The sequence below is a fragment of the Paramormyrops kingsleyae genome, chromosome 19 (assembly GCF_048594095.1).
Source record: "Paramormyrops kingsleyae isolate MSU_618 chromosome 19, PKINGS_0.4, whole genome shotgun sequence".
Lineage (NCBI taxonomy): Eukaryota > Metazoa > Chordata > Actinopteri > Osteoglossiformes > Mormyridae > Paramormyrops > Paramormyrops kingsleyae.
Genome location: NC_132815.1, coordinates 9,575,661 through 9,647,749, shown reverse-complemented (window position 1 = coordinate 9,647,749; position 72,089 = coordinate 9,575,661). Strand labels below are relative to the sequence as shown.

Sequence of the window (72,089 nt, the reverse complement as noted above, 5' to 3'; positions counted from 1 at the left end):
CAGTGCATAAAAGTTCTGACAAAATGGGTTAATGGGCTATATCATGCATCACTGTATAATTCTATGGGTACTTTCTTTGACAAAAAACATTTAATTGATTTTTGCCTTCATAACATGTAATAAGTAACACATAAAGTGGTACATTTTTAGAAACTAAAACTACCTTTTTCAGATTTCCCCCTTATTCATTTAGAAATCTGAAAAGAAACATTCAGACACATTGTAATAGTTTTATTATAGATAATGTTACACAGCCCAAAATATGATACACAAAATTGATTATATTATTGACACCATATTACATTATTAAAATAGGCTGAATAATTACCACAATGAGATAAACCTGACAGAATACATATTTCATTATACTTCCATTAAAAATGGAGAGAGACTAATATTGCTACTGAAAACATAAGTGATTAAATACAGTGTTTGTGTTCACAGAAAAAAAGAGAGATAAATCTGAATATCCAGTGACTCAAGTGAACCAAAACCTGTATTTAACCAAAAAACCAAAAATAAAAAAATTACCGTATTGGCCTGAATAAAAGACGACTCTGATTGTCACTTTTTTGGCATAAATAATTTTTAAACTAATTTTAATGTGAACATTTCTGGAATACTAAATCTTCCCTTTATAAAGAAAAATAATAGTATTTAAAAAGCAACCACAGGCAGTCAGATTACAAGTGTTTTAAACATCCAACGTTCCAAAAAACAAATATATTATTTGGAGGAGGGATAATGAATATTACAAACTCAACAACCCTTATGGCACAGAATGGTTTCGATGCATCAGACCCATATGAAAAGAGTAAAAAAATTATTAACAGCCACTATAAGCTTAATATTAGCAGCAGCACAGTCAGAGAAATCAACAATATACACGCCACTCAGGGATACACACTGTATTAATTTCTAATTAATAATAATATATTATTATTATAATTACTTTTCTATTTAATTTTTTTGTAAAACCATTTAGCTGTTTCTGAGAAAAATTCGCACCATCAGTTGAGCAACCAGGCAGCTAAGCACTGATTAATGCATCCGAAGCCCTAAGACTTGTTGAAGAATCAGAAGCAGAAACATCTGAAAAATTAAAAGCATTGGATGTTTTACTCCAAATGGCAAATTACACGGATTAAATTCCACATGTAGCACCAGCATAACGAAAAATATTTCAAGTCTCCCAAATCTTTATAAAGCAGACACAAAGCATCCTAATCAGAAAGCAGAGCACGGTCGGATCTAGAAGTGGGCAGTGGTGGGCAATGCCCGCCCAAATTTCTGCTCTGGCCACCCAATTGGTCAACTTTATCCCACACCATCTGCATTTGCCAATCACCTTTATTTAATTTGTCCCATCGGATATTCTTCTGCAGAGCATTTATACTCGCTTGAGAAAATGGAGGAGGAATTTTGCCTTATTCTTATCAAAGGTCCTTCTTGTTAAAGTTTATATTTTGTTGCTGTAGTTTGCTGTAATGTTGTGTTGCATAAGGATCTTTGCCAGTTCTGGTTTAGTTAACTGTAAGATAGTTACGTAATGTTGCCATGCACGTACTGAGCGCTTCATCTTTGTGTCTTTCCCGCAGTTACGTTCGGTCCTTCTTGCCCTTCCTGAGCCTCCCGCGCCTCCTGCCTGCCCTCCTGCCCTTCCCGTAGGTCCTCATGTGATTCCCCCAGTGTTTGTCCACGTCCTCGGACTAACTCACGGCTCTCCTTTTTGCCTTTTCCAATAAACCAGGTTGCCTGGAACTCTCTGTTTGTATCTTGTGTGGCATTACAGAGTACCTCGCTGTAACAATGGAGCCGCAGGATGTTCAAGCTCCAGCAGGCACAGGCTCAGATTTCCCGGCTGACCTATGTGGTTAGACAACTTCAGCTGACCACCGCGGCTGCGACTCCACTGCCTACTTCGCCCCCACGCCCTCCCATAGCAGTGGCTCTACCTAACAGGTATGATGGCAACCCGGACCAATGTAGGGCTTTTTTGATGCAGTGTGGGCTGTACATAGAACATCATCCTGACCAGTTCCCCACGGATCGAGATCAGGTTCACTTTGTGATATCCCTACTATGTGGGAAAGCACGTACCTGGGTGACTGCGCTCTAGGTGGAGAATAGCCTTTAAGCTGCACTTGGGCATTAGCCCAGTGCGAGGTAATATTGCCATGCACGTACCGAGCGCTTCATTTTTGTGTCTTTCCCACAGTTACGTTCGGTCCATCTTGCCCTTCCTGAGCCTCCCACCTCTCCAGCCTGCCTTCCTGCCTTTCCGCTCTTCCCGTAGGTCCTCATGTGATTCCCCCAGTGTTTGTCCACGTCCTTGGATTGACTCCCCGGCTTTTCGACCTTCGGCTTCCCGTTTCTCGACCACGATCTCAGCACTTGCCGCACGGCTTGGACGGCTACTGAACGCGACCCTGGAACAGCTCACGACTCAGCACTTGGCGCACGGCTTGGACGGCTACTGAACGCGACCCTGGAACAGCTCACGACTCAGCACTTGGCGCACGGCTTGGACGGCTACTGAACGCGACCCTGGAACAGCTCACGACTCAGCACTTGGCGCACGGCTTTGACGGCTACTGAACGCGACCATGGAACAGCTCACGACTCTCCTTTTTGTCTTTTCCAATAAACCTGGTTGCCCGGAACTCCCTGTTTGTGTCTTGTGTGGCAGAACAATAATAATAATATTAATAATAATTTGTCTTTTTTTCTGATTAGAGAGATGATCATGAGAGCATAATGTCGAGTTCATAAATTGTTCCAACATAAAACATGAATATACCCATAACCACCCCCCATTTCACTGGTCACAAGCCGCCACTGCACCGTAGTACTGTCCATTGTGTGAAAAGCTGCCCACCCAAAATTTCTAATTACCCCCCAACCTGAGCAGTCTAGATCAATGCCTGAAGCAGAGTATATCTCAGTAAAAACATTTGGAAAATAATAAAGCAGAGCAATTTAACTTACTTTGCCTCCTTCGTTTAATACGTTCAGCCAAAGAGGACAAAGATGGACCAGCACTTGTGCTCTGTTAGAGAGACAAACCACACATCATTTATCTTATCTCTGATACTTTTGTCATATTTACCTAAAGTAATACAATTTCTCAGTGAAATAGAATACTTGTTGTTGTTCTGAAAATGTATTATGTCATTTATGGTTAAAAACATATCTGCTACAGGCATATAAAATCACCTGAAAATATGTACTGTTTAAATGAAAAAAAAAATCATAGTCTAAGTGGTTTTGCGTGTTTCAAATGAAAATGGAAAAAAATGATGCAAAAAGTGTCTGCTGAAAACTGCAATCGAAAGGCGAAATACAAAGATGAACATACCCTTGTTCGGCTAGATAATGAACGCAAAAATGAAAATCTTCCAACAACTGCTGATCGAATCTGTGCACAAAGAAAAGGGATGTATGATGGTGGCTGGTACAATATAACATGTGTTTGCGTTACAATGTATAATAATACACAGCCAACAATATTCCAAATACAATATTAGTACTTACTTTGCTGTCTAAAAGAGTCCCAAATACTAAAATGAAGAACCCCTTGAAAAAAAAGCAAAAAGAATAATTGATATTTGCAATATGTACTTCTAAAGTTTAAAATTATTTCATTCTGAGAAATATTTTTTGATTTCAGTATATCAATAATGTTCTCTTTTCCCTTGCAATTATGAATGAATTATGAAAGGTAGATCCATAGAATTGTTATAATGAAAAAATGGTGCTTTTTTTCTTGGGGGGGGGGGGTGCTATCTGCTGACAGACCCAACACTTCCTGTTGGGGTGCAGAGGTGTTTGCATCAATATATGTGATGTGTGCTTGTATTTCTTTCTTACCATTTTGTGAGACTTAATGGGGTGAATGTTTTTTGTTTAAAGTGAACTTTTCTCATGTTTTTGTTTAGAAAGGGAGCTACTGTATGGTTGTGTAATACTTTTTGTTTTGCTTAGAGAGTTTGTTTTCATATACCATTTTTGGTTTGCTGTTTTGGCTTCACTCACCCCCCAAATACCTGGATTCCCAATATTAAAATAAAACTCCTTTTGTTAATTATAATTAAACATTGTGTGGTTCATCTTGGTCTGACAGCTGGGAAGTGAGGGAATGGAAGACATCATCCACAATTTTTTGTTCTTATATCTTTTTGTTGTTATGTATATTTTGTTCTATATATGTATTATAAATAAAATACTATTTTAATTTTAGAAAACAGAAACAGCAGGAATTACTTAATTTTTACTCATACCTGAAGTGAATTGAAGATTGTAAATGCAATGTGGACTCCGGGATTTGCGGGTGCCACCATGGTCCCTATGCCAAGTCCCCAGGTGATGCCAAAGATGGGAGTTAAAACAGCGACACACCTTGCGATGACCACCAGAGCATTCTTCTCATCAGACTGACGGTTCTCACCAACACCCCTCATCAGTGTTTTAAACAGAACCACAATTAGAATGAGCAGGTTCACAACGACGATGATCAAGGCTGGAATCACAAATGCCAGGAGGGCCTTAGTCTGGTACCAGTTCAACCAACATGCATCATCTTGCCTGAAGTAGCCATTTTTGGGGGCAGTGACTGCAATGGTGATTATGGCAATGATGAGTGGTGCCCCGTAGCCCACTGAGAAGGCGATGGCCATCATAGTGCTCTTTGACATGTGGGACATGCGGGAGAAAACCATCACGGTGCAGTAGAAGAGCAAGAGAGCTGAGACCAGCATCCAGAAGAACAAGGCAAGATAAAAGAAGTGAATGAAGAAGGTTGCAGCACTGCATGCATTCTTCGGTGTGCTCTGGCCTACGTTTGACACCGCTGCTCCAATGATGAACCATATGTTAGCAATAAGCAGAGACAGAGCAATGTTCACTATAGCGACGTGTCGCATGTGTGACGTGCTGTTCTTAGTGACAACGCTCCACACAAATGCTTCAATTATAAGGCATAAGACCAGACATCCCATTGATATGCTGACTCCAATGTAGGTGATGTAATTCAGAGCAACCTCAATGTATTCAGGTACGTAAGGTGACATTAATATCGAAAAGGAAGTCAGGTGGTTACAGGAACAGGTGACACTGACATTCGTTTCAGAATCCAGTTTGCATCCAGTAGAGTCCCAGCCTCCGGTGCCTTCAAAAATTTTGAAGTTCCAAAAAACACACTGGTTGTTTCCCTTTGTTTTGTTTGTTTTATCAAATGTCAGTGAAACATTATTAATGGTTTCATTTACATAGGCTAACAAGACAATTCCATTGATGGAGTTGTTCGTACTGTTTCCAGTGGTCCTGTTAGGTAAGACAAAGTCAAGAGTCGTAAAGACGATTGTTGTGATAGCCATGTTGCTGGAAAGACCTTGACTTGGGATAAGTATCTGAGATGAATTCATGGCTTCATTGAAAGGGAATGTTAATGTTGTTTTGTTTAACTGAATGTTTGTTGTAATAATTGTAAAGGAATTGCTTGATAGGCTGTGTGTAATGTTTTCTATTGACTCCAGTAAAGCAGAACTTGTGTTTTGGGTTCTGTTGTTACTGTTCAGTCCTGCCCAGGATTCCTTAGCTTGGGCTGATACTAAAACTGATACTGTTTCCAAAACATCCTGCAAGTAAATAAATAAATAACAGAATAAACGGGTAAAGTATAATAATTATATTAAGTCATGGATTTTTTTCTTGGTCTCAAGTTCAGATGTTATAGTTGATAAACTGTTTTTTTTAATCAGTGCATTAAATCATAATTGTATTAAATAAACATAATTTCCTTCATATTTACACAAAGTTATGAAAGTAACATGGTGCTAATTCTTAAATTACCAATGCATAGCCAATACAAAGCAAATAACTAAAGCAACCCCCCTCCAAAAAACATTGCTGCTTCAACATACCTGCATTGAAGTTTTGCTTATATTTTGTGAAACACTTGCAACTTTGCGAAGTATGTTCACAATAGAGATAATGGTGGCTGGTGACTGTGTTATGATTGTTGTATAATTGGTAGTGGTTACCCAAAGGTCATTCACAAATGATGATACATTAGCTGGACTCAGACTCTGTGGACAGGTAAACAAGAATTAAAAATGAGCAGAAGAATATTAGAAAGATTTTTTAAAAGCAAATGTTCATACCAAGTACCAATGCTTTGGAATAGTCGATAGCTTCCAATTAATGGAGTGTGTTCAAATAGTAAGATTTATAGAAAACAACACAGACTCACATTGCTAACTCACACTGAATTTGTTGATAATGATGACATGACTTCATCCTCATTGAAATTTGGAATTTTAAATGACCACAATGTTTTGATAACAGGCAACAGATAATCAAGTGGTCAAACAATAGAGCAATTAGTTCCTTAAAACTGAATTTTTGACAAAACATCAAGTTCTTTCCCTATAAATGGTTTCCTTGAAATGCAATACATAATGTAAGCTTAACCTATATGAAATGACACGGTGGCTGAGTGGATAGTACTGCTACTTCACATCTACAGGGCTGGGAAATCAAATCACACCTACGCCCTGTGTGTGTGGAGTCTGCATGTTCTCCTTATCACTGTATTATCATGCATGATGTGTGGAAACATATTGTAGTTCTTCAGAATGTCACAATGTATATATGATTAATGTACTGTATCACCTTATACTGGCTAAGCAGTATGACAACAGGTGGGTGGATGGATGATTAGTATTCAAAAGATGTTACCTGAGAAAACAGTTCTAGTGTCTTTATTATGCTAAAGACACAATTGTCCTCCACAAGGGTCCAAGTCCCATTTTCACAAACTGCAGTCCTGCTGCCTGTAAAATTGGCTGGGCAGGAAACAGTAGATGTATTTCCATTCTTCCCAAGACCATATGTTGTGGGGTCCTTACAGTCAGGTGCTTGAATAAATAAAGACAAAGTTGGATTAATGCTTTAAGCTGAAAAGCAAACACATGCTTCTATTGGGATTACATAATAAGTACTTTTCAGAAATGGTGCTAATGGACAAAATTCATTGCATTGTGCATTTCTAACAAGGGGAATCAAAATTCAGTATCAATATGGTTTCATATGAATAAGGCCACCTTATTATCATACCTCCACTGAAAAACATTAGCGTTACATTTTTTGTCAATGTTTGAGTTGTAGATATTTTCTTGACAATCACTTGGCATGTGAGTTCCTTTGTATTGCATTGATTTGGTACTGGGTATGCAGCACTGACACATAGCATGTTTGTTGTGGTCTGTACTGTAAAATGAAAAACATCAAATGTACAATATTCAGCTGCAATGTTCAACAGATCGAGTATTCAAACTGGATATTAAATAAATGTATTCTTTTAAAGAAAATTATGCATACACTAATATCAAATAATTACTGCCTATGTAAATTATATATCCGTCGGACAATGTACAGGAACTTTGCTAAGGACAATAAAACAATTAGACATTTATTTTAAGTAATAAAAATTACCAGAGGGTATTTCAACAGAACCGTCCATCCATTTTGCTGTAACGTTTTTAATTAGGTAGTATGTAACACAACACTCCAATGGGATATTTTCATTTGCTCCACATGGAACATTAGTTGCTAACATGTTCAGCTGAATAATGGGAGGAACAACATCTGTCACTGAAATGGATTCCTCATGGGTGAATGTCAAGAACGACTGAGTCATTGTGAACATGTATATTCCTAGATTATAAAGAGAAAAACAACGGCAAAAAACATGGATATTATTCACAACTGACAGCAGATAAAAGTATTACCACATAACTTTTCACATCGATGTATTCCTGAATGCCAGGTTTGCAAACCAGTTTTTTATTTCATAATGCTTCTTTTGATAATAATGGTGCACTCTATCAATCACTCGGGTGGGTGGAATCAAGCTTGTGACTAGGTAAAGTGTTCTCGTGAAAACAATAGTTGAAAATTTTCCCAAATTTAGAGTTACAGTGGTTATGATTAAAAGTTGAAATATCAGATGGCAACCAATCTAATACAGACTGAACCCTTGAATAGATCAGTATAAGCCTAGGTGTATTTTGGTACTGAAAGGCCTTTTTTCACATGTACATTTGTACTGTGTTGACACAATATAAAAAAGGCCTGCCTACACGTTTTTTTTAAAATGGGAATGTTTACCATGCTCAGAGAGTGAAAAATGAAACATCCTATTACTATACATACTATAAAAGGTGTCAGTCCTCCTAAATACCTTTGTTAACAAAAATCTAAATGATTTTCAGAGATGAGTGATAATTAATTTTGTAATTTTTGGACAAAACTGAGTGCATACAATATGAGAAATAAAGTATTGAATGTATCACAGCAACATTAACCTATACATACATACACACACACACACACACACACAAAGGCTTGTAATTATATCTTTGTGGGGACTCTCCATTCTCTTCTTTGGGGAAAACTCTAATCATAACACCAAACAAAATTCGAGACCATTTTTACTTTTTTAATTGCATTCATAGATCTTTGCGGGACTCGAAAAATGCATCCAAAAATCAAGTTTTTATTAGACTGTGGGGAACATTTTGGTTCACCCTCAGACACACACAGTATACCACATTACTCACCATTTAATACCATTACTATTAATACTCTTTAATGTGCATTAATACGAGTTCACTTGTGGTTGATTTATTTTAACCTAAAAATAATAAGTTGGTTATCTGCTTACCATTGTCTCCACCGCTCATGTCCTGAACAGTCAGTGTGGGAGGTGAATTGGTGATTGAATACTTTGCATTGTTTGACACCGGCAGACCATTCACGGACCATGACCCAGTTCCCATTTGCATAGTTACTGGAACCACACAAGTCAGCTGCAAAGTGGTACCAGGATATATAATATCATAGTTCTTTATAAAAGGCTGATTTCCTTAAAGAAATAAGGAGGGGAGAAGCTGTTAGCATGCAATCATACAGTAACAATCAGATCTGCTGGTGCGTCGCACAAACCCCCCAGCATCCAGCATCCCTGGAGTAGCTGGGGTTAATAGTCTTGCGCAAAGGTTCGACGGTGATATGGTTACTCTGTTGGACATGGGATCCAAACTAACAACCATCTGGACACAAGCATTGACCTGCCATAAGTAAAATATTACTGCAATGTTTCTCAGTCCATTTCTTGTTCCCTCTCAGCTCCTAACACACCTGTACTGTACCAGGTACTTTGTGTTCTTCATTGGCTGGGAGCTGGAAGGTAGCAAAAATGTGGGCTGTCTGGGGCCCCCCAAGGACTCGGTTGGGAGACATTGTCAGACTTTATTCTAGAGCCCCCACAGGTCTGAAATGTCAGCTTGAACCCAGCCCAGCCCTGTGGTATGTCTGTCTGACCTGAGCCTGAACATTAATGGAATTTCTCAGCCTGAGCCCAAAGACCTAAATCAGGAATGAGCAACTTCAGTCTGCAGTCGGGCCATAAAATTTATTAACAGCTATGATGGGGCCAGTCAGACTGTGGTATTGGCTCAGAAAACACAAGCAATATAAGATTGTACCGCAACCATTTTTAATTGCATTTATTTTGTAATGCAATATTTTTAGAACTAAACCCTACAGCTTTCTGTAGTTAAGCTGCAGAACATCTCAAATCAGCCTATAATAACTCAAATACATATGTATACAGTAGGCTTATATGTTAACAAGAAATCAACATTTTGTTTGAAAATACTACCAAAACACTGTATACTGCAGCATACTATAAAATACACGCAAGGGAGAAAGATATGAACTACGCAAAGAGCTTTAAACAACTGCTCAAAACATTCGGCCCAGGGGGTCACAACGGCACTGTTATCTGTAAGGAGCATTCCATCACCCACCCTGACTGCAAGTCTCTGAAGAACAGATTCAGATGTGTGTAATGCTTCGATTCCTCTGTAAGCAGGATGTGGGTCAATAGACCACAGATGCTGTGTGACCTGCTCACAGGTTCGTCTAACAAATGCCTCCTTATCTGCCCTCTGAGGCTTCACAGCCGTCCTCCTCAGTTTCCGGTACAGACTAGAGTTGCCACTAAGTTGTGCCCTGCAACTCCTCTCGATAATATCCAGCGTCCCCTGCGAGACGAAACACCTCCTGTTGGGAACACTGGCAACACCAACACAACCCATCGACAACCATCATGGTCTTATCACGGAAGGTCTTCCACATCACAATAGTGTCAGCAGTTGCACCCAAGTCTGCAAGTTCCTCACACAAACTGCGTGCAAACTCATCAGAAACAGCTTCATCTTGGAGCCTGGTTAAGTCCAGCCTCATTCTTGTAGTAGGTGGTAGCCTACTATATCTAAGTTGAATCTTCAGAGTAGCAACAACAAGTCTATGGTCAGAATTTACAAACTGTGCACTTCTGTATACCCTGCAGTTTTGCAGGAGCCTTTAGCATCTACCCACGAGGACATGATTGATCTCCTTCACCACACCACCAGTATTAGAGTACCAAGTTCAATGATGCAGCTCAGGGTGTTGGAAGCAGGATCCAATGACCCACGGCCCCTGACCTTTTGCAAAGTTAAGGAACATGAAGCCACTTTCACCCTGGTCTCCAGACACATGGGGACTGACACAATCCTCATAGCCAGCTCTGTCAGTGCCAGTGGTCGCATTGAAGTCACCCATGAGCAGAGGAGTGTCACCTCATGGGCACCCATCAACCACCGAGCAAAGTTATGAGTAAAATGTCTTCCTCAATGAGACATCACACACTGCGGTCAGAGCATATACTGAGACAACAGCCAAGACATCCAAGGAGTGCCTTAGCCTGAGTCTCATAATACGCTCGTTGAATGGAGTGACATCAGACACCATCGGGAGGAGCTAATCTACTACAGCAACAGCTACTCCCTGATTATGGCAGCCATCAGACAGACCAGACCAAAAATGGGTATACCCAGCTACAGAGATCTGGCCATTCCCTAGTCTGCATACCTCAGAGTGCTGGCACCGAAATGTGGAGTTTACAAAGCTCCCCCGACAGCAGATGGTCATCTTGCCGAAGAGACAAGACGTTCCATGTACCTACCTGGATAGGCCGCCTCAAACTGGAACCCAAGTGCCACCATGCAGCCGGTGATGCCTCAGCACCACACCAGCCTTGATCCGCAACAGGCCTGACCCTATTAGCTCTCTGACGGTTTCGACTCGTCCGACCAAGTAGAAAGAAATAAAGTTTCTTAGGCCTGGCCAGGTACTACCAATGCTTCTGTAGAAATTTCTCTGATGTGGTTTTGCCCCTCACTTACTTGCTTGGTAAGAACGCATCATTTGAATGGTCCCCAGATTGTCAGACTGGGTTCACCTCAGTGAAAGCTCTTTTTAGTAGCTCGCCAATGTTAGCAGTGACAAGGTTTGACAAACCGTTTAAGTTAGAAGTGGATGCCAGTGCTTTTGGAATGGGGGCAATTATTTTACAGGAAGATGATAATGGGCACAACCACCCAGTCTGCTACTTCTCACGGAAGTTCCTAAATTGCCCAATCAAGAAGGAAGTCCCAGATTTTCCAGTTTGGAATGATGAGTACATTTTGCACTGCTCAGCCAGCACAGTTACCAGTACTGAAGTGGAGAGTGAAGGGCGGACGAGAACTTTACTCAGAAAGAAGGGGTGAGGGTGAAGACTATTGCTACAGAACTAAACGATATTGTGATATTAGTCACCTTTGCGCTGTTACACGGCCGAGTGATTTAAAGCTCAGAGCCCCCCTCCCCGCCCCAAAATTGTTTTTCTTAATTTTTTGTAAGTACCTGTAAATTTTGTTTTTGTGTTAAATGCATATGTATCGATATAGCATTAAAAAATGGTATCTCAAATCCTCTTCTCTATCCATTGTGTCTCTTTGTAAATCTTGTGTCAGACATTTAGGATAAAATGTCTTGTTGCTTTAAAAAGGTTGCCAACCTCTGAACTAGCGTAAGTGGATTTGGCCGTGCACTAAATGAGCTCAGACGATACGCTTCACACCCGTGCACTTCAGATCGCTATTACATAACCCATAGTTTGTAGTTATACCAACAAATATTACGTATCACTAATTTTTATATACTATATCCAAATATACTATCCAAATACTACATCCAGATCATTTTCAGTAATGTTTTTAGCTCATGCGTCGTCTACGAGTTTCTGCAATCTTTCAACAAGCTCCAGAAATATTTCCGTTTAACTGTTCACAGCCACCCCATGAATAACTGAAACCGCAAATGTCCAGTTTGTGCATGTGAAGGGTTACTGTACATTGCCTGGCTAGACTAGTTCATGTTTCTTGAAATGGCAAATGACTGATACTGTAAATGACAGTCAGCTGGTCAGGGAGGCAGCCTAACATTGACTTCACCCCTTTCCCATTGTAATAACTTTTTTTGTTTTGCTGGGTAGAAACTTTTTAAGAGGAAATATTTTATACTTCCAACTGCAAAATAAAATACATTTTTATTGGCTGTGATCAATAATGAAATTAACTCACTATAATTACAGTGATCCCCATAATTCACAACATTATTTTAATTATTATTTTAGTGTGGATCGACCAGCTAAATGGAAAAAATGACTAATGCAAAGTGTTCACCTTAGTCAACACAGTTTCAAGTGAAACTTTGTTTATCTGTCTGCAGTGACACACCATTTAGTGCCTGTGATTTTAACCCTACCTTGAATAACTCCACTGAAGGAAGTTGGGTCAACATTGTAACCCTGGGCCTGAAGATCCACTGCAACCTTACTGTTCAGTGTGGCAATTGCAGTGGAATTCACACTGTTTGCCTTCAGTACAAAATCTGTAACCACACTGCCATTCCTGTCAAATAAAATACAGGAATATTGTCTAACAGAAATAATGAGTAATAATGTGTCTTGAGTATTTATAAAATGTATGTTATTCTTCTTAAATTCAATACTGCTATATTTGCCCTAATAATATAAGTATTACTATTGAGAGTATTACTATTACACTATTACCAATAATTATGATAAGGAAGAGAAAAAAACAAGCAGAATATGTAAATATATTGTGTTTTAAAGAGAGAACTTACCTGAAGCCAAGGACATAGACCTCAACAAAACCATTTAAATTTCCGTAATTTTTAGTGAGCTGGGAAAAAGAACAAATTTCATGCTAAACAAAATGCCTGCTTAAGAAACTGCTTTTTTCCAGTTTCTTCAAACAGTAAATTGATATGTACTATGCTGATAACATGCTGATCATCAGTTGTATAGCAGAGTAATACACAGAATTATAAACTGATAGATTTGCTTTAAAAATATAAGTTGGCACAACATATAAATTACATAAAAAATATATTTAAGGTAATGTGTGTATTGTATATATCTGAATGTTGGAAGTATTTAAGAACATATACTTACAGTTGGTTCTATGTCTGATTTAAATGTTTTGAACATTGAGCTTGATGAATTAGCCAAATGTTGGTCAAAGGCGAGTAGAATTTTAAATGACATCTCCAATGTAAAATCTTTAAAAGATGAAAGCAAATTGTAAATTACTGAGAATTAAAACTTTTTCTTTTTGATCAAGAAATTGTTTTCCATGATCACCAGTCATTAAGAAATGCATGCATGCAATCGTGAAGGAGAGAGTTTGATATTGGGGGTGGGGGGCAACTTAAAAATTTAAAGGTCTATTTTTTGGGGGGGTGGGGGCAATGAAGCCAAATTAAATATTAGTGGTATATGTTTTGCCGTCCCATGAAAAACTACAAAAAAGCTGGGGTCTTCTTAAACATGCCAGGCAGTGAAAGGGGGGCAGGCCTCCCCCATGATTAATTTTGACATTTTGCCACCTGGGAAACCCCCCAAGCCCCCCCAACATCACAGACAACCTTTGACATTTCCTGGGTACAGCAAAAATGGCCACAACCCAGAAGTCTCACAGGTAAAACAAAACTGATTACACAATGAAAACGTTTCAACAAAACTATTGTTCATTGTTCATTCAATGTCTTTTTTGTCATTCGAATGGCAGAAAATTTAATTTTAGAATTTTTAAAATAAACTTTAATTTATGTTTAGAACATTTTTTACAGGTTAAATGTTTTTCTTACATTGGGGAGAACATACAGAAGACATTGATCATTATGATCAATTATGAACAATAAGCTGATACTGAGACTTTCTGAAAGTAATACAAAGCCAAGGGGATATTTCAGGAAATAAAAATAACAAACAAAACGAAAAGTCAGTTTAGCTGAAAATGTTCTTAAATCCTTTATACCCAATATTTCACTTTCTTAAAATTTTATGGCTTAATAACGATAAAATATTGCACATGATGAATAATGATACATACTGACATTTGGAATTTCATGGGAAAAACTACAGAAGGAAGGAGTAAAACTTATAGCAAATTCTGCTAGACTATCCATACATGCTTCTTAAATATAATGATTGAGACTAATAAAGGAAAGAATCAGAGAATATGTGTGTATTTCAGTGAGATAACATCAAGTATACTGAAATGAGATGTTTAAGAAATCACAAAGTGATACAGACGCAAGATGAGATTTCAGCCCATAGACATTCTTGCAAACAAAACAAAATTTCTGCCAATCCTAAAATGATTAGCAGGAAATTCTAGGTAGTTAAATGGAATTTGGAGGGAAGAGGAAAAGCCTGGCTGGCTAAGAACATTCTCAGACATTTAGTGGTACTTTTCGGGAAGAACATGCAGATGACATTAACAATAAGCTGATACTGAGGATTTCTGAAAGTGACACAAAGTCAGATGCACATTTCAGGGAACAGAAATGTGTGCAAACAAGTTTAAATATGTGTTTAGCTAAGAGTATTCTGAAATTCTGTATGCTTCACTTTTTAGATTTCTTAAATGTAAATATTACAAATTATCCTAGAGTCAATGACAGGATGTGAAGAATGACATACATACCAGATGTTGATGTGGTTGTAGTTGGTCTTGCTATTGGTGAAGGTACAGAAGACAGAAACAAGAACTGGAAAATTAGCTCAGGGGAAATCCTAGGTAATTCTTGTTTGGTAAATGTTGGGCTCAGTTTGGGGAAAACATGCAGAGGCAGGAATAATTTCCTTTGGGATAATGAAAGTTCACTGGTTGTGATTTTTCAGACTCTAACTTAAAAAGTTTGAAATACAAAGAAAGTCGAGTTGATCTTTCATGCCGTAGTAAAAAAAAAATAAAAAATTCTGCCTCTCAGAATTTTCTTGAATTCTGCAAGCATAACATTGGTATTTTTGTAGAACTTTATTTAAGGCCATGTTTTTAATAATTTATAAATACAAACATAATGCATTAGAATCCATTCATGAAGCATTGCAAACATGGTTATAAATATTTGTAAAAAGGAATAACACATCATAAGCATGTGTATTATACATTATGACTGACTACCTTATTAAGCTCCAGTGTATAATGCACTATATATTCATAAAGGATCCATAATGCATAATTCACATGGCTATATTGTATGCCTTTTGATGAAAATTCATAGCCATGTTTATAATGAATGCATTATTATTTGTCATTATTATTTGTCATGAATACTATGATAAATTACTAAAAACATGGCCCTACATAAAGTGTATTTTGTAATTATGAAATACACTGATTCAGAGTGATCTGAAAATGAATGACACAATCTGATGAAGCTTGATACATACCAGCTGTTGTATTAGATGTTAAAGTGGTGATGTTTGTTACAGGACCTAGAAATGACAGAAAGGACAAGTGGATGACTAGCTAAGATGAAGTTCTACTTAGTTTAAATGGATGTGGAGAGAAGAGAAAAAGTCTGGTTCGCTAAGAACATTCTCAGACATTTAGTTTGGGGCTCAGTAATACGTGTATGTGCGTACTAACCTAAATGCCAGTTTAGCTCTGAACGTTCTGAAATTATCTATGCTTCAAGGTGTATCACCAGAGAGGTTAAAAAGATGTTATTTGCTATGCTATACCACAAGTAACGGCATTTGAGTTTGGTACAGAAAATCTGTTTTGTTTTAATTTAGTGTAGCACCTCTGTCTTCATAGAGAAAAATCTACTCTGCCATTTCAGGGTGGATTCATGATTCAGGCCTGAAATTCTCTTTAGTCTACGCCGATTCATTTCCAATCTTCTTCTTAATATAGGAAATGCAATATTGAAACCATAAAAGATCCTAAATGTTACAGGTATGAGAGAATCACCCAGAAATGCCTCTGATTCAACAACTGGAAAGAACGAAATTAGAAGTAAACAAGAATCGTTCTTACGAGGCTGTGGTTGGTAAAACGGTCCATCACACGGTATTCCATTCTCCATAGTCTAAATGCCGTCACATCTCATATTTGATTAAGGAACATCTAGAAGGCCTATTCATTTCCAATCTTCTTCTTATTATAGGAAATGCAATGATAAGAAACTAAGATTCTAAATGTTAAAGATAATTTATACACATATAATGTATATATACATTAAAATATTATCAATAAATGTCTCCATGTTTCAGTGTTTCTTAATTTAATGATTAAGGAATAATATGGCAAATGAGAAATAATCTCACACACTGGGTTGTTTATTTAGTGGGGTGGAAGAAATAGAAATTAAATCAAATTCCGCAAACCTGATCAGTCATGCTGCCTTAATGTAATGAAACAGACTGATAAGGGAATGAATGAGAGAACATGTGTTTACTTCAGTGGGAGAAGATACAGAAGACAGGAAGAGGGAAGTGTTATTTAAGTTAGAAAATGACAAATGGGGATATTTCAGGTTGTACGCATTCCCGTAAATAAAACTAAATTGCTGCTTAAGTGAAAAAGTTCTTGAATTGGATGTGTACACTATTTGGTAATTCTTTAAGGTTAGATTTGCTAATAGTTTGTGCCAGCACTTGCCAATTCCACTGGAACTTTATTTTGATTGTGTCCTCATGCTAATTGACACTGTCTGGCAAATCTGGCCCTAAATGTACAGATTCAGATGATACGGGAATCAGTGAGAGGATCTGACGAAGACTGATACATACCAACTGTAGTCCTTGGCGTTGGAGGGGTACTGGGTGTCATAGGAGCTACAGAAGACAGAGAGGACAACTGCATGATTAGCTATGAGGAAATTCTAGGAAATGCAATATAGAAAACATAAAAAGATCCTAAATGTTACAGGAGATTTCTACATATACATAAATAAGTCATCTTACATGATTGTGGATGGCAAAACTGTCCATCACTCGGTATTCCATTGATGCATCTACATGTCCCTTGAAAGATGTCATCACAAGGGGTGTACGCAAGACAGGTGTCGTACGACAAAGCAAACCGCTCTTCACACATGCACTGGAATCCATTACCATTCGGGTAACAAACTGAGGAAGCAAGAATGACATACAGTAGTCAGATGAAATCGGTGTATTCAATTTATTCATATCAGCAAAATAATCCTTTTCCTTAGGTAATGAAAAGAAGACGTTTGTCAAATTTTGGAATCCCATCAAAATTATTGTTCAATGCAGCTAGAAGAATAGGAATCCTTCAGCGTAACAACATGGCTGAAAATGTCCGTTAGATAACGTGAAAGAAATGGAGAGGATACAATCTTCAAGCGATTGCTTTTACCTGTTGTTAAGTTCACCCCAGTTTCTTCAATGCTATTAGTCAGTGGATATGGGAATGGTGCTGTTGCAAGCAGGTACCTCAGACCAATTATCACTGCGATATCTGACACGGTCACCTCAATGTTAATGTCATAGTCCAAATCAATTTTGGGAGCTGTATGATGGGCGACACGAATAGGTTTTACACACAGAAAGTCGATCATACTTGAAGACAGACGCCAATAAGTAACTTTCTCCATTATGTCATGAGGAATTCTAAACAGCAGAGGACACAGAGGCTAGTTTTTGATGTGCCACGCTACTGATGACAGGAAGCCAGTTCAGGTACGAAATTCTCTTTAGAATAAGTTTGCCGTCACATCTCATATTTCATTAAGGAACATCTAGAGGGCCTAATCATTTCCAATCTTCTTCTTATTATAGAAAATGCAATGATGAAAACTCAGATTCTAAATGTTAAAGATAATTTATACACATATAATGTTATTTAAGTTAGAAAATGACAAATGGGGATATTTCAGGTTGTACGCATTCCCGTAAATAAAACTAAATTGCTGCTTAAGTGAAAAAGTTGTGTACACTATTTGGTAATTATTTAAGGTTAGATTTGCTAATAGTTCGTGCCAGCACTTGCCAATCCCACTGGAACTTTTATTTTGATTGTGTCCTCATGCTAATTGACACTGTCTGGCAAATCTGGCCCTAAATGTACAGATTCAGATGATACGGAAATCAGTGAGAGTGTTATGTCCGGGTGTCGACGAGTGAACAAGCAGGCGACCGAGCCGTGAATACGGGCAGAAAATATAGTTTATTTAGGCAAGACGAGTAAACACAGCCGCAAGACATCAATGACGGATCTGGGGAAACATACTTGAACGCGGACTAAATACACAAGACAGGCAGAAAATAACAGGCAACAAGTGGTCACAATCAGGAATTAACACAAGGTAATGAGAGGGGCGTGGCACACAGGAGAATCGGACAAGCAGGCCATTACAGAGAGAATCTGACGAAGACTGATACATACCAACTGTTGTCCTTGGCGTGGGAGGGGTACTGGTTGTCATAGGAGCTACAGAAGACAGAAAGGACAACTGCATGATTAGCTAAGAGGAAATTCAATGTAGAAAACATAAAAAGATCATAAATGTTACAGGAGATTTCTACATATACATAAATAAGTCATCTTACATGATTGTGGATGGCAAAACTGTCCATCACTCGGTATTCCATTGATGCATCTACATGTCCCTTGAAAGATGTCATCACAAGGGGTGTACGCAAGACAGGTGTCGTACGACAAAGCAAACCGCTCTTCACACATGCACTGGAATCCATTACCATTCGGGTAACAAACTGAGGAAGCAAGAATGACATACAGTAGTCAGATGAAATCGGTGTATTCAATTTATTCATATCAGCAAAATCATCCTTTTCCTTAGGTAATGAAAAGAAGACGTTTGTCAAATTTTGGTATCCCATCAAAATTATTGTTCAATGCAGCTAGAACAATAGGTTTTCTTCAGTGTAACAACATAGCTGAAAATGTCCGTTAGATAACGTGAAAGAAATGGAGAGGATACAATCTTCAAGCGATTGCTTTTACCTGTTGTTAAGTTCACCCCAGTTTCTTCAATGCTATTAGTCAGTGGATATGGGAATGGTGCTGTTGCAAGCAGGTACCTCAGACCATTTATCACTGCGATATCTGACACGGTCACCTCAATGTTAATGTCATAGTCCAAATCAATTTTGGGAGCTGTATGATGGGCGACACGAATAGGTTTTACACACAGAAAGTCGATCATACTTGAAGACAGACGCCAATAAGTAACTTTCTCCATTATGTCATGAGAAATTCTAAACAGCAGAGGACACAGAGGCTAGTTTTTGATGTACAACGCTACTGATGACAGGAAGCCAGTTCAGGTACGAAATTCTCTTTAGAATAAGCAAGACATCAATGACGGATCTGGGGAAACATACTTGAACGCGGACTAAATACACAAGACAGGCAGAAAATAACAGGCAACAAGTGGTCACAATCAGGAATTAACACAAGGTAATGAGAGGGGCGTGGCACACAGGAGAATCGGACAAGCAGGCCATTACAGAGAGAATCTGACGAAGACTGATACATACCAACTGTTGTCCTTGGCGTGGGAGGGGTACTGGTTGTCATAGGAGCTACAGAACACAGAAAGGACAACTGCATGATTAGCTAAGAGGAAATTCAATGTAGAAAACATAAAAAGATCATAAATGTTACAGGAGATTTCTACATATACATAAATAAGTCATCTTACATGATTGTGGATGGCAAAACTGTCCATCACTCGGTATTCCATTGATGCATCTACATGTCCCTTGAAAGATGTCATCACAAGGGGTGTACGCAAGACAGGTGTCGTACGACAAAGCAAACCGCTCTTCACACATGCACTGGAATCCATTACCATTCGGGTAACAAACTGAGGAAGCAAGAATGACATACAGTAGTCAGATGAAATCGGTGTATTCAATTTATTCATATCAGCAAAATCATCCTTTTCCTTAGGTAATGAAAAGAAGACGTTTGTCAAATTTTGGTATCCCATCAAAATTATTGTTCAATGCAGCTAGAACAATAGGTTTTCTTCAGTGTAACAACATAGCTGAAAATGTCCGTTAGATAACGTGAAAGAAATGGAGAGGATACAATCTTCAAGCGATTGCTTTTACCTGTTGTTAAGTTCACCCCAGTTTCTTCAATGCTATTAGTCAGTGGATATGGGAATGGTGCTGTTGCAAGCAGGTACCTCAGACCATTTATCACTGCGATATCTGACACGGTCACCTCAATGTTAATGTCATAGTCCAAATCAATTTTGGGAGCTGTATGATGGGCGACACGAATAGGTTTTACACACAGAAAGTCGATCATACTTGAAGACAGACGCCAATAAGTAACTTTCTCCATTATGTCATGAGGAATTCTAAACAGCAGAGGACACAGAGGCTAGTTTTTGATGTGCAACGCTACTGATGACAGGAAGCCAGTTCAGGTACGAAATTCTCTTTAGAATAAGCAAGACATCAATGACGGATCTGGGGAAACATACTTGAACGCGGACTAAATACACAAGACAGGCAGAAAATAACAGGCAACAAGTGGTCACAATCAGGAATTAACACAAGGTAATGAGAGGGGCGTGGCACACAGGAGAATCGGACAAGCAGGCCATTACAGAGAGAATCTGACGAAGACTGATACATACCAACTGTTGTCCTTGGCGTGGGAGGGGTACTGGTTGTCATAGGAGCTACAGAAGACAGAAAGGACAACTGCATGATTAGCTAAGAGGAAATTCAATGTAGAAAACATAAAAAGATCATAAATGTTACAGGAGATTTCTACATATACATAAATAAGTCATCTTACATGATTGTGGATGGCAAAACTGTCCATCACTCGGTATTCCATTGATGCATCTACATGTCCCTTGAAAGATGTCATCACAAGGGGTGTACGCAAGACAGGTGTCGTACGACAAAGCAAACCGCTCTTCACACATGCACTGGAATCCATTACCATTCGGGTAACAAACTGAGGAAGCAAGAATGACATACAGTAGTCAGATGAAATCGGTGTATTCAATTTATTCATATCAGCAAAATCATCCTTTTCCTTAGGTAATGAAAAGAAGACGTTTGTCAAATTTTGGTATCCCATCAAAATTATTGTTCAATGCAGCTAGAACAATAGGTTTTCTTCAGTGTAACAACATAGCTGAAAATGTCCGTTAGATAACGTGAAAGAAATGGAGAGGATACAATCTTCAAGCGATTGCTTTTACCTGTTGTTAAGTTCACCCCAGTTTCTTCAATGCTATTAGTCAGTGGATATGGGAATGGTGCTGTTGCAAGCAGGTACCTCAGACCATTTATCACTGCGATATCTGACACGGTCACCTCAATGTTAATGTCATAGTCCAAATCAATTTTGGGAGCTGTATGATGGGTGACACGAATAGGTTTTACACACAGAAAGTCGATCATACTTGAAGACAGACGCCAATAAGTAACTTTCTCCATTATGTCATGAGGAATTCTAAACAGCAGAGGACACAGAGGCTAGTTTTTGATGTGCAACGCTACTGATGACAGGAAGCCAGTTCAGGTACGAAATTCTCTTTAGAATAAGTTTGCCGTCACATCTCATATTTCATTAAGGAACATCTAGAGGGCCTAATCATTTCCAATCTTCTTCTTATTATAGGAAATGCAATGATGAAAAACTCAGATTCTAAATGTTAAAGATAATTTATACACATATAATGTTATTTAAGTTAGAAAATGACAAATGGGGATATTTCAGGTTGTACGCATTCCCGTAAATAAAACTAAATTGCTGCTTATGTGAAAAAGTTGTGTACACTATTTGGTAATTATTTAAGGTTAGATTTGCTAATAGTTTGTGCCAGCACTTGCCAATCCCACTGGAACTTTTATTTTGATTGTGTCCTCATGCTAATTGACACTGTCTGGCAAATCTGGCCCTAAATGTACAGATTCAGATGATACGGAAATCAGTGAGAGTGTTATATCCGGGTGTCGACGAGTGAACAAGCAGGCGACCGAGCCGTGAATACGGGCAGAAAATGTAGTTTATTTAGGCAAGACGAGTAAACACAGCCGCAAGACATCAATGACGGATCTGGGGAAACATACTTGAACGCGGACTAAATACACAAGACAAGCAGAAAATAACAGGCAACAAGTGGTCACAATCAGGAATTAACACGAGGTAATGAGAGGGGCGTGGCACACAGGAGAATCGGACAAGCAGGCCATTACAGAGAGAATCTGACGAAGACTGATACAGTACATACCAACTGTTGTCCTTGGTGTGGGAGGGGTACTGGTTGTCATAGGAGCTACAGAAGACAGAAAGGACAACTGCATGATTAGCTAAGAGGAAATTCAATGTAGAAAACATAAAAAGATCATAAATGTTACAGGAGATTTCTACATATACATAAATAAGTCATCTTACATGATTGTGGATGGCAAAACTGTCCATCACTCGGTATTCCATTGATGCATCTACATGTCCCTTGAAAGATGTCATCACAAGGGGTGTACGCAAGACAGGTGTCGTATGACAAAGCAAACCGCTCTTCACACATGCACTGGAATCCATTACCATTCGGGTAACAAACTGAGGAAGCAAGAATGACATACAGTAGTCAGATGAAATCGGTGTATTCAATTTATTCATATCAGCAAAATAATCCTTTTCCTTAGGTAATGAAAAGAAGACGTTTGTCAAATTTTGAAATCCCATCAAAATTATTGTTCAATGCAGCTAGAAGAATAGGAATCCTTCAGCGTAACAACATGGCTGAAAATGTCCGTTAGATAACGTGAAAGAAATGGAGAGGATACAATCTACAAGCGATTGCTTTTACCTGTTGTTAAGTTCACCCCAGTTTCTTCAATGCTATTAGTCAGTGGATATGGGAATGGTGCTGTTGCAAGCAGGTACCTCAGACCATTTATCACTGCGATATCTGACACGGTCACCTCAATGTTAATGTCATAGTCCAAATCAATTTTGGGAGCTGTATGATGGGCGACACGAAAAGGTTTTACACACAGAAATCGATCATACTTGAAGACGGACGCCAATAAGTAACTTTCTCCAATGTGTCATGAGGAATTCTAAACAGCAGAGGACACGAAGGCTAGTTATTGATGTGCCACGCTACTGATGACAGGAAGCCAGTTCAGGTCTGAAACTCTCTTTAGTCTAAGTTTGCCGTCACATCTCATATTTGATTAAGGAACATCTAGTGGACCTAATCATTTCCAATCTTCTTCTTATTATAGGAAACGCAAGGTAGAAGACATAAAAGATCCTAAATGTTACGGGAGATTTCAGCATATATACTTTTTAATGTAATTATACATTAAAGTATTATCAAGATTTCCCTCTGATCTGACATTTGGAAAGAAAGATATTAGGAGTAAGCAAGAAGTGTTCTTACGTGGTTGTGGATGGCAAAACTGTCCATCGGCCGGTATTCCGTTGATGCATCTGCATGTGCCTTGAATGATGCCATCACAAGGGGTGTACGCAAGACAGGTGTCGTACGACAAGGCAAACCGCTCTTCACACATGCACTGGAATCCATTACCATTCGGGGAACAAACTGAGGAAGCAAGAATGAGATAGTCAGATGAAATCGGTGTATTCAATTTATTCATATCAGCAAAATAATCCTTTTCCTTAGGTAATGAAAAGAAGACGTTTGTCAAATTTTGATATGCCATCAAAATTATTGTTAAATGCAGCTAGAAGAATAGGTTTCCTCCAGCCTAACGACATAGCTGAAAATGTCCGTTAGATGACGTGAAAGAAATGGCGAGGAAACAATCTGCAAGCGATTGCTTTTACCTGTTGTTAAGTTTACCCCAGTTACTTCAATGGTATCAGTCAGTGGATATGGGAATGGTGTTGTTGCAAGCAGGTTCCTCAGATCATTTATCACTGTGATATCTGACACGGTCACCTCAATGTTAATGTCATAGTCCAATTCAATTTTGGGAGCTGTATGGTGGGCGACACGAAAAGGTTTTACACACAGAAAGTGGATCATACTTGAAGACAGACGCCAATAAGTAACTTTCTCCAATGTGTCATGAGGAATTCTAAACAGCAGAGGACACGAAGGCTAGTTATTGATGTGCAACGCTACTGATGACAGGAAGCCAGTTCAGGTACGAAATTCTCTTTAGAATAAGTTTGCCGTCACATCTCATATTTCATTAAGGAACATCTAGAGGGCCTAATCATTTCCAATCTTCTTCTTATTATAGGAAATGCAATGATGAAAACTCAGATTCTAAATGTTAAAGATAATTTATACACATATAATGTTATTTAAGTTAGAAAATGACAAATGGGGATATTTCAGGTTGTACGCATTCCCGTAAATAAAACTAAATTGCTGCTTAAGTGAAAAAGTTGTGTACACTATTTGGTAATTATTTAAGGTTAGATTTGCTAATAGTTTGTGCCCGCACTTGCCAATCCCACTGGAACTTTTATTTTGATTGTGTCCTCATGCTAATTGACACTGTCTGGCAAATCTGGCCCTAAATGTACAGATTCAGATGATACGGAAATCAGTGAGAGTGTTATGTCCGGGTGTCGACGAGTGAACAAGCAGGCGACCGAGCCGTGAATACGGGCAGAAAATATAGTTTATTTAGGCAAGACGAGTAAACACAGCCGCAAGACATCAATGACGGATCTGGGGAAACATACTTGAACGCGGACTAAATACACAAGACAAGCAGAAAATAACAGGCAACAAGTGGTCACAATCAGGAATTAACACGAGGTAATGAGAGGGGCGTGGCACACAGGAGAATCGGACAAGCAGGCCATTACAGAGAGAATCTGACGAAGACTGATACATACCAACTGTTGTCCTTGGCGTGGGAGGGGTACTGGTTGTCATAGGAGCTACAGAAGACAGAAAGGACAACTGCATGATTAGCTAAGAGGAAATTCAATGTAGAAAACATAAAAAGATCATAAATGTTACAGGAGATTTCTACATATACATAAATAAGTCATCTTACATGATTGTGGATGGCAAAACTGTCCATCACTCGGTATTCCATTGATGCATCTACATGTCCCTTGAAAGATGTCATCACAAGGGGTGTACGCAAGACAGGTGTCGTACGACAAAGCAAACCGCTCTTCACACATGCACTGGAATCCATTACCATTCGGGTAACAAACTGAGGAAGCAAGAATGAGATAGTCAGATGTAATCGGTGTATTCAATTTATTCATATCAGCAAAATCATCCTTTTCCTTACGTAATGAATAGAAGACGTTTGTCAAATTTTGGTATCCCATCAAAATTATTGTTAAATGCTAGAACAATAGGTTTTCTTCATTGTAACAACATAGCTGAAAATGTCCGTTAGATAACGTGAAAGAAATGGTGAGGAAACAATCTGCTAGCGATTGCTTTTACCTGTTGTTAAGTTCACCCCAATTTCTTCAATGCTATTAGTCAGAGGATATGAGAATGGTGTTGTTGCAAGCAGGTTCCTCAGATCATTTATCACTGCGATATCTGACACGGTCACCTCAATGTTAATGTCATAGTCCAAGTCAATTTTGGGAGCTGTATGATGGGCGACACGAAAAGGTTTTACAAACAGAAAGTCGATCATACTTGACAACAGAAGCCAATAAGTAACTTTCTCCATTATGTCATGAGGAATTCTAAGCAGCAGAAGACACAGAGGCTAGTTTTTGATGTGCAACGCTACTGATGACAGGAAGCCAGTTCAGGTACGAAATTCTCTTTAGTCTAAGTCTGCCGTCACATCTCATATTTGATTAAGGAACATATAGTGGACCTAATCATTTCCAATCTTCTTCTAATTATAGGGAATGAAAAGGAGAAAGCATAAAAGATCCTAAATGTTAAGGGAAATTTCAGCATATATACTTTTTAACATAATTATCAAAGTATTATCAAGATTTCCCTCTGATCTGACATTTGGAAAGAAAGATATTAGGAGTAAGCAAGAAGTGTTCTTACGCGGTTGTGGATGGCAAAACTGTCCATCGACCGGTATTCCGTTGATGCATCTGCATGTGCTTTGAATGATGCCATCACAAGGGGTGTACGCAAGACAGGTGTCGTACGACAAGGCAAACCGCTCTTCACACATGCACTGGAATCCATTACCATTCGGGGAACAAACTGAGGAAGCAAGAATGAGATAGTCAGATGTAATTGGTGTATTCAATTTATTCATATCAGCAAAATTATCCTTTTCCTTCGGTAATGAAACGAAGACGTTTGTCAAATTTTGGTATCCAATTAAAACTATTGTTACATGCAGCTAGAAGAATAGGTTTCCTCCAGCCTAACGAAATAGCTGAAAATGTCTGTTAGATAACGTGAAAGAAATGGTGAGGAAACAATCTGCAAGCGATTGCTTTTACCTGTTGTTAAGTTCACCCCAGTTACTTCAATGATATCAATCAGTGGATATGGGAATGGTGTTGTTGCAAGCAGGTTCCTCAGATCATTTATCACTGCGATATCTGACACGGTCACCTCAATGTTAATGTCATAGTCCAATTCAATTTTGGGAGCTGTATGATGGGAGACACGAAAAGGTTTGACACACAGAAAGTCGATCATACTTGAAAACAGAAGCCAATATGTAACTTTCTCCATTATGTCATGAGGAATTCTAAACGGCAGAGGACACAGAGGCTAGTTTTTGATATGCTACGCTACTGATGACAAGAAGCCAGTTCAGGTCTGAAATTCTCTTTAGTCTAAGTTTGCTGTCACATCTCATATTTGATTAAGGAATATCTAGTGGGCCTAATCATTTCCAATCTTCTTCTTATTATAGGAAATGCAATGATCAAAAACTAAGATTCTAAATGTTAAAGATAATTTATACACATATAATGTATATACACTTTAAAATATTATCAATAAATGTCTCCATGTTTCAGTGTTTCTTAATTTAATGATTAAGGAATAATATGGCAAATGAGAAATAATCTCACACACTGGGTTGTTTATTTAGTGGGGTGGAAGAAATAGAAATTAAATCAAATTCCGCAAACCTGATCAGTCATGCTGCCTTAATGTAATGAAACAGACTGATAAGGGAATGAATGAGAGAACATGTGTTTACTTCAGTGGGAGAAGATACAGAAGACAGGAAGAGGGAAGTGTTATTTAAGTTAGAAAATGACACACACACAAGGGGATATTTCAGGTTGTACGCATTCCTGTAAATAAAACTAAATTGCTGCTTACCTGAAAAAGTTCTTGAATCGTATGTGTACACTATTTGGCAATAATTTAAGGTTAGATTTGCTAATAGTTTGTGCCAGCACTGGCCAATCCCAATGGAACTTTTATTTTGATTGTGTCTTCATGCTAATTTACACTGTCTGGCAAATCTGGCCCTAAATGTACAGATTCAGATGATACGGAAATCAGTGAGATGATGTGACGAAGACTGATACATACCAACTGTTGTCCTTGGCGTTGGAGGGGTGCTGGTTGTCATAGGAGCTACAGAAGACAGAAAGGACAATTGCATGATTAGCTAAGAGGTAATTCTAGGAAATGCAATGTAGACAACATAAAAAGATCCTAAATGTTACAGGAGATTTCTATATATACATAAATAAGTGATCTTACATGATTGTGGATGGCAAAACTGTCCATCGGCCGGTATTCCGTTGATGCATCTGCATGTGCCTTGAATGATGCCATCACAAGGGGTGTACGCAAGACAGGTGTCGTACGACAAGGCAAACCGCTCTTCACACATGCACTGGAATCCATTACCATTCGGGGAACAAACTGAGGAAGCAAGAATGACATAGTCAGATGTAATCGGTGTATTCAATTTATTCATATCAGCAAAATTATCCTTTTCCTTAGGTAATGAAAAGAAGTATTTTGGTATCCAATCAAAACTATTGTTAAATGCAGCTAGAAGAATAGGTTTCCTCCAGCCTAACGACATAGCTGAAAATGTCCGTTAGATAACGTGAAAGAAATGGTGAGGAAACAATCAGCAAGCGATTGCTTTTACCTGTTGTTAAGTTTACCCCAGTTACTTCAATGGTATCAGTCAGTGGATATGGGAATGATGTTGTTGCAAGCAGGTTCCTCAGATCATTTATCACTGTGATATCTGACACGGTCACCTCAATGTTAATGTCATAGTCCAATTCAATTTTGGGAGCTGTATGGTGGGCGACACGAAAAGGTTACACACACAGAACATCGATTATACTTGAAAACAGAAGCCAAAAAGTAACTTTCTCCATTATGTCATGAGGAATTCTAAACAGCAGAGGACACAAAGGCTAGTTATTGATGTGCCACGCTACTGATGACAGGAAGCCAGTTCAGGTCTGAAATTCTCTTTAGTCTAAGTTTGCCGTCACATCTCATATTTGATTAAGGAACATCTAGTGGACCTAATCATTTCCAATCTTCTTCTTATTATAGGAAATGCAATGATGAAAAACTAAGATTCTAAATGTTAAAGATAATTTATACACATACTGTATAATGTATATACACTTTAAAATATTATCAATAAATGTCTCCATGTTTCAGTGATTCTTAATAAGATTCTAAATGTTAAAGATAATTGCAGATGCATTTGAAAGAGTTCTCTCGCAAAGCTCAAAATATACACATATAATGTATATATACCGTACATTAAAATATTATCAATAAATGTCTCCATGTTTCAGTGTTTCTTAATTTAGTGATTAAGGAATAATATGGCAAATGAGATATAATCTCACCCACTGGGTTGTTTATTTAGTGGGGTGGAAGGAAGAAATAGAAATTAAACCAAATTCCGCAAACCTGATCAGTCATGCTGCCTTAATGAAATGAAACAGACTGAAAAGGGAATTAATCAGAGAACATGTGTTTATTTCAGTGGGAGAAGATACAGAAGACAGGAAGAGAAAAGTGTTGTTTTACAAGTTGGAAAATGACACACACACACAAGGGGATATTTCAGGTTGTACGCATTCCCGTAAATAAAACTAAATTGCTGCTTACCTGAAAAATTAATTATAAATTATAAAAATAAAAATTATAATTAGCTACTGTAAGAGGAAATTCTAGGTAGTTCAATGGTTGTGGAGGGAAGAGAGAAATTCAGGTTATTTATGTATTGGATTTATTGAGCAAGAACAGCACAAAAGACAATGTTACATGTGAAAACAATGCAACCGTTGTTTTGTATGGAGTTTTTCTTGCCAAAGGCTAATTTGCAAACCTAGTCCTTGGTTAGACTTTTAAGAACAGACAATAACAGCAATTATCGAGTCACACACACACACGCAGACACATTCATACAGTACACACTCACACTCAAGAAATTGGTATAAATTAGGCAATATAACTAATATGAAACATCAGTGTTCACAGATTTGCTTTTGTTTCAGCCATTTTTTCACCTGGGAGTTAAAGACCCTAACATTCGTTAACAGTTTTATTGCTGATGGTAAATTATTCCAGTTCTGAGGTCCTTTAAATGAGAACGAGGATTGACCAATCATTCTTAGACATTAGCTGGTGAAAAATGTTACATTTAGGAGTTTTTGGAGGGAGAACATGTATAAGAAATAAAAACTATGCTGATACTGAGTTTTTCTGAAAGAGGATAATTCAGGCAAAACCAAATATCTGTCAAATTATGCATTCCCAATGTTTCACTTTCTTCTAATTCAATGAGCAAGGAATAATATGGCAAATGTGAAATACTGTAATTGGACAGATCGGGTTATTTATGCAGGGGTGCGGGATAAACTATTGAAGGAAGGAATGCAAAATCGTATCAAAATTGTGTGCAAGCCTACTCATTTATGCTGCATTAATGTAATGAAGCAGACTGATAAGGGAAAGAATCAGAGAACATGAGTTTACTTCATTAGGAGTAGATACACAAAACAGGAAGAAGAAAGTATCATTTAACAAGTTAGAAAATGACACAGGCAAAAGAGGATATTTCAGGCTAGGCATGCCTGAAAATGAAAGTAAATTGCCGCTTATCTGAAAAAGTTGTTTAATTCTGCATAATTGTTTAGGGCAAGATTTATTAACCAGCACAAGTCCTCTTTTGGTGTTAAAATGACACAAAAACAATGGAAGAACTTTCGGTATTTACTTAAGCTGTGTGGTAAACAATTAGTGGTGGAAAGGTTTTGACACAGGTAATTTTGGGACTGACCATATTGCATACTGTATGCTTTTGCAAGAGTTCTTCTTCGAAGCTCAAAATTTTGGGGAGGAAAGTAGTTAAATGAATCACTCAATGTGATTTACTAAGTTTTGTGGTAGAAAATTTACTGCAAAGTGCGGCATTATTGAACGGCAAATAAAACATGACTTATTTTGCGTTTCCCTTGGTAGATTGGGTGTCTCATTATTTAAAAGAACTGACAGGGTTTGTTCATCAGTTTGCACATTTTAGTATATCACCCGTAGAACTGGCCAGTCCGACTGGAGATTTTATTTTGATTGCGTCCTCACGCTAATTTACACTGTTTAGCAAATGTGGCCTTAAAATATTCAGATGATATGGGAATCAGTGACAGGATCTGATGATGAGTGATACATACCAACTGTTGTACTTGGTGTTGTAGTGGTGCTGGTTGTTTCAGGAGTGGCGCTGGTTGTTTCAGGAGCTACAGAAGACACAATGGACAACTGGATAATTAGCTAAGAGGAAATTCTAGGTAGTTCAATGGTTGTGGGGGGAAGAGAGAAGTTCTGGTTAGCTATGAACATTATCAGTCATCACATGCTGAAAAAGTTTAGTGGTAGAAAGGCATTGACATGTAATATTGTGACCGAGCATATTGCAGATGGCTTTGAAAGAGTTCTCTCGCAAAGCTCAAAATCTGGGGGAAGACAGCAATTTCAGAAAGCATTTTGTGACTGAGCATATTGCATATACTTTTGCAAGACGACTCTTTCAAAGGTGAAAATATGGTGAAGAGAGTCTTTAAATGAATCACTCAAACTGATTTACTAAGGAGTGCAGTAGGCAATTCAGATTATATGGGAATCAGTGACAGGATCTGATGAAGAATGATACATACCACCTGTTGAACTTGGTGTTGTAGTGGTGCTGGTTGTTTCAGGAGCTACAGAAGACAGAATGGACAACTGGATAATTAGCTAAGAGGAAATTATAGGTAGTTTAATGGTTGTGGGGGGAAGAGAGAAGTTCAGGTTAGCTATGAACATTATCAGACATTTCCTGCTGAAATAAATATGTTACGTTTAGGAATATTTTGTGGGGAGAACATGTGTAACAAAGAAAAATTATGTTGATACTGAGGCTTTCTGAAAGTGGGTATTTGAACAAGAGAAATTCAATGACATAACTAAATGTGTGTGTAGTTGAGAATGTTCTCAAATTCTGAATTCCCAATGTTTCTGGGTTTCTCTTTACATTTAATGATGAAGGAGAAATATTGCATACGAGTAATAATTGTACAGACTGGGATGTTTATTTAGGGGGTTGGGAGAAACTACAGATGTCGGAAATGACATCAAATTCCTTTAGCATAATCATCCATGCTATACATGTTTTGTTGTTTGTTTTCATTTTAAGGTTCCTCAAAAAAGAACAATATTTGGTAGCATGAAATGGACCAAACATGACAGAGCATTCATCCACATTGTCATTGGAGCTCATTCATAATGTCCAATCTTTACACATTTTCTTACCTTCTCTTTTGTGCCTGACTTTTACAGCTGGAAAGCTGGCATCAGTGTTTCTTACCTAAAATATATATTTATACAGTATATATTTATAATGATATAATGACAATCCAATGTTGTACGTTTATCTTGCATTTATTGGCTGCTGGTTCACAGAAATCTCACCAATCATGGTTATTACAGGGTTCTTCAATGGCATGGGAATCTATTGTGACTGTAGCTGATTTGGTCCTTCATAGTTTGTTAAGATGTCTAGAGGGAGCTGAGTCTGTAGCCCCCATTCAACAGGACAAAGTTACGCAAACTAAAAATGTCCTACATCCCTCAGTACCAAATCAGAAGAGCTGGGAAGACACACTGGGTTAGTTGTTCTCAAACTTAACTGTTAATGCCTAGTGTTTGGAAACTGTTACCTATGCAAATAATGGTTCAGTGAAGGAAACACATTTTTAAAACTGCATTGTTCTTCCCTTTATCTTTTCTATTTTTTGTAAAATGTTTATTGTTTTATGGCCTCTGTAGTCATCAAATTCTTGAAAGACTGGTGCTTGCCTACCTGAAGAACAGTGTTAGGCCAGCAGATCTGTGGGTGATGCAGTCAAAATACAGCTACATTACATCCCTCCACACCTCAACTGCTCTGGGGTATGTTAGGATACTGCTTTTAGACTTTAGCTCAGCATTTAATAACACCATCCCTGAACTTCTACACTATAAACTACACTGGCAGAAGACCATTTACTTCTGGGCAGGGAAAAGACAAGAAGTGAGGTTTGGGGAATCTGGATCTGCGACGATTGGCAGTTGTTAAAGTAGGCACACTTCCTTCGTTGCTGTTTTCCTACACAAATGACTGCACCTGTAACAACCCTTAGTGAATGTGTCGATGATACAACAAACATCCAAGAAAGTAACATGCCTGTTCATTGATTATAGCATCTGTATACTGTAGTTCCAGAAAACAAAAACAAAGGATGATATTCTCTGAGTATCTAAGAATTAAAGCCTGACCAACCAAATAATGATCCTTGATTCTATACTTTCATCTACAGGCTTGTGGCTGAAACTTGCCTGTTGACAGGACACAGCTCACAGTTTTCCACACCCCTCAGTTCCAGTTGGCAGAGTCAGTTTTCAAATAGCACTGCAGGGCAACGGCTGTTCTCTGCCTTGACCTCACTGTGGCACTTATACATTTACTTACTTATTATTTAAAATTTAATTATTACTCTGGGGAATAATTCTAAAATGAATGCTTTAGTGTAAGAGAATTCTTTAGTATAAAGATCACTTACCCGGGAAAGATAATCTGGGCTTTCCATGAATTCCTCAGTTCCAAAAATGCATATTACCATCAAGATGGCGATTAATGACAGCCTTTGTATTGCCATCTCTACATCAAAATAGAAACAATGTGTTTTCTCATTATGTTTGATTTTTTTATTAGTACGTTGTCCTCTTAATCTCTGTCCAGTAAGGAAGATAGGTGTTTATCTCTATTAATCTTTGCTCAAACATTTTCACTTTGAGCATACAATGAATGATAAGGTCACCACACCCCTCAAAAATGTTTATCGAGGTATTTGTCTCGACAGCTGCTTTCTGAATTTTTCTTACACAACTGTCCTTTCTGTATTCACTGAACAACAGAAAGCAGATGATACAGTGGATTAGGAACTGGACTTTCAGCTAAGAAATTTGGCAGAAAAGGTCATATGCATGCATAATCTTGTACCTATTAGGAAGCTACGTTACTTAAGTACATTAGGAAAACACACTTATGATAAAAATTCTAAATGTGTGAGTAATGTAAATGTAGCTATCTGATATGTAATGTAAAATGTAGCTGTCTGATATGTAATGAGATAGATGGAATGGCACATTAATGACACATTATTGATGTTTATGATGGAATGGGTAAAATTTGACCACAACTCAAACTTTTTAGGATTCGATCTGGAGTTCTGAATGGATTAAATTGGAGTTCTGAGGTACCACTGTATACTGTACTGAAAATATGCTAGTGTGACAAATATCCGTTCTGTACTCTATTTTTACGTCAAACATTTGTTTTTTTAAAGGTAATTTATTAAGCTAACTTTTAAATGAAATTAAAGTGTTTTGGGAGCATGACTGGGGACATATTTAGAGTTAAAAAAATAGAAATAAGCACATATTACCATTTTTAGTGACTCTACCAAACATCCGCAAATCCTCCTCATTCGAGACGGGTTCTGGAACCTAACCTCGCGAATGTCCGAAGTCTGACGGTTATTACAGTAGGTAACTGATGGTGCTTGAATTGAATACATGAACTGTCTTGATTGATCACCGAACAAGCATGGGATAAGCAGTTAACACTTAGTTATTGGTTAATTAATGCATTAAGTAAGCATCTGCTACTACATTATTCATAAAGTGTGACTATGTTATTGATTATTGTAATAACAAATAATAACCTTACAGATCCCTATGTCTTGAAATCTGAAGGAAAATGTAAATATTCCTAGAGGAAACAAAGAATGCTTTCATTTATTTATCAGTAACAGAAACCAGAACATGTGCAGCATTAAATGTTTCTCCTTTTGACTGGAAACTGAATTGGTGGCACAAGTTGGCCTCAGATGACATGGTAAGACTAATAATGTTAAGAAGCTTTTCTTACCTTCACTGTGCTCTGTGTTGTATTTCACGTAGTTTTCTCACTTATGACACCTTCTGCATGCTGTGAAGAGCACAGTAAGGAGACCTGTGACTGTAACAGTGAGATTCAATTCAATTTCAATTCAATTTTATTTATATAGCGCAGTATCACAACATTGCATTGTCTCAATGCACTTTACATTTCTGCCTCGTAAGGACCCCCCATTGAGTAAGCCAAAGGCAACGGTGAATTATGTGAAAATAAAGCTCCAAAGTTCCTGAAACACAATAAGTGTTTGCCAGGAAACCGTCCAAACTGGTTAATTTTAAACTGTTTCTTCATCTTATTTTTATGCTCATTCTTCTTACCTGAACTTTGGCAGTTTGAAGGAATATTACACTAAATATTAATCGTGTCCAGTCCTTAGTAATGTATATTAAATCCAATCCTTGCTGAGCCACAAGTTAAACCTCACAGCATCTTTAGTTGGCTGTTACATACTATGTTCTTCAAATTTTACTGTATTATCAGTAGGTTGTATATCCTGATAATCAACATTCCATTTACAAGTGGTAAAACTAAACACATCTCCTTGCCCCATTGCGGTTTCAGTACATCGCGGGGTCGGCATAAGAAATTAAATGGGATTCTTTTTGGGAGTTTTGCAAAAGCTACAGATGACATGTGAAGGCAAGCAGAAGAAACACAAAAAGTTTAGTAACTCATGAATGTATAAAATATATGTACAGTGTTGGTTTGGTCTGCGCATTCAGTGCTATCAGAATAAAACTAAGGTTTGGTGAGAGTACCTCAGAATTCAAACCGTGTTTTGTATTTTAAAAGTTAATGCATTCTTGGTGTTACAATTAGTTGTTCTAAAGATATTTATATTTAAAAACCATGTGTTTGTAAGACAAAAGTCTAACATTTCTGTAATTTTGTGGACTGGCTTTTTTTAGAAGTTGTGCTAAATCACATTTAATAATACAAGGCCAAGGTAGTCAAGCTTCAGTGAATATTATCATAGTGCAACAGAAACTACTTTTGCCTGCTTACAAATGTAGATTTTCTAAACAGGCTAGTGGAATTATTCAGCTGGTTTTCAGGCAGCAATTGGCTTTCATTCATTTGTTGTTGCCACTGACATGTCCTTAAATGCTGCATAGATTATGTATTTTGTAGTCAGGTGGCTCAGTTCCCCTAGTTCATTGTTTTTTGTTAATTGGGAAGGACTGATAGGCCAAGCATTTATGAAGAATGAAGAACAAATGAAAACATGAAATTTAGCTAGGTGTTGGCCCACACTGTGAGTTTGGAGACTGGCGCTAGATTTAAGTTGTGATACACCGATGAGCAAAACATTATGAACATGAATAATTTTGACTATCATGTAAAAATATTGCAATGTATTAGACTGGGGTCTCCAACTCTGGTTCTGGAGATTTACTATCCAGTAGGTTTTATATCTTACCTGGCTAACAGCCTCCAGCCGAACATCAGTAAAACAAACGAGATGGTGGTGGACTACGGCAGGAAACAGCAATGCTGCTATTCTCCCCTCTACATCAATGGTGCTCTATTGGAGAAGGTGAGCAACTTCAAGCAACTTGGGGTTCAGCTCACAGAAGATCTTACCTGGTCCATGCACACAAATGCTCAGATGACTAAGGCAAGGCAGCGACTTTATCATCTGAGGATAAAAGAGGTTTAAAGTCACCTCTGCAATCTTCAAGACCTTCTACACAGTTTATGTTGAGAGCATCCTGAGCATGAGCATCACAGCATGGTTTGGTAACTGCTCCATCCGAGACCACAAAGCCCTGCAGAGAGTGATCAAAGCAGCAGATCGCTGTTGGAGATCTGATCTACCCTCCCTGCAGGACATTGACACCAGGCGCTGCAGGAATAGAGTGATCAAGATAATTAAAAACACCTCCCACCTCAGTAAATGTACGCTAAACTCAGGCAAATGGCAGAGATACTCAAGAGGAGCTTTTATCCTCAGGTCATAAGGCTCCCCACTCAGGGCATCCACACTTTCATTAGTATCTGCACAGGACAGTACGCTACTCCATTGTGAATTGTGCATTTCAATGTTGTGTATTTCATTGTGTATTTCAATTCAGATACATTCAGTCACATTCTGCTTGTAATTTACAATTATTGTGGACACGCTATCATCATTATTGCTGTCATACTGTACATACAGTATGTCTCACCGGAATGCCTTTCACACACCTGTTCTAGCAAAGTACAATGCAACTTTAAATCTTAATTATTTGAGTACATATTGTTTAATCAAAATACATATTGTTCATTTGTTATTTATATATTTCTTAGTTGTATGCTAACCAAGAAAACCTATTGGATATTAGCTCTCAAGGACCCGAGTCTGGAGACCCCTGTGTTAGACCGTAATATTTGTAACTCATAGTTGACATGATAAATGCAGAAAAAATGGGCAGAGATAAAGATCTGAGTGATTTTGGCATGGGTTAAATGATTAGGGTCAGACTGGTTCAGTGCATTAGGGGTGTTCATGGTCAGCCATGGTCAGTACCTTCTGAGAGTGAGATGAGGAGGGAAGAACCACAAATTGCTATCAAATTGCTCATTTAAGTGAGACATGAATGACGGTCGGCTGATATGGTATAAACCAACAGAATGGCAGATAATTTGATAATGATGATAATTGCAGTTAACCTTTCTTGGCCCAAGAGAGATGAGTATCTTCAAGCTCAGTTTTAGGTGCTTCAAAGACCCAGTGGGCTACTACTGCCAGTAAAACACAAATAAAAATAAAAATTAATTAATAAAATATAAGGTATAATGGAAAAAACAAGGAAGACAATTTTCACTATAGTGCTTGAAATGTCCAAATGCAAGTATGCTCTGTAGAATTAGATAGAGGCTGGTATGTTCCACGCAAACGTAGGCATGGTAAGCAAATTATAGAGTGTCGAGGTAGTCTTATACGTGTAGTCTGAGGGGTTTAGAACTAGCCCTTCTAAGGTCTTCATAATGCTAAATACCAGTGCCACTAGTCTGAAGTCACTGGGGGTGCTTGGGAACTATTCAGGTGGTTTTCAAATGGGGAGGGACCTTTTGTACCTGTAGGGACAGATTCTCTCCCATATGATATGCACAGGCGGCTCTCAGCATTCTGGAGCTAGGTGCCTTTTCCTCATGCCAACACTATTCTAATGCTGTTCTAATCTGACCATCAGAGATAATCAGGACTGTTAGTGAAGGAACAACATAAACTTATCATGGAAGGTATGATGGATTTTTTTTGGCCTGAAAGCCTCTATGTCAAAGTTGTTAAAAACAGGTTCAACTTGTCTGCTTTGTGTTAGACCCTCAGGAGATAAAAAATGACTACCTGATTTCATTTTCGCCTTGTTTGATTCCAGTCGGCATGCACGAACTGCTAGAATTGCGAGAAAATCAGCAGTTTAGTCAGCTGATCCCATGACAAAAACTTAATAGAATCAAAACTAAACTAACAAAATGATTCTGTATTAATGAGCGCACCAGTCTGCATTAATTAAGGAGGCAACACTAGAGAGGGTGGACAGTTTTGACACTTGCTCCTGTTAAGATGATAACTCAAAAAAGTTAGGGTCTTTTATCTTTTTCAAACTTTGCAAAGGAATTGTATGGGTGCCAGACTGCAATTGATTAAATGTTGAGACAGATCACCTCAAAAATCAATTTATTTTTATATAGCGCCTTTCACAACAGTCGCCCCAAAGGCTCTACATGGGTATATTGTGATACATCCCTGCATCATTCATACAGAATAATCCAAAAACAGTATAAAGGGAGACAAGGAAATGGAATAAAGAAGGCCAGATGAGAACAGAGGAGAGTAACAAAGAAAGAGTCCAAGCCTGCACAAGCTTCTCTTTCAGCTGTGCATACACAGGTCAGCCATGACATTACTCCACCTGCTGAATATTGTGTAGGTCCTCCTTGTGCTACGTCAAACAGCTTTCACTCATTGAGGCATCTGCTCCAAAAGTCCTCTTAAGGTGTCCAGCGGTATCTGGAACCAAGGCATTAGCAGCAGATATTTTAAGTGCTGTATGCTGCAAGGTGGGACCTCCATGGATCGGACTTGGTTGTCCCACACATCCCACAAAGATCAGTCGGATTGTGATCTGGGGAATTTGAAAGCCAAGTCACCACCTTCATCTGTTTTTCCTGTTTCTCAAACCATTGGCCTTGTTAGGTCTGATCACCAGGAACTATAGACTTGAGTATTTTTAACCCTATCCCCAAGTATTTTCAATTGCTCAGTTTGAACTATTTTATTAATTCCTTCGTCTCTTTTTGTGTGACAGTGTGATACTTGATTTTGAGAGAGAACACTTCAGTTTTTTTCTTTATTTTATGTCATGATAAATAAAGTTCATATAAAGCCACTGAAGAATTGCAGTGTTCCGCATTACAACAGTTAAATCTATGTCCCTAAGCACTATGTTCAAAGCTAATAGCATGCTATAATGACAGCTTTACAGATGTTTCCTTCAGGAATCTAAAATGAATAGAAGTAGACTAAACTGTGCATGTGTACATGTTAGTTTTTCCCATAGTGCATCCTGATGCAAATATTTATTTACTTTGCTAGCTGCAACAAGCATTAGACTGACATGCTTATTGTGCAATACATGCATTGCTGAAATAAAAGAACAAACTGTTATGTGCAAATGCCACACGTTCCTGACTCACCTGCTGAATTAATTAATCTAGATGACAGATCCAATTACAGGTGTTGCTAATGCCTCTTTGTTTATTTAATTGAGTTATTCAGATTTTTAAAAAAAGAATCTATAGAATATCAAGACCACTTTAGTCAGTCAGAGAAAGGGCAGATGGTGTCACGTGGTACGACGCATGGAGCGCAGACAGAGGAGCAGGACGCCAGGCGTCGGGAAAATTCGGGGTTTAATTGAAGGGAAGACAAGCGAACAGGCAGCAAACGCAGATTGACAATACAATGACTGGACAGGGGAAACAAACTTAAACGCAGACTTAAATACACCAGACTAATGACAGCTACAAGAGACAGCAGGTAAACACGTGGAATCCACACGAGGTTAACGAGGGGGCATGGCACACGGAAGGAAAGGACGATCGGGGCAGGACGGGACCCCCCCCCCCCAAAGACGCGCACTCCGGGCATGAACACACAGAACAGACACAAGGAGAACTACTCAAGCAACAACTGACACATGACAGGGAACACTGATAGACACAGAGACACCAAAGACGAAAACACAGGACCCAAGGACACCAAGGGAAACGACACAGGGAGAACACCAACTGGAGGAATGAAAGGACCAGGAGTGAACACAGGTACAGAGGGGTGGGGAGCAAACACAGGGGGCACAAAGGGACCAAAAGGGAACAAAGGCAAAGAGGGAAGTGGAGCTAACATACTGTAGGGGGCATGAAGGCAGGGGGCAAGGAGGCAAAGGGCGGGGATGGGGAGCCCGAGGGAACCCCGGCAGGTGAGAGGTGGAAGCCACAGGGGCAGCAGGTAACCACCAGGCTGGAGCAGGAGGGACCCTCGGCAAGAGCGAGGGAGGAGCCGGAGGGAGTGCTGAAAGTGGCGAGGAGGAAGGCGGAGGGACTGGCGGAGGGGGCGAGGAGGAAGATGAAGGGGACATTGGCGGAGGGGAAGAAGGAACAGAAGCCATGGCAGGCACAGGCGACCATTGAGTTGGAGATGGGGGACCTGCAGGCGACTGGGGGCGGAGCATCTACCGCCAGCACAGGAACCACGGGGGGTGGAGCATCTACTGCCGGCACAGCAACCACGGGGGTTGCAGCTGGGGTTTGCGCCTTGGCAGCGGGTGTTGCCCGTTTAAGGAACTTGGGGACGCACAGGATGGCATCCCCATTGCATCTGGCCCCTTTAACGGCCAGGCATGTCCCATTTTTGCAGCTTCAGTGCTGTTCATGCTGACAATGAAAAAATTAAGATGCCCAAATTTGATGTACTGTAAGCAGAGGGTTTTGATACAAAAACATAATCAGACAGTGAGAAATAAGCGTGAGAATCTAATTCGATCTGGTGTGTTTGTGTTGCGCATGTAATGTAAAACAAACCAGTAATTTAAAGCTGTGTAGCCTACTCATGTTTTAATTGAATCATTCCATTAATTAGGGGTCCAAGTAGGGTCCCTATTGTTTTCGCTTGGATAATTATTTTACTTGTATTTCTATAATGCACCTATTGAAAGCATTTTTCTCAGCATCACTTTCTAAGTATGTGCTCACCCAATTAATAGTTACACATAGTTACTGCAGCCAGTTTATTAATGAAATTATAATTTTGCTTAGATTTTAATTTTCTACGGTATGTTTTCTGACTTATCTCTCCTGTTGTATGCTGTGAAAAGCACAGAAATATGTGGGGGGGGGGGGGGGGAATCTACCTTGAAATCTGAAATATGAGTTTGGCAAGAACCACCCAAACTGGTTTATTTTAAACTGTTTCCTCATAGCATATGTTTGACTGATATACAGTTGAACAACCTAGAGATTTTTTTTTAATTAACAACATGTTTAAATTCAAACCTTGCTATAATATTAGTTAGTAAATATTTACAGGTGGAAATGCCAGACCAAGTTTAGAGATATAGAGGAGGAAGGTATGCATTTTCTAAGATAATTAACACTTCAAGAATTTTAGAGATGACAAGTTAAATAATAAAAAAAAAACTGTTCTTGTTATATACTGTACATTACATTTTCAGCAGATATTTTATAAAAACCACCAAACTCACCAAAAAAAAACTTTCTGCCTCAAATAGTTTGTCATTATATTTGTACAAGAGCAGAATTAAGATTAGCGGGCAATTAAATCATCATAACAGGGGCCAATATAGCAAAGCAATACTGTAACCTAGAAGTTTGTGGGGACCTCATCCATCCTAACAATTTACGGGAAGTCTAACTGTGGTAATGTTGAGCAAAATACTTCAGTGGATTTTAGGAATAATAATATAATGAACAGGTAATGGCTATAGAGCAATATGTAACCGGATTATTACCTTGTGGAACACAACTGAAATTTTAAGGATAATCAATATAGCTGCTAGCAGCAATGACAAGACTGAGCTTCACAGGGCCACCGTGTAGACAATTAATCAGAACTAATCAGAACCACCCCTGATCAAGACACCAGTCCAGACATATTGATATCCAGCATTACACTCACACCTATGGGCAATATAACCTACCTAAATCTGTTTGTACTGTGGTAGAAAATTAGATACCCAGAGGAAACCTACATGAACACAGAGACAAGGTACAAATTGAGTGCAGACACACCCCGAACTTGACACCTCCACTTTGTTAGGCATTAGTGCCACCCGTTTGCCCCACCACAAATTTGTAAAGCTTAAACACGTAAGCAGTGCCATAAAATGCAGTGTGCCTTCTTGGGACATTGCAATAAGAAGTAGTGTTGTAGTTCTCGAGACCGGTCTTGGTCTCGAGACCAATTTTTTGTGGTCTCGGTCTTGTCTTGGTCTCGACTCTATTTGGTCTCGGTCTTGTCTTGGTCTCGACTCTATTAGGTCTCGGTCTTGTCTTGGTCTCGGACATAGCGGTCTCAATGGGATGGGGAAAAAAAGAGAAAACTGCACATCCTCACAGAACAGTATCATTATTTATTACGCGCCTCAATTCAAATGCAACCAGTCAGATGCATCCATTTCAAAAACGTTACATTTTATACATTTTCTCCACGGACACTGCCAGTGCTTCACAGTCCACAAACATCATACACATCGTATCATACATCGGCAAAAAAATGTCCGAAAATGTCCGCGAAGTCTATAGCATAGTTATAATTCAAATAAATTAGGTATTTTACATTGATTAGAAAGCATGGTCTTGGGGGTGCAAGTCAATCTGGAGGCTCATTCTCTTCAATTCAAAGCAAAAGATCATTACATAGCTGTATTCATAGCTTACCCGAGGCCTCTGTCCCTGGTATAAGAGACTTAATATGAACATCTTTCTGGTACATCCCATCTCTTTCCCTTGACGAGGTCTGATAAAATGGTTATAGGAGAGGATTGCTGAGAATATTATTTTCAATCAGGTCTCGTAACTATGACAAATCTGGGAGATTTTAAATGAGAGACATATGGACATACGGACAATATAATTGAAAAGATAACATGAATTTGATTTAACGAGTAATGACACTTTACAGCAATGCCTTTTTTCTCTACAGTTGATCTGGGTAATGTGATGTCGATTCTAGCCCTAGTCTGTTTTCAGTCTTGGTCTTGGTCTTGGTCTCGACAAGTCTTGGTCTTGGTCTCGCCTTAGTGTGACTTGGTCTTGGTCTTGGACTTGGTCTTGGTCTTGGTACCCTCAAGTCTCGGCAATGTCTTGGTCTTGATACCCTCCGGTCTCGGTAATGTCTTGGTCTCGGTTTAGGCGGTCTTGACTACAACACTAATAAGAAGTGACAACACTGTTGGAGGACTGCAGTTTTTTCAAGACTTTTTTTGGCAAAAGACTTTTTGAAGATAAAATGTTAAATAAAATAATTTAATTTGACAAAAAAATCATAAAACACACTGATAATAGAAGGTATCCTGATATATTTTGTAGCTATAAACTGTATACAGTTTAGATAAAAAAATGTATACAGTGCTATAAACTGTATATTCACAACCATGCTACTGTATTTACATTGAACTATGTTATGTCCATTTCCCAATTAGGACCTGATATGTAATGAGGTAATGATCTATAAAAAACTGGTCACAATATGTGCTTTTACTTGTAGGGTATGTGCCTTGTGGTGCCCATTGGAACAAAATGTCATTAAAATTTAAATACATGGTGTTACGATCGCGGGATAGGCGAGCCGAAAAGCAGGCGACTGGAGCCGTGAAGACGGACAAATGGGGTTTATTCACGGCGGGAAGGCTGACAGGAACAAAACATCGAAACAATACAATGACGGATCTGGGGAAGACGGACTGAGACTCGGACTAAATACAAGAGACTAGGCAAACGGAACAGGCAACAGGTGAGAACAATCAGGGATGAACACGAGGTAACGAGGTGGGTGTGGCACACATCAGGAGCGGACGGAGCGGGGCATGACACATGGACATACTGGTGTTTATACCTGTTTTTTAGTATGGCACCCCCAAGTGGCCAAATTTCCCTAAACTCAGTGTGTGCCATCCAGGCATCATGGTAAGCATTTCTACTGGGTCGTATGCCAATGAACAAAAACACTGCAGAGATATGGCCCTTAGTAGGTTTTGTGAGTACACTGTGGCCATATTTTTCAACCTGGTAATTGTCCTTTAACAACTCAAAGAAAATGCTCCAAAGAGGTAATATACAAAATGCCATTGTGACATAAATCCAGCAAGAGCTGGTTAAATGTGTTTTTGATTAAATCAAAGATGAAGGAAGTGAATTTAGAGATCTGTTTTTATGCCAGAGCAATGGGGATTGAAATGTTTCCTAATAGTATAGCGCCCCAAGTGGCCAAATCCCATGAAACTTGGTGCATACCCAGTATTCCTAATTGCAACAAAGTGTGCCAAGTTTGGTGTCATTCCAACAAAGCACTGTTTTGGCAAGTGGTAAAATTGGGCAAATTTTCTGGACTGCCTTTGGGTGAGGTCTTGAGTCAGTTCACCATGTTTGGTGTAAATGCATAAAAGTGTTTCTGAGATATGGGTATATTTCCTGTTTGGCAGCTTCATCATTGAAATTCACTCAGTGACAGCAGCCATATCATGTGCCCTAGCAAAATTCCTTGAATAATTTTTCATCAGAACCCTCTGTAGATGATATGTCACAAATTTTTAGGATTACTTCGTAGATTAGTTTGTAGATTTAGTTTGTACATTTTTTAAATTTTCTAAATGACGAAAAATATGGCATGCATTTTGGTCGTCTCTCTCTAAATAAAAAACAAACCATAAATCAAAACCTACCTACCGTATATTTGCATGTCCGATATCAAAAATACAAGGGTTGGCACTCACCCCTCACCTAGGGCATCTTGGTATAGGGAACTCTATGTGGTGGCATGTATGGGCGCGCCTCTACTTCCCTGTCTAGACCGTGGAGAGCTGGTGACCATCACAAGTCCATCTTTTAATTCTCATTCTGTTGACAATAGTAATTGACAGGTATAAAAGTAAAAATACAATAAGCCAAGTTTTCTCTGGAACTCTTCCTCCACCTATTGGTATATGTTGGTATAACATCAGTAGATTCCAATATGAGACATCTTGTTCCATTTTTTTCAGTACAGAGACTGTGTGGCAGAACTTGCGCCATGATGTTTTTGTGCTCGTTTTTGGAATAAAAATGTCTGCTGTTCAGGAATACTCTCGTGATTTTTTTGGAGAATTCTTCACATTCACACAAGGAGCACAGAGTTTCACCGTAGACAGCATCTAAACATAGCACACCTTCGGAAGCAAAAACAAGAATGGAGGAGGGTCTCTCTCTTCCCTCTGTGCTTATTGCCCACTTTTGAATCCATAGCTCCTCCTCCCCAGTGCATTGATAGGCTGCCACCAAAGAAGAGCATATTTATATCATGCCTGGCATTCCTGGACCTGCTCACAAGAAAAGACACACAGCAAAACAAGCAGAGCACACCTACAGGCTCTTGCATGTAACAGTGAGCAGGCAAAAACATTTAATGATTGTGCTACAATGAATGACAATACAGAGAATCCACACTAAAATCTGACTACCTTTGCCATATATGGTAACACTTCACTTGCAGGGATAAATAATTAATCCTGAACCAACTATTATTTAAATAACATATTTCATAAGTTTATACTTTTTTTTAATAAGAAGGAAAGCATACTGACCTGTGGCATCCTGCTATGGTATGCTAGCTGCTCCGTGGCTGACAAGAAGACCCTCCAGGGAGTCATCAAATCAATACAAAAAATTACCCAACTACCTATTACAAAACTACACCCAGCTACCTTTCGCACCATACAGTATATAGAACATGAACATTCATCAATGAATTCCACAGTTTGATAACTATACCTTGCTTGACAAAATACTCCAGAATCTGAGGAAGATACGTACAGTATGAACCACACAAGCCACAACCTCCACCCCCAATGATACGTACTGCTTCCTCCACACCCACGAAGATGTGAATCAAGGCCTTCTGCATCTGCAGTGACACCACTCCAAACTCCCCAGCAAGCATCAAGCGACATACCCACATCAAGTCATCAATGTGTGGTGTGATGTCTCGGTCAGAGTTTTTACCATACTTGAAGACATAAGACACTGCAGCCTCTCCTCTTCCTGAAGGATTGTTTCCACTACAAACTGTAGATGATGTCCACAGTACGTTACCCTGCCGTTATTTGTTTCATCTGAACCCTGTTTGTATTTCTTGAGCTGGAGCATCTCATGTAGCAGAACGACTATCAAGCATCTACAATTAATGCCTAACTTTACCACTCCAAATTTGACAGACATACTAGTGGTGTAAGCAGACCGTATAATACTATAATTGATACGTGATCAGTACGGATGCCCCCTGACCCTGGTTCAGCACATGATCTGAACCACTACAAAATTTAACCGTGATAGTGTGAAATAGTTTTACTGTTGCTGTTACTTTTTAAAAGTTAACGTGGAAATCATTTCTCACAAGGGTAAATTCCCCCCATGTGTAACGTGGGGAATTTTTTATTTTAGGTGGCGATGCAGTTTAAAAAAACAAGCCTGCATAGATTTAATAGCTTTAGCTGTCGTATTTTTAGTGGAATCCGCTTCCCCCTTTCACTTGACAAATGCTGTTTGTGTGTCTAAATACAACTTTTGTTTTCTCAGGATAACTTTTATTTTGTGATTTAGAAGAAAAATAACTTTGTTTACCTTGTGATCATGAGAAAGAGAAGTCATAATGCAGAGTTGCAGTGAAAACCCAGACAAAACAGTTGTGAGTTCATTTTAATGGGGCTAAAATTCTTTGCTTTGAGTTCTTTAAGTAATAAATGGAAAGTAAAGTTATATAGTTTCTAAATCTTTTTCTGGATCAATAAAGTATTTATCTCCCTTTTTTCCTGATCCGAAAAATGATCCGATCTGTGATTCAAATACCATGATACAAGCCAAACAAGGGTTTTCTTTTTGATCTGTCGCATCCCTAAATCATACTTAGCAAGCTACCTAGCAAACACATTTCATGCATCACACCGTAAATGGCACATTACGGGTTTCATTATAGCTGTGTTTTAACCCTCTGGAGTCTAGGGGTAGGGAAGACACTATCACTGACTGGGGCATGGTCAGATATTTCATTCAATATCATAAACTTAATTAATGGCAAATAAATTATTTCTTATAAATTTGTTTTGGCATAAAACTCATCTTAATCTTAGTGTACTCATGAACACAGAGAAAACAAATCGCTAGCTATGTGTAACCCAAATTCAACAAACGTGGAACAGCGAGTTGGTTCCGGTAATATCAGACAATGATATTGATTGGTTGTCTATGATGAAATCGTCATTCCGTGTGATAGATTTTTTATTTAGTAGCTATACTAACAACAATGTAACCTAAATAGCAGCAGTGCAATGGAAAAAGAACGCAGAGTTAGTTTAATACTGGCTACTTTCAAAGTATGATTTAATGTGCACTTTGCAACCGACTTTACGGTTGAAACTTAGCTGGTGCAACCCACTGCAGTCCAGTTGGGAAGCTATGGGCCGAACCATTTTCAAGAAAGAGGCATCATGTTATGTGGCATTGTAGTGAGTTAGTCTGTCACAGTTCTCAGGGTAGATGTGCTTTTATTTTGAAGCTTTATTTTCCTTCCTGCTGCAGGACACATTTGTCTTGGTGGAATCCAGAATTTGTTTTTTCTGCCTGATATAATAAAAAACATCCTGTTTTCTCTCCCACAAAAAAAACATCTCCTGGGGGGTATTTCACAAAGCAGGATTTCTTGCTTAGCCAGATAACTTGTTGGATTTAAAGTAGTTTGGGCTAAATTGATTATGTCCACTTAAATGTAGTTCAAACTACCATAAATCTGACAAGTTATCTGACTGAGGAAGAAATTCTGCTTCATCCTTTCTCTTCTCACTACATTGGTGGCCCCAACATCTCTTCATACATTTTTGAGGAGATATATCTCAGTATGACAGCTAATTCTGACAGCTAAGCTTATTCTGATCTTCTGGTCTTCTAACGCCATGTCTTTAAAGCTGCCGGAGTTCTGGCGTGAGAATGCCATTGTGTGGTGAAGTCCAGGCCAACCGGGGCATCACACAAGAAGACACAAAGTATTACTATGTTGTTGCTGCACTGGACAATGCCATAGCATTGCAGGTGGTGAGTTTCCTCCAAGACCCCCCGCAGATGGCAAATACATGGCTTCCAAATCGCTGCTGTTATCAGCTTTTGAACTGTCAGAGCCGGATGGGGGACGTCGGCTTCTCACCTTACTCTTCTTCAATTTTAGAATCCACATTCAATGTTAATTGTAGCTAGACTTGCTCAAAGCATTAATGTTAGCGTATTTTAATAAACAGTATTTTCACATGCAAAACTAGGGTGGCACTAGGGGTGGCAAGAGATTTAGGGTGGCACGTGCTACCCCGGGCTGCCACAGTAGATACGCCGTCAACAACAAAACCATGTTGTAGTGAATAACTGCAAATTAACTAAAAATGACTGGACGAAATATTTGGGAATGTCATGTTCAGATAACAGCTGTAATCTAACAGCCTAATTGTGTGGCATGTTCAGCAGCAGTCATACCTATTAATTTTGTAGTGAAGTGGGTGAGCTCTCTTAGTTTACCACTATTTGTTTATCATGTAGAATAACTCCACATGGCATTTATAATAAAAAAATCTTAATTATCCTGTTTGACATTATTCTAATTGCACATTTTTTCACTGCTAATAATGTTTTTCGAGCAAAGAAGCCTTTGGACAGCTGAGAGCTAAACCTGACGTATTTTCCCATTCAGGTGTGCGTCTGGAAAGGCCATTTTCTACACTAGCAAGAGCTGTGAGACACAGCGGATAAGTGGAGGTATGGCAGGCGTTCTGATTGGTGGAGTGGCAGGCGCTCTTATTTTTGCTGTTATTATAACAGTAATTACGAGACGCCAAGCACATAAACCTGGACTCTAAGCTAACATATGCCCAAAGTCTAGCAACAGTTAGAAATGTCTATTTCATGTTGAGGTTGTATAGATTTATTACTAAGGTTGAATATACCTTTAGTTATTTCTTACCATGTCCAAACAATTTATCTTTAGGTCCCCATGGTTTGTGAAAATGCATTGTTTTTTTTTTGCTTTACTTTTCCACCATTATTAGTATTAAAAATATTTTAATCTAAATACTTCACGGTTTTCACCAATTCGCAGAAATACCCTCATCAGTTTTATTATAGATAATGTTACATAGCCCAAAATATGAAACACAAAATTGTTTTTCTAATGACACCATATTACATTATTAAAATAGGCTGAATAATTACCACAATGAGATAAGCCTGACAGAATCATACATATTTCATTATACTTTACTGATAAATGTTTCATTATATTTCCATTAAAAATGTAGAGAAACTAACATTGCTACTGAAAACATGTGATTAAATAGTGTTTGTGTTCACAGAAAAAGAGATAAATCTAAATATCCAGTGACTTAAAAGTGACAAAAAAACAAAACAAAAAAAATTACTGTATTGGTCTGAATAAAAGACGACTCTGATTATAAGACAATTCTCAGTTTTTGGCAACTATTTAAAAATAATTTTTAAACTAATTTTAATGTGAACATTTTTGGAATACCAAATCTTCCCTTTATAAAGAAAAATAATAGTATTTAAAAAGCAACCACAGGCAGTCAGATTACAAGTGTATTAAACATCCAACGTTCCAAAAAACAAATATATTAATTGGAGGAGAGATAATGAATGTTACAAACTCAACAACCCTTATGGCACAGAATGGTTTCGATGCATCAGACCCATATGAAAAGAGTAAAAAAATTATTAACAGCCACTATCAGCTTAATATTAGCAGCAGCACAGCCAGAGAAATCAACAATATACACGCCACTCAGGGATACACACTGTATTAATTTCTAATTAATAATAATATATTATTATTATTATTATTATAATTACTTTTCTATTTAATTTTTTTGTAAAACCATTTAGCTGTTTCTGAGAAAAATTCGCACCATCAGTTGAGCAGCCAGGCAGCTAAGCACTGATTAATGCATCCGAAGCCCTAAGACTTGTTGAAGAATCAGAAGCAGAAACATCTGAAAAATTAAAAGCATTGGATGTTTTACTCCAAATGGCAAATTACACGGATTAAATTCCACATGTAGCACCAGCATAACGAAAAATATTTCAAGTCTCCCAAATCTTTATAAAGCAGACACAAAGCATCCTAATCAGAAAGCAGAGCACGGTCGGATCTAGAAGTGGGCAGTGGTGGGCAATGCCCGCCCAAATTTCTGCTCTGGCCACCCAATTGGTCAACTTTATCCCAAACAATCTGCATCTGCCAATCACCTTTATTTAATTTGTCCCATCGGATATTCTTCTGCAGAGCATTTGTACTCGCTTGAGAAAATGGAGGAGGAATTTTGCCTTATTCTTATCAAAGGTCCTTCTTGTTAAAGTTTATATTTTGTTGCTGTAGTTTGCTGTAATGTGTTGCATAAGGATCTTTGCCAGTTCTGGTTTAGTTAACTCTAAGATAGTTAACTAGCTACTGTGGTTAACATTACTGTTGGCTCAAAACTATATAGTGTATAGTGGAACCTCCGTATATCTGCTGATTTGGTAGCCGCCATCTCAGTGTAATTTATAAATTAAACTTTATCATAGGTATACGAAGAACAAGAAATGTATAGTATTCGCTGCTATCAACAGTTCCAGATGTTCGTGGGAGGTCTTGGAACATTTCCCCTGCAGATATGGGTGCACTACTGTACTTAACAATTGACAGATTGCTTACGTTGATATTAGTGCAGGGTTGACAACTTGCATGTAACAGTTTTATCACCAATGCTCAATACAAATTAAATTGCCTGCTTAGATAGATTACCTACTATAATTCACTTAAATGAGTCATACACAACCATAAATAACATACAAGAATTTTTGCTTCCCAAATGAAAGCTTGCTACCAGCAATTCATTTGCAGCTGCCCTTAGCTTGTATAACCAAGCCTTCAAGCCTTAGAGCCTTTGAATAACCGGTGCCTTCGAACAAAGTGGGCCGCTACTGTGATCGGTTCAGGCAGTAATGTTACACCTTCCCTGCCCATTTCACACCAACGCTGTGCAGTTTGCAAAGGCAGTTTATTTATGGTTTGGTAATTATCTTTAAGGAGCATCCTTCCACTCCGCATTACTGTTCATGTTCTGCTCTTATGTTCTTATATACCAGTTAATGAGGTTGAGTTCCAAATTTTCCTTTAATATGCCAGTAGATACGTTTATGTTTGTCAAGTTTATGTCTCATTAGCAGACTTCTATCCGAAGCACCTTGAAAAATCACATAATAATAATAAAAGTAATAATAATTTGTCTTTTTTTCTGATTAGAGAGATGATCAAGAGAGCATAATGTTGAGTTCATAAATAGTTCAAACATAAAATATGAATATACCCATAACCACCCCCACCCCCTGCCCCCTATGTCTCTGGTCACAAGCCACCACTGCACTGTAGTACTGTCCATTGTGTGAAAAACTGCCCACCCAAAATTTTTAATTGCCCCCCAACCTGAGCAGTCTAGATCCATACCTGAAGCAGAGTATATCTCAGTAAAAACATTTATAAAATAATAAAGCAGAGCAGTTTAACTTACTTTGTCTCCTTCGCCTAAAACGTTCAGCCAAAGAGGACAAAGATGGACCAGCACTTGTGCTCTGTTAGAGAGACAAACCACACATCATTTATCTTATCTCTGATACTGGAAATAGCAAATTTTGTCATATTTACCTAAAGTCATACGATTTCTCAGTTAAAAAGAATACTTGTTGTTGTTCTGAAACTGTATTATGTCATTTGTGGTTAAAATCATATCTGCTACAGCCACATTAAATCCTCTAAAAAATGTACAGTTCACATTAAAAAAATCATAGTGTAAGTGGTTTTGCGTGTCTGTGGAACATTTCAAAGGAAAATGGAAAAAAATGATGCAAAAAGTGTCTGCTGAAAACTGCAATCGAAAGGCGAAATACAAAGATGAACATACCCTTGTTCGGCTAGATAATGAACGCAAAAATGAAAATCTTCCAACAACTGCTGATCGAATCTGTGCACAAAGAAAAGGGATGTATGATGGTGGCTGGTACAATATGACATGTGTTTGCGTTACAATGTATAATAATACACAGCGAACAATATTCCAAATACAATATTAGTACTTACTTTGCTGTCTAAAAGAGTCCCAAATACTAAAATGAAGAACCCCTTGAAAAAAACAAAAAGAATAATTTATATTTGCAATATGTACTTCTAAACTTCAAAATAATTTCATTCTGAGAAATATTTTGTTATTCTAATAACAGCTGATTTAAATATTTCAATATTGTTCTCTTTTGCCTTGCAATTCTGAGTGAATTATGAAAGGTAGATCCAAAGAATTGTCATAATGGAAAAAAGGCTATTTTTTTTCTTGGGGGGGGGGGGGTGCTCTCTGCTGACAGACCCAACACCTTCTGTTGGGGTGCAGAGGTGTTTGCATCAATGCGTGTGATGTGTGCTTGTATTTCTTTCTTATCATTTTGTGAGACTTAATGGGGTGAATGTTTTTTGTTTAAAGTGAACTTTTCTCATGTTTTTGTTTAGAAAGGGAGCTACAGTATGGTTCTGTAATACTTTTTGTTTTGCTTAGAGTTTGTTTTCATCTACCATTTTTGGTTTGCTGTTTTGGCTTCACTCACCCCCCAAATACCTGGATTCCCAATATTAAAATAAAACTCCTTTTGTTAATTATAATTAAACATTGTGTGGTTCATCTTGGTCTGACAGCTGGGAAGTGAGGGAATGGAAGACATCATCCACAATTTTTTGTTCTTATATCTTTTTGTTGTTATGTATATTTTGTTCTATATATGTATTATAAATAAAATACTATTTAAATTTCAGAAAACAGAAACAGCAGGAATTACTTAATTTTTACTCATACCTGAAGTGAATTGAAGATTGTAAATGCAATGTGGACTCCGGGATTTGCGGGTGCCACCATGGTCCCTATGCCAAGTCCCCAGGTGATGCCAAAGATGGGAGTTAAAACAGCGACACACCTTGCGATGACCACCAGAGCATTCTTCTCATCAGACTGACGGTTCTCACCAACACCCCTCATCAGTAGTTTAAACAGAATCACGATTAGAATGAGCAGGTTCACAGCGACAATAATCAAGGCTGGAATCACAAATGCCAGGAGGGCCTTAGTCTGGTACCAGTTCAACCAACATGCATCATCTTGCCTGAAGTAGCCATTTTTGGGGGCAGTGACTGCAATGGTGATTATAGCAATGATGAGTGGTGCTCCGTAGCCCACTGAGAAGGCAATGGCCATCATAGTGCTCTTTGACATGTGGGAGAAAACCATCATTGTACGGTAGAAGAGGAAGAGAGCTGAGATCAGCATCCAGAAGAACAAGGCAAGATAAAAGAAGTGAATGAAGAAGGTTGCAGCACTGCATGCATTCTTCGGTGTGCTCTGGCCTACGTTTGACACCGCTGCTCCAATGATGAACCATATGTTGGCAATCAGCAGAGACAGAGCAATGTTCACTATAGCGACGTGTCGCATGTGTGACGTACTGTTCTTAGTGACAATGTTCCACACAAATGCTTCAATTATAAGGCATAAGACCAGACATCCCATTGATATGCTGACTCCAATGTAGGTGATGTAATTCAGAGCAACCTCAATGTATTCAGGTACGTAAGGTGACATTAATATCGAAAAGGAAGTCAGGTGGTTACAGGAACAGGTGACACTGACATTCGTTTCAGAATCCAGTTTGCACCCAGTAGAGTCCCAGCCTCCGGTGCCTTTGAAAAGTTTGAAGTTCCAAAAAACACACTGGTTGTTTCCCTTTGTTTTGTTTGTTTTATCAAATGTCAGCAAAACATTTTTAATGGCTTCCTTTATATAGGCTAACATGACAATTCCATTGATGGAGTTGTTCGTACTGTTTCCATTGGTCCTGTTAGGTAAGACAAAGTCAAGAGTCGTAAAGACGATTGTTGTGATAGTCGTGTTGTTGGGAAGATCTTGAATTGGGATGAAAATTTGAGATGAATTAAATTTTTTATTGAAAGGGAATGTTAATGTTGTTTTGTTTAACTGAATGTTTGTTGTAGTAATTATAAAGGAATTGCTTGATATACTGTGTGTAATGTTTTCTATTGACTCCAGTAAAGCAGAACTTATGTTTTGGGTTCTGTTGTTACTGTTGAGTCCTGCCCAGGATTCCTTAGCTTGGGCCGATACTAAAACTGATACTGTTTCCAAAACATCCTGCAAATGAATAAATAAATACATAAATAACAGAATAAATGGGTAAAATGTAATAATTTTAGTATTTAGGGTTATAGTTGATAAAGTTTTTTTTTAATCAGTGCTTGAAATATTTGTATTAAATAAACATAATTTCCTTCATATTTACACAAAGTTATGAAAGTAACATGGTGATAATTCTTAAATTACCAATGCATAGCCAATACAAAGCAAATAACTAAAGCAACCCCCCCTCCAAAAAACATTACTGCTTCAACATACCTGCATTGAAGTTTCATTTATATTTTGTGAAACACTTGCAACTATGCCAAGTATGTTCACAATAGAGATAATGGTGGCTTTTGAATGCGTTATGATTGTTGTATAATTGGTAGTGGTTACCCAAAGGTCATTCACAATTGATGATACATTAGCTGGACTCAGACTCTGCGGACAGGTAAACAAGAATTAAAAATGAGCAGAAGAATATTAGAAAGGTTTTTTAAAGCAAATGTTCTTACCAAGTACCAATGCTTTGGAATAGTAAGTAACTTCCAATTCATTGTGTAATAATAGTAATATTTGTAGAAAACAACACAATCTCACATATTGCTAACTCACACTGAATTTGTTGATGATGACGACATGACTTTTTCTATCATTGAAATTTGGTATTTTAAATGACCACAATGTTTTGATAACAGACAGCAGATAATCAAGTGGTCTAACAACAGAGCAATTGGTTCCATAAAACTAAATTTTAGATGAAACATGACATTCTTTCCCAATAAATAGTTTCTTTCAAATGCAATATATAATGTAAGCTTAACCTATATGAAATGACACAGTGGCTGAGTGGATAGTACTGCTACTTCACATCTACAAGGCTGGGAAATCAAATCACACCTACGCCCTGTGTGTGTGGAGTCTGCATGTTCTCCTTATCACTGTATTATCATGCATGATGTGTGGAAACATATTGTAGTTCTTCAGAATGACACAATGTATATATGATTAATGTACTCTATCACCTTATACTGGCTAAGCAGTATGACAACAGGTGGGTGGATGGATGATTAGTATTCAAAAGATGTTACCTGAGAAAACAGTTCTAGTGTCTTTATTATGCTAAAGACACAATTGTCCTCCACAAGGGTCCAATTCCCATTTTCACAAACTGCAGTCCTGCTGCCCGTAAAATTGGCTGGGCAGGAAACAGTAGACGTATTTCTATTCTTCCCAAGACCATATGTTGTGGGGTCCTTACAGTCAGGTGCTTGAATAAATAAAGACAAAGTTGGATTAATGCTTTAAGCTGAAAAGCAAATACATGCTTCTATTGGGATTACATAATAAGTACTTTTCAGAAATGGTGCCAATGGACAAAATGCATTGCATTGTGCATTTTTAACAAAGGAAATGAAAATTCATTTTGAATAGGGCTGCACACTGAATAGGACCGCTTGTTTTTAAACACTCATTAACCTCGTACCTCCACTGAAAAACATTAGCTTTACATGATCTGTCAGTGTTTGAGGTGTAGATGCTTTCTTGACAATCACTTGGCATGTGAGTTCCTTTGTATTGCATTGCTTTGGTACTGGGTATGCAGCACTGACACAAAGCATGTTTCTTGTGGTCTGTACTGTAAAATGAAAAACATCAAATGTACAATATTCAGCTGCAATGTTCAACAGATCGAATATTCAAACTGGTCATTAAATCAATTTAATCTTTTAACGAAAATTATGCATACACTAATATCAAATAATTACTGCTTATGTAAATTATATATCCGTAGGACAATGTACAGGAACTTGGCAAAGGACAATAAAACAATTAGTTATTTTGAAGAATAAAAATTACCAGAGGATATTTCGTCAGGACCGTCCATCCATTTTGCTGTAACGTTGTTAATTAGGTAGTATGTAACACAACACTCCAATGTGATATTTTCATTTGCTCCACATTGAACATTAATTGCTAATTTATTCAGCTGAATAATGGGAGGAATTACATCTGTCACTGAAATGGATTCCTTGCGGGTGAATGTCAAGGTCGACTGAGTCATCGTGAACGTGTAATTTCCTAGATTATAAAGAGAAAAATGGCAAAAAACATAGACGTTATTCACAGTTGACAGCAGATAAAAGTATTACCAAGCACCTTAGCCAGGGAGCTCATTTATAAAATATAAATTTCAACTTTTCACATTGATGTATTCCTGAAGGCCAGGTTTCCAAACCAGCTTTTTATTTCATAATGCTTCTTTTCATAATAATGGTGCGCTCTGTCAGTCACTGTCAGCGCGGTGGAATCAAGCTTGTGATTGGATAAAGTGTTTCCGCGAAAACATGTCTACATGGGTTTTTTTAAACGGGAATGTTTACTGTGTTTAGAGGGGAAAATGCCATGTGGAGATGTTTTCTATCTCGCAGAGTATACCCCGATGCCGTTTCATAGGGGTAAGAGGTTTGGCATGACAGAGTCCTTCCCAGGACTTTTCAAACTACTTCCTATATCTGCTACGCTGAGTAATGAATCACAAAGGATTCGCAAATCACAGGCTCAGTCCCACCGCCCTCAAAGTGATTGACAGAGTGCTCTGGCATCATGAAATAAAAAGTTGGTTCATAGAACCCGTCACGCCCAGCTCGTCCGATCCTCGTGTGTGTCACGCCCCCTTATTACCCACATGTTCTACCCTGATTGTTCCCAGCTGTTTGATGTTATTTTTAGCTTGCTCTGTGTATATCAGTACACGTCTTCGTCCATTTCCCAGATCTGTCACTAATGTTTGTACCATGTGGTTAGTGTTGCTCGTGCTTTCCCTATTAAAACCCAGTCTTTCTGGATCTCTGTCTGCTCGTTTGGTGATTCCCAGCTTCCTGCTTGCTCGCCGGACAGCGGTCATTGAAGAACCGTCATTCAGAAATACATCAATGTGAAAAGCTGAATTTTATTGTGAAATATAGTTTGAATTATTTAAGTAATCAGATTTGCATTATGTAAAATAATATAATAAACTATATGACTAATAAAAATCACATTTCTGCGAAATACAATATATAAAAATTATACATAAAGACACGTTATTATGAAATGTAATAATTTTTATTGAATTATTTTAAAATAAAATTAATTAATTATTGACATATTTACTGATTTATTTATATAGATAAACACTCAGTGAGAAAAAAAGTTAAGCACCCAGAAGTAATGGTTCAATTTGGATGTAATTTGGTACACTTGCAGACCAGTGATGGGTATGTAATTGTTTCGATTTGCAAGGAGCTGGCATGTCTAGTCACCAGACACAGAGGATGCCTCTAGACATTAGGCATTAGACGGCATTACCAGCACTTGACAGAGTTTGATAGGGGTCGCATTGTGGGTTTGCATGGGGCTGGGTGGTTGTATCGTGCAATTGGCCAGCATGTGGGGCATGCAGATGTTACAGTCGCCCGATGTTAGAACATCAATCCAGGTGCCCAAGACAGACCACAACAAGGGAGAATCGTTGTATTGTGCGCCAAGCAGTACAGAACCCCATGCCATCCATACACAGGTATTGGACTCTCTACAACACCCCGTGTTATCCCGCAGTCGATAACAGCCGGACTACAGGTTCACTGTCCCATGCGTAGGCTGCTGTTAACACCAGCACAGACATGGCTGCCCTTGCAGTGGAGCCGTAACAGGGAGGCATGGACTCATGACGAGTGGCGTCCTACCATGTTCAGCAATGAATCTCGGTCCTGCATTACCACGGATGACTGTCATGTGCGCGTATGGCAATGGCGAGGGGAGAGGACCAATCCTTCCAATGTTGTGGAGAGACACACCAGTGATACTCCAGGCATCATGGTGTGGGGAGCCATAGGGTATGACATCATGGTGTGGGGAGCCATAGGGTATGACATCATGGTGTGGGGAGCCATAGGGTATGACATCATGGTGTGGCGAGCCATAGGGTATGACATCATGGTGTGGGGAGCCATAGGGTATGACATCATGGTGTGGGGAGCCATAGGGCAGGGGCGTCAGAAGCATTTTGAATGTGGGGTGGGACACACTGGAAAACAGCGCTGGGTGAACTAATGTTTAATGTTAAATGTGTGGGGGTCCAAATGAATAATTATGAAATGTAAGGGGGACACCCCTCCCCTCAGATTTAATGGCGGCAATGCCCATGCCATAGGGTATGACTTCAGGTCATCTCTGGTAGTGATTCGGGGGACCCTGGCGGCACAGCGTCAGTGACATCCTGTGTCTGCATGCCTTACCCCTCCTGAGACTGCACCCTGGTACAGTTTTTCAATCAGACAACGCCTGTCCACGCATAGCACTTGTATCTATGGTCTGCCTGGGTAACCTTGAGGTCCTCCTGAGGCCAGTCAGGTCCCCCATCTTCCCAATCTACAGGATCTTGAGGGCCAGTCCCAACAGCTGCGGGCCGACTTGCCGCAGGAGAGGATAAAACAGCTGTACGACTCCCTTCCGCAACATATCACCGCACGTATGCAGGCCCGGGGGGGGGGGGGGGGGGGGGGGTGCCACACCCTAATGACATGGGACCAGCAATGTGCCCATACTGCCAACTCTGTTGTCCTTATGCTCTGATAATATACTCATTGCGATATAGTCACATGACCTTTCACCACGTGCAGATCATTTCATTTCCACCACTCAGTCTGGGTGCTTAACTTTTTTGTCACTGAGTATATTTAATTTTATGACAAATATTTTATTGTCAGTATTATGGCATTCAATAAATTACACCCTATTAGTAACATACTATAAAAGGTGTCAGTCTTGCCAAATACCTTTGTTAACAAATATCTAAATTGCCGAGATTTTAATAGATGAGTGATAATTAAATTTGTAATATTTGGATAATGCTGAGTGCATGCAATCTGAGAAATTGGTTATTGGATGTATCAAAAGCAAAAAAAATGGTCCCCACAACATCAAAAAAATCTGGTTTTTATTACATTGTGAGGGACATTTGGTCCCCACAAAATAATATAAACCTAATCCAAAGAGAGAGATAGAGAGTGATAGAGTGTGAGAGAGAGAGTATACCACATTACTCATCATATAATACCATCACTATTGCCACTCTTTATTGTGCATTAATACTCACTCATGGTTGATTTATTTTAACCTAAAAATAATAAGTTGGTAATCTGCTTACCATTGTCACCACTGCTCATGCCCTGAACAGTCAGTGTGGGAGGTGAATTGGTGATTGAATACTTTGCATTGTTTGACACTGGCAGACCATTCACGAACCATGATCCAGTTTCCATTTGCATAGTTACTGGAACCACACAAGTCAGCTGCAAAGTGGTACCAGGATATATAATATCATAGTTCTTTATAAAAGGCAGATTTCCTTAAAGAAATAAGGAGGGGAGAAGCTGTTAGCATGCAATCATACAGTAACAATCAGAGCTGCTGGTGCGTCGCACAAACCCCCCAGCATCCAGCATCCCTGGAGTAGCTGGGGTTAATGGCCTCGCTCAAAGGGTCGACAGTGATATGGTTACTCTGTTGGACATGGGATCCAAACCAACAACCATCTGGACACAAGCATTGACCTGCCATAAGTAAAATATTACTGCACTGTTTCTCAGTCCATTTCTTGTTCCCTCTCAGCTCCTAACACACCTGTACTGTACCAGGTACTTTGTGTTCTTCATTGGCTGGGAGCTGGAAGGGAGAAAAAATGTGGGCTGTCTGGGGCCCCCCAAGGACTCGGTTGGGAGAGCTTGGCAGACTTTATTATAGAGCCCCCACAGGTCTGAAATGTTAGCTTGAACCCAACCCAGCCCCATGGTATGTCTGTCTGACCAGAGCCTGAACATTAAATACAGCCGTGTTTGCCCAAGCCGACTCGGCAGAGACAGCGGGGCAAGGCTTGTACAATCTGCCATAATCATGTTGCGAGAATGTTACCCAGTCCAATGCTTACTCTGTCTCGCCGGCTCGCACTGTGCCCATGTCATCACCGTTAGAAAAAATGCCAGCAGTTTGTTAAAAAAAATTATCGCTGGATCTTTGCGTTTGGTGAAATACTTTTTCTATTTACATTGAAATAAACTGTTAAACTGATAATGGCTTTTCCCTCGTTTTTTAAAACTTGTATTAAAATATTTGTGGTTGTTTAAACTCAGCATTTGCTCTTTTGACAGTGTTTTGTTCGGGCATGTTTATAGCTTATAGGGATACTAGTTCTAGCTCTAGCTAACTCCTCACTCCCAGTTAGACCTATAGTGTGAGGTGTAGAGCTGGGGGGGGATCGGTGCCATTGGCTTTGGATAAACTGAGCTGTCAGTGCTGTAACTCTAGCTTCTCACCCCCTTGTGGAATTGGAGTGCTGACATTTCAGGGACTCCCCATGCCTGCATTCCCACCTGCCTCTCCCTCCTACTTATGCTGCCATAGCCATATCTGCCAGAGCTTGCACATTGCACTTCATATTGCACTCACCTAACAGTTAGCACTGCCTATAGTCTGACTAATTGCATATTTTATTTCCTCTACTCCTCCTGGGGGGTGCTGCCTGGAGACCTCAATCTATCAAGATGTCCAGCACACCCTGCAACATGTGACGTCGCCACTACCAATGACGTCCGTGCATCCAGCTCGCCGTTCTGCCTGTGTCATCTTCCATGTATGACCCGCTGCCTGCCTTCTGGTTGCCTGGCGATTGGAGGGAGCGTTGGCACCGGCTTGTCATCTCCCCCCTGCTCCCCGTTTGTGTTTCAGATTTAACTGTATTTGACTCTCCCTGCCGGCCCCTGGAGGATGGGCTCCCCCTTTGAGTCTGGTCCCTCCCAAGGTTTCTTCCTTCTAGGGAGTTTTTCCTTGCCACTGTCGCCTATGGCTTACTCACTGGGGGCTTTGGGTGGGGATGCTGTAAAGCGCTTTGAGACGATGTAATGTTGTGATAATGCGCTATACAAAAATAAATTTGTTTGTTTGTTGTTTGTACTTGTTTAACTTCCGCCTGTTCTGGCTTTTCTTTCTTTAAAAAGTTAAACAAAGTTTGAGACTTTTGCGTTAAAAAATATGGAAAGTGCCGGTACGCGTCTGTCTACCTCTAACAGTATGGCTAGCTTACATTCATCCTGCTATACACTTTATTATTCCTTAAAACGTAACTAAAAATAAAACATTAATATTTACATATAATGTATTTTTGTTCTATTAAAGTTTAACGACCCCCCCCCAAAATCATATGGCCCCCTTATCAGCTACACGTGAAGCAAGCATATCTGATACCATATATGGGTATAAGATCAGAATAATCAGAATAAAGGGACAGCAGGTGTTGCTTGCCATCCCATTCCCTCTTCTGTCTTACTCCAAAGTCCCTAGTGTGTCCTCCTTGCTCGCTGGACCACTGTGTAGCAGAATGGGTTGGGTGAGTGGCTGTAGTAGTGGGTCCAAGGCCAGTCTCAGGCCAGCTTTATCTGTTTATTTACACAGTGGAAACCGCCTATAGTGATCACAGTTATAGTTATAAAACACTTATATGGATCAAAAAGCTTGGAACAGAATCATTCCTGTACCACTAATGTTTAATTAATTTGCTTACAGTAATCAAGTAGCCCACTTACTGTACAGTGTTCATTTGGGGTCTTTTTAAACATGACAACATATGGAAAAAAATTAAAACTGCAGCAATTCTCTTTTTTTAACTTTACTTTGATCATCCTACTTTGCCTTGTGTTAGGTCTCCTGGCTAGCTATCAGAGCCTAATCCTATTTGTATAGAAAACGGGAAAAAGAAAGTCATTTTCTCTCAGTGACAAATATAGACTCATTTAAGCTTATGATAAACCGCCAAAAGCTAGCTACAGAGATGCAGCACAAATTACAATAAGTGCTTTAATACAATGTAATGTTGTGAAAATGTGCAGTATAAATAAAACTGAATTGAATATTATGCACAATACTGTACTGTATTACAGTGGATTTGAATTATACAGTACTGTAGAATTGTACAGTACTGTACAAGGTCTGGCTGAAGTGGCCACATCCATTTCCAGCCACTACGCTCCCAAGAGACTATGGGGGTGTGATGATTATTGAGCTACAGAAAGTATATGCTTGAGGTGTGAATGTTTGAATATGAAATGACCGATACTTTTTACTGTGATAATTGTACTTTAATCAGATTGTCATTGTCACGCCCTGCTCGTCCGATCCTCCTGTGTGCCACGCCCCCCTTGTTAACCTCGTGTCAAACCCCGATGTCACCAGCTGTTTCCTGTTATTTCCAATCAATCCTGTGTATTTCAGTCCGTGTTCAAGTATGTTTCCCTAGTCCTGTCATTAACGTTGTTTAGTTTGGTAAAGTCTGAGGTCCGTCTGTGTACCTCGCTTTATTGTTTTCCACAATAAATCCCTTGTTTCCCGATACCTGGTCTCCCTACTCCTGCTTTCGTGACGTGCCTTCACTCCAGCTCATGACAGTCATGAATGCCCAAATAATTATAATTACTTTATTTATTACACACTTTTAACATAGATTTTACTTGATTCATAGGATACACTATTAATGCTCCCGTTGTGCAAATTTGTTTATTTCATTACTAATTTTGACATTTAACTTAATTAAACTTATTTAATATTCAACAGTAAACTTCCTTTCATTTTGGTGTTTTAATAGATACAATGTATATTTTATTGTGTGATGATCTGTTCAGCCAAGCAAAAGTCTGTTAGATGCCTGTTTAAATAGGAGAACATACATAACGGGGAAGGACATGTGGAGTGTAGATTTGGTTTAACTGCATTAGTTAGAAAGTGTTAAGACCAGGAACCCCCTCCCCCTCAATGTGGTGTGTGTCCTTAATAGGAAAGTGGTGTGACAGTCACTAATTATAAAGCTCAGGGAGCTTTGGTGGAATCCTACAAATACAGAGATGGGTTAAAAAGTCAGTACAGAAAGGTAACGGGTTGGAGAGAGTGACACTGATGTGAGATGGCCACAGCAAAAGACAGCTAGGCTCGCCTGCAGTAAGATTACGTTCTTTACGAAGAGAAACATTACAGGCTGCTTGTATGCTTTACTTTTGCACAGGTGTAGATCAATTTCCTCTGCAGAGAAATGTTTGTCTGCTACCTGACAAATCCGCCATTATAACTTCAATCTGCCAAGGTGCAAATGCAGTTGGCTTTTAAAGGGAATGGGAGATGACACTCCCTTGTTATGTTATGCCGCAAACAGACCAATGAGTAATTATGAGACTAAGTACAACCCTTTTGAACCATCCCCCTGGCACTGCGACCATTTCCCCCCCTTTAAACTAGCGTAAGTGGATTTGGCCACGCCCTAAATGAACTTGGACTATATGCTTCACACCATACACTTCAGATCGTTATTACAGGACCCATAGTTTGCACTTATACCAACAAATGTCACGTATCACAAATTTTTATATACTACATGTTTTTATACGATCCAAATCATTTTCATTAATGTTTTAGCTTATGCGTCGTCTGTGAGTTTCTGCAATCTTTCAGCAAATATTTCCATTTAACTGTTCACGGCCACCCTGTGAATAACCGAAACCGCAAATGTCCAGTTTGTGGATGTTAAGGGTTACTGTACATTGCCTGGCTAGACTAGCTCATGTTTCTTGAAATGGCAAATATAATGATAAATGACAGTCAGCTGGTCAGGTAGGCAGCCTAACATTTAGTTCACCCCTTTCACTTGTAATAACATTTTTTATCTTGCTAGGTAGAAACTTTTTATGACGAAATATTTTAAACTGCAAAATACAATACATTTTTTTTATTGGTTGTCATCAATAACAAAATTAAATCACTGTAATTACAGTGATCCCCATAATTCACAACTTTTCTTTAAATTATCATTTCAGTGTGGATGGACCAGCTAAAAACTAAAAACCATCTAAGGTGACTAAGTCTTAGTCAACACAGTTTCAATTGTTTCAAGTGAAACTTTGTATATCTATCTGCAGTGACAAACCATTTACTGCCTGTGATTTTCATCCTACCTTGAATAACTCCACTGAAGGAACGTGGGTCAACATTGTAACCCTTGTTCTGAAGATCAACAGCTACCTTATTGTCCAGTGTGGCAATCTCAGTGGAATTCACACTGTTTGTCTCCACTACAAAGTCTGTAATCACACTGCCACTCCTGTCAAACAAAATACAGGAATATCATCTTAAATTACAGAAATAATGAGTATTTAGAGTATTTAGAAAATGAATGTTATTTTTCTTAAATCCCCTACTGCTATATTTGCACTAATAGTATTAGTACTATTGTTGAAAATATTACTATTACTACTACACTCCTACTAATAATAATGATAAAGAACAGCAAAAACAAGCAGAGTACCTAAATATACTACTGTATGTGTAAAGGAGAAAACTTACCTGAAGCCAAGGACATAGATTCGAACAAAACCATAAAAATTTTTGTAATGTTCAGTGAGCTGGATAAAAGAACAAATTTTATGTTAATCAAAATGCATACTTAATAAACTGTTTTTTGTGACAGTAACAGTTTAACAGTTTTAATACAGTAAATTGATATATACTATGCTGATAGCATGTTGCTCTTCAGTTGTATAGCAGAGTAATATGCAGAATTATAAGCTGAAAGTATTCTTTAAAAATATAAGTTGGCAAAACATATAAATTACATAAAAAATTATAAAGCTAAGCTAATGTGTGTATTGTATATCTGAATGTTGGAAGTATTTTAAGAACGTATACTTACAGCTGCTCCTATTTCTGATTTAAATTTTTTGAATTTTAAACTTGATGTATTAGCCAAATCTTGGTCAAAGTCGAGTAGAATTTTAAATGACATTTCCATTGTAAAATCTTTAAAAGATGAAAGCAAATGGTAAATTATTGAGAATTAAAACTTTTTTTTTGAAAAATCAATAAATTGTTTTCCATGATCACCAGTCATTAAGAAATGCAAACATGCAATCATGTAGGAGACAGTTTGATTTTGGGGGTGGGGGGCAACTTAAAAATGTAAAGGTCTATTTTTTGGGGGGGTGGGGGGCAAGGAAGCCAAATTAAATATTGACGGTATACGTTTTCTCGTACCATGAAAAATCACAAAAAGTTGGGGTCTCCTTAAACTTGCCAGGCAGTGAATGGGGGTCAGGGGTCCCCCATGATTCACACTGACATTTTGACGACTGGTAAAGCCCCCAAGCCCCCCCCCCCTCAACATTGCAGACAACCTTTGACATTAGTAAAATTCAAAATGGCAAAGTAAAATTGGCGACAACCCATAAGTCTCACGGGAATAACAGAACTGCAGAATGATTTTAATAATTTATGAACACATAGATAATGCATTTTACTCCATTCATAAAGTATTGCAAACACGGTTCGAAATATTTGTAAAAAGGCATAACACATCATAAGCATTCTGAGTTAATGTATTATGCATTATGACGGACTGCAGTACGAAGCTCCAGTCTATAATGCACTATATATTCATAAAGCATTCATAATACATGATTCACATGGATAAATTGTATGACTTTTAATAAATATTCATAGCCATGCTTATAATGTTTCTTGAATGCATGATTATGTGTTATGAATATTTTGATAAATCACGAAAAATATGGCCTTTCATAAAATGTAATCAAAAACTTTTTAATTCTGAAATATAACGATTCAGAGTGATCTGAAAACCACAGACAGAATCTGATGAAGCCTGATACATACCAGTTGTTGTTTTAGGTATTGAAGTGGTGATGTTTGTTACAGGAGCTACAGAAGACAGAAAGGACAACTGGATGATTAGCTAAGATGAAGTTCAACTTAGTTTAAATGGTTGTGGAGGGAATTAAAAAAGTCTAGTTAGGCTAAGAACACTGTCAGACACAATCTACTGAATAGTTCACATTTTAATAATAACAACAATAGTACATATCAGATGTTACATTTAGGCCTCCATTTGAGGAAAACATGCGGAAGGCCAGAATAATTTCCTTTGTGATGATGTAAGCACACTGATTGTGATTTTTTGGATTCTGAGTTAAAACGCTTCAAATAGAAAATCGAGTTGATGTTTCATGCCGCAGCCATTTGTGTAAAAGGAAAAAAGAGAAAAAAAAGAATATCTCTGCCTGTCAGGATTTTCTTGAATTCTGCAGGTATAACATTGGTATATCGGTAGCATTATATTTTAGGCCATGATTTTATTAATTTATGAAGACATAGATAATGCATTTTACTCCATTCATAAAGTATTGCAAACACGGTTCGAAATATTTGTAAAAAGGCATAACACATCATAAGAATTCTGAGTTAATGTATTATGCATTATGACGGACTGCCGTACGAAGCTCCAGTCTATAATGCACTATATATTCATAAAGCATTCATAATACATGATTCACATGGATAAATTGTATGACTTTTGATAAATATTCATAGCCATGCTTATAATGTTTCTTGAATGCATGATTATGTGTTATGAATATTTTGATAAATCACGAAAAATATGGCCTTTCATAAAATGTAATCAAAAACTTTTTACTTCTGAAATTTAACGATTCAGAGTGATCTGAAAACCACAGACAGAATCTGATGAAGCCTGATACATACCAGTTGATGTTTTAGGTATTGAAGTGGTGATGTTTGTTACAGGAGCTACAGAAGACAGAAAGGACAACTGGATGATTAGCTAAGATGAAGTTCAACTTAGTTTAAATGGTTGTGGAGGGAACTGAAAAAGTCTGGTTAGGCTAAGAACACTGTCAGACACAATCTACTGAATAGTTCACATTTTAATAATAACAACAATAGTACATATCAGACGTTACATTTAGGCCTCCGTTTGGGGAAAACATGCGGAAGGGCAGAATAATTTCCTTTGGGATGATGAAAGCACACTGATTGTGATTTTTTGGATTCTGACTTAAAACACTTGAAATAGAAAATCGAGTTGATGTTTCATGCCGCAGCCATTTGTGTAAAAGGAAAAAAGAGAAAAAAAAGAATATCTCTGCCTGTCAGGATTTTCTTGAATTCTGCAGGCATAACATTGGTATATCGGTAGCATTATATTTTAGGCCATGATTTTATTAATTTATGAAGACAGAGATAATGCATTTTACTCCATTCATAAAGTATTGCAAACACGGTTCGAAATATTTGTAAAAAGGCATAACACATCATAAGCATTCTGAGTTAATGTATTATGCATTATGACGGACTGCCGTACGAAGCTCCAGTCTATAATGCACTATATATTCATAAAGGATTCATAATACATGATTCACTTGGATAAATTGTATGACTTTTGATAAATATTCATAGCCATGCTTATAATGTTTCTTAAATGCATGATTATGTGTTATGAATATTTTGATAAATCACGAAAAATATGGCCTTTCATAAAATGTAATCAAAAACTTTTTAATTCTGAAATATAACGATTCAGAGTTATCTGAAAACCACAGACAGAATCTGATGAAGCCTGATACATACCAGTTGTTGTTTCAGGTATTGAAGTGGTGATGTTTGTTACAGGAGCTACAGAAGACAGAAAGGACAACTGGATGATTAGCTAAGATGAAGTTCAACTTAGTTTAAATGGTTGTGGAGGGAATTGAAAAAGTCTAGTTAGGCTAAGAACACTGTCAGACACAATCTACTGAATAGTTCACATTTTAATAATAACAACAATAGTACATATCAGACGTTACATTTAGGCCTCCATTTGAGGAAAACATGCGGAAGGGCAGAATAATTTCCTTTGGGATCATGTAAGCACACTGATTGTGATTTTTTGGATTCTGAGTTAAAACGCTTGAAATAGAAAATCGAGTTGATGTTTCATGCCGCAGCCATTTGTGTAAAAGGAAAAAAGAGAAAAAAAAGAATATCTCTGCCTGTCTCAGGATTTTCTTGAATTCTGCAGGCATAACATTTATATATCGGTAGCATTATATTTTAGGCCATGTTTTTAATAATTTATGAAGACATAGATAATGCATTTTACTCCATTCATAAAGTATTGCAAAAACGGTTCGAAATATTTGTAAAAAGGCATAACACATCATAAGCATTCTGAGTTAATGTATTATGCATTATGACGGACTGCCTTACGAAGCTCCAGTCTATAATGCACTATATATTCATAAAGGATTCATAATACATGATTCACATGGATATATTGTAAGTCTTTTGATAAATATTCATAGCCATGCTTATAATGTTACTTGAATGCACGATTATGTTATGAATACTTTGATGAATCACGAAAAATATGGCCTTTCATAAAATGTAACCAAAAACTTTTTAATTCTGAAATTTAACAATTCAGAGTGATCTGAAAACCACAGACAGAATCTGATGAAGCCTGATACATACCAGTTGATGTTTCAGGTATTGAAGTGGTGATGTTTGTTACAGGAGCTACAGAAGACAGAAAGGACAACTGGATGATTAGCTAAGATGAAGTTCAACTTAGTTTAAATGGTTGTGGAGGGAATTGAAAAAGTCTAGTTAGGCTAAGAAGACTGTCAAACACAATCTACTGAATAGTTCACATTTTAATAATAACAACAATAGTACATATCAGACGTTACATTTAGGCCTCCATTTGAGGAAAACATGCGGAAGGGCAGAATAATTTCCTTTGGGATGATGTAAGCACACTGATTGTGATTTTTTGGATTCTGAGTTAAAACGCTTCAAATAGAAAATCGAGTTGATGTTTCATGCCGCAGCCATTTGTGTAAATGGAAAAAAGAGAAAAAGAAGAATATCTCTGCCTGTCTCAGGATTTTCTTGAATTCTGCAGGCATAACATTTATATATCGGTAGCATTATATTTTAGGCCATGTTTTTAATAATTTATGAAAACATAGATAATGCATTTTACTCCACTCATAAAGTATTGCAAACACAGTTCGAAAAATTTGTAAAAAGGCAAAACAAATCATAAGCATTCTGAGTGAATGTATTATGCATTATGACGGACTGCCTTACGAAGCTCCAGTCTATAATGCACTATATATTCATAAAGTATTCATAATACATGACTCACAAAGATATATTGTAAGTCTTTTGATAAATATTCATAGCCATGCTTATAATGTTACTTGAATGCACGATTATGTTACGAATACTTTGATGAATCACGAAAAATATGGCCTTTCATAAAATGTAACCAAAAACTTTTTAATTCTGAAATTTAACAATTCAGAGTGATCTGAAAACCACAGACAGAATCTGATGAAGCCTGATACATACCAGTTGATGTTTCAGGTATTGAAGTGGTGATGTTTGTTACAGGACCTACAGAAGACAGAAAGGACATCTGGATGATTAGCTAAGATGAAGTTCAACTTAGTTTAAATGGTTGTGGAGGGAATTGAAAAAGTCTAGTTAGGCTAAGAACACTGTCAGACACAATCTACTGAATAGTTCACATTTTAATAATAACAACAATAGTACATATCAGACGTTACATTTAGGCCTCCATTTGGGGAAAACATGCGGAAGGGCAGAATAATTTCCTTTGGGATGATGAAAGCACACTGATTGTGATTTTTTGGATTCTGAGTAAAAACGCTTGAAATAGAAAATCGAGTTGATGTTTCATGCCGCAGCCATTTGTGTAAATGGAAAAAAGAGAAAACAAAGAATATCTCTGCCTGTCTCAGGATTTTCTTGAATTCTACAGGTATAACATTGGTATATCGGTAGCATTATATTTTAGGCCATGTTTTTAATAATTTATGAAAACATAGATAATGCATTTTACTCCACTCATAAAGTATTGCAAACACGGTTTGAAAAGTTTGTAAAAAGGCATAACACATCATAAGCATTCTGAGTTATTGTATTATGCATTATGACGGACTGCCTTACGAAGCTCCAGTCTATAATGCACTATATATTCATAAAGTATTCATAATACATGACTCACAAAGATATATTGTAAGTCTTTTGATAAATATTCATAGCCATGCTTATAATATTACTTGAATGCACGATTATGTTATGAATACTTTGATAAATCACGAAAAATATGGCCTTTCATAAAATGTAACCAAAAACTTTTTAATTCTGAAATATAACGATTCAGAGTGATCTGAAAACCACAGACAGAATCTGATGAAGCCTGATACATACCAGTTGTTGTTTCAGGTATTGAAGTGGTGATGTTTGTTACAGGAGCTACAGAAGACAGAAAGGACAACTGGATGATTAGCTAAGATGAAGTTCAACTTAGTTTAAATGGTTGTGGAGGGAATTGAAAAAGTCTAGTTAGGCTAAGAACACTGTCAGACACAATCTACTGAATAGTTCACATTTTAATAATAACAACAATAGTACATATCAGACGTTACATTTAGGCCTCCATTTGAGGAAAACATGCGGAAGGGCAGAATAATTTCCTTTGGGATGATGTAAGCACACTGATTGTGATTTTTTGGATTCTGAGTTAAAACGCTTGAAATAGAAAATCGAGTTGATGTTTCATGCCGCAGCCATTTGTGTAAAAGGAAAAAAGAGAAAAAAAAGAATATCTCTGCCTGTCTCAGGATTTTCTTGAATTCTGCAGGCATAACATTTATATATCGGTAGCATTATATTTTAGGCCATGTTTTTAATAATTTATGAAGACATAGATAATGCATTTTACTCCATTCATAAAGTATTGCAAAAACGGTTCGAAATATTTGTAAAAAGGCATAACACATCATAAGCATTCTGAGTTAATGTATTATGCATTATGACGGACTGCCTTACGAAGCTCCAGTCTATAATGCACTATATATTCATAAAGGATTCATAATACATGATTCACATGGATATATTGTAAGTCTTTTGATAAATATTCATAGCCATGCTTATAATGTTACTTGAATGCACGATTATGTTATGAATACTTTGATGAATCACGAAAAATATGGCCTTTCATAAAATGTAACCAAAAACTTTTTAATTCTGAAATTTAACAATTCAGAGTGATCTGAAAACCACAGACAGAATCTGATGAAGCCTGATACATACCAGTTGATGTTTCAGGTATTGAAGTGGTGATGTTTGTTACAGGAGCTACAGAAGACAGAAAGGACAACTGGATGATTAGCTAAGATGAAGTTCAACTTAGTTTAAATGGTTGTGGAGGGAATTGAAAAAGTCTAGTTAGGCTAAGAAGACTGTCAAACACAATCTACTGAATAGTTCACATTTTAATAATAACAACAATAGTACATATCAGACGTTACATTTAGGCCTCCATTTGAGGAAAACATGCGGAAGGGCAGAATAATTTCCTTTGGGATGATGTAAGCACACTGATTGTGATTTTTTGGATTCTGAGTTAAAACGCTTCAAATAGAAAATCGAGTTGATGTTTCATGCCGCAGCCATTTGTGTAAATGGAAAAAAGAGAAAAAGAAGAATATCTCTGCCTGTCTCAGGATTTTCTTGAATTCTGCAGGCATAACATTGATATATCGGTAGCATTATATTTTAGGCCATGTTTTTAATAATTTATGAAAACATAGATAATGCATTTTACTCCACTCATAAAGTATTGCAAACACAGTTCGAAAAATTTGTAAAAAGGCAAAACACATCATAAGCATTCTGAGTGAATGTATTATGCATTATGACGGACTGCCTTACGAAGCTCCAGTCTATAATGCACTATATATTGATAAAGTATTCATAATACATGACTCACAAAGATATATTGTAAGTCTTTTGATAAATATTCATAGCCATGCTTATAATATTACTTGAATGCACGATTATGTTATGAATACTTTGATAAATCACGAAAAATATGGCCTTTCATAAAATGTAACCAAAAACTTTTTAATTCTGAAATATAACGATTCAGAGTGATCTGAAAACCACAGACAGAATCTGAT

The 72,089-nt window shown here is 38.1% G+C and overlaps 3 protein-coding genes across 3 annotated transcripts; all 3 read right to left on the bottom strand.

Annotated features, from left to right (window-relative positions):
• Nucleotides 1–678: 678 nt before the first annotated feature.
• On the bottom strand, nucleotides 679–26,412 carry LOC111839139 (adhesion G protein-coupled receptor F5-like). The gene is made up of 31 exons (XM_072702823.1): nucleotides 26,251–26,412; nucleotides 23,086–23,238; nucleotides 22,671–22,835; nucleotides 22,507–22,551; nucleotides 21,472–21,624; nucleotides 21,057–21,221; nucleotides 20,893–20,937; nucleotides 20,357–20,509; nucleotides 19,942–20,106; nucleotides 19,778–19,822; nucleotides 19,242–19,394; nucleotides 18,827–18,991; nucleotides 18,663–18,707; nucleotides 17,634–17,786; nucleotides 17,219–17,383; nucleotides 17,045–17,089; nucleotides 15,698–15,742; nucleotides 14,949–14,978; nucleotides 13,412–13,518; nucleotides 13,081–13,139; nucleotides 12,700–12,845; nucleotides 8,726–8,926; nucleotides 7,495–7,716; nucleotides 7,117–7,269; nucleotides 6,739–6,917; nucleotides 5,922–6,086; nucleotides 4,281–5,636; nucleotides 3,535–3,576; nucleotides 3,359–3,418; nucleotides 2,989–3,049; nucleotides 679–1,092 (listed from the first exon to the last, which is right to left on the bottom strand). The coding sequence occupies exons 1-31, from the start codon at nucleotides 26,381–26,383 to the stop codon at nucleotides 1,031–1,033; spliced, it is 4,836 nt and encodes a 1,611-aa protein (XP_072558924.1). The 5' UTR covers nucleotides 26,384–26,412; the 3' UTR covers nucleotides 679–1,030.
• A 23,016-nt stretch (nucleotides 26,413–49,428) lies between these two features.
• On the bottom strand, nucleotides 49,429–53,962 carry LOC140581164 (adhesion G-protein coupled receptor F1-like). Its single transcript, XM_072703036.1, has 5 exons — nucleotides 52,834–53,962; nucleotides 52,074–52,115; nucleotides 51,898–51,957; nucleotides 51,508–51,568; nucleotides 49,429–49,947 (listed from the first exon to the last, which is right to left on the bottom strand). Exons 1-5 carry the CDS (start codon nucleotides 53,821–53,823, stop codon nucleotides 49,886–49,888), a joined length of 1,215 nt encoding a protein of 404 aa, XP_072559137.1. The 5' UTR covers nucleotides 53,824–53,962; the 3' UTR covers nucleotides 49,429–49,885.
• A 2,040-nt stretch (nucleotides 53,963–56,002) lies between these two features.
• LOC140581215 (adhesion G protein-coupled receptor F5-like) lies at nucleotides 56,003–70,340 on the bottom strand. Its single transcript, XM_072703095.1, has 8 exons — nucleotides 70,336–70,340; nucleotides 68,566–68,610; nucleotides 65,911–65,955; nucleotides 64,934–65,040; nucleotides 64,588–64,646; nucleotides 64,200–64,345; nucleotides 59,357–59,557; nucleotides 56,003–56,247 (listed from the first exon to the last, which is right to left on the bottom strand). The coding sequence occupies exons 4-8, from the start codon at nucleotides 65,030–65,032 to the stop codon at nucleotides 56,003–56,005; spliced, it is 750 nt and encodes a 249-aa protein (XP_072559196.1). The 5' UTR covers nucleotides 65,033–65,040; nucleotides 65,911–65,955; nucleotides 68,566–68,610; nucleotides 70,336–70,340.
• Nucleotides 70,341–72,089: the final 1,749 nt, after the last annotated feature.

Coding starts and splice junctions, on each gene's coding strand:
- LOC140581164 (XM_072703036.1), bottom strand. CDS start 53,823: ATGTTAGCCTATATAAAGGAAGCCATTAAAAATGTTTTGCTGACATTT. Junction 51,958..52,073: donor GGACTCTTTTAGACAGCAAA/GTAAGTACTAAT, acceptor CTTTGTGCACAG/ATTCGATCAGCAGTTGTTGG. Junction 49,948..51,507: donor TTTTAGGCGAAGGAGACAAA/GTAAGTTAAACT, acceptor TTAATTTTTCAG/ATGTTTCTGCTTCTGATTCT.
- LOC111839139 (XM_072702823.1), bottom strand. CDS start 26,383: ATGTGTGAAGAGCGGTTTGCCTTGTCGTACGACACCTGTCTTGCGTAC. Junction 13,140..13,411: donor AATCAGACATAGAACCAACT/GTAAGTATATGT, acceptor TCTTTTTCCCAG/CTCACTAAAAATTACGGAAA. Junction 3,419..3,534: donor GGACTCTTTTAGACAGCAAA/GTAAGTACTAAT, acceptor CTTTGTGCACAG/ATTCGATCAGCAGTTGTTGG.
- LOC140581215 (XM_072703095.1), bottom strand. CDS start 65,032: ATGGAAATGTCATTTAAAATTCTACTCGACTTTGACCAAGATTTGGCT. Junction 64,346..64,587: donor ATCTATGTCCTTGGCTTCAG/GTAAGTTTTCTC, acceptor TTTGTTTGACAG/GAGTGGCAGTGTGATTACAG. Junction 56,248..59,356: donor CATGAGCAGTGGTGACAATG/GTAAGCAGATTA, acceptor TTTATAATCTAG/GAAATTACACGTTCACGATG.